The following is a 72,089-nucleotide window of genomic DNA, read 5'->3' as shown; positions in this document are numbered from 1 at the left end:
ATGGAAAAAAGACAGTCTCTTCAATAAATGGTCTTGGAAAAACTGGAAAGCAACATGCAGAAGAATGAAACTGGATCACTTTCTTATACCATACACAAAAATAAATTCAAGAAGACCTAAATGTGTGACAGAAGACCATCAAAATCCTAGAGGAGAACACAGGCAGCAATTTCTTTGACATCAGCCATGGCAACTTCTTACTAGACACATTTCCAGAGGCAGGGGAAACAAAAGCAAAAATCAACTATTGGGACTTCAACAAGATATAAGCTTCCGGGGGCGCCTGGGTGGCTCAGTCGTCAAGCGTCTGCCTTCGGCTCAGGTCATGATCCCAGGGTCCTGGGATCGAGCCCCGCATCGGGCTCCCTGCTCGGTGGGAAGCCTGCTTCTCCCTCTCCCCTTCCCCCCTGCTCGTGTTCCCTCTTTTGCTGTGTCTCTCTCTGTCAAATAAATAAAATCTTAAAAAAAAAAAGCTTCTGCACAGTGAAGGAAGCAACAAAACTAAAAGGTGACCTAGAGAATGGGAGAAAATATTTGCAAATGGCATATCTGATAAAGGGTTAGTATCCAAAATCTACAAAGAACTTTTCCAAACTCAACACGCAAAAAACAACCCAGTTAAGAAATTGGCAGAAGAAATGAATAGACACTTTTCCAAAGAAGACATACAAATGGCTAACAGACACATGAAAAGATGCTCAACATATACTACCACTTTTAATTCATCTTTACTGCTGGCACTCAGTAAAATATATGCCACATGGAAGATATTCAAATCTTTGTTGAATTATTAATGCATTAATTAATTAATGAGTGTGGAAGATAATGGCCTCACTATACTTGACATTAGTTAGGCTACAGGTAGAGTATTTTGCTTGATTTGGCTGTTTTATTTTAAGAGATATACAACCAAACCAGATTATAATCAGATTATAATCAGAAGAGGACAGATGGCATAGAGGCTATGTCATATATGGCCTTCAATTGTTCTCTGAAATAGGAATAATATCATTTATTCTGTAGCCATCTCATATTCCTAAACCTATAACAATATTAGGACAAAAATAGTCTTTATGTTATAAAGTTGACATAATATAGAAAATGCATGCACAGTGTCTACATGCTTAACACAGTAAATATTCAATAAATGTTGATATTTATTATTTGGGGGATTTTATTAGTAGGATATGACACATATTAAAATCGCATACCTTTTGCTTATAATGTTACTTTTACTTTTACCAATTTATAGGAGTCCTGCATAAAACACAAGTACCTATGCACATTATTAACTCTTGGCTAAGAACAGTATTTTTTGTTCAAATAGGTAAGGAGCAGAACAGTTCTAAAGTTATTCACTCCCCCTGCTTTAAGGTTGGATTGCTCCTAAACCATCCCAGATATTATGGTTTACCTCTGTCCCGATCAAACTTACTTTAACTGCAAGCTACAGAAACACACTCAGTATAGTTAACACAATAAGTGAAATGCAGGGGGAGGGCACCAGGGCTTTGCCTGAAATGTGAGGTCAGGAAGGATAGTCAGGTTTCACGGGAATTGCTAACTTTCTGCTCTCCATGGCATCATGGTCATTTATTTGTACATTTCTGATTCTATCAGTTGATTTTTTCAGATTCCATGATGGCTTTAGCTACTTTTCATGGCACATGATGAAAAATGGTGCCCACACCCATAGAGTTGGATTGCCTGCCAGCCCAGGACGTCAGATAACAGACTGGGCTCTCTGAATCCAAAGACATTGGAATGAAAACTGGCCTTGCTTGGGTCAGTTATTTCTCCGTGACCAATCTGCTATGGCCAATAACCAAGAGAAGAAAACACCCAGCAGGAACCCTTCCCAGTCGTGAGGAGTTTGATTTTTATAGAAGGGATGTGTGGGATGGCCAGACATTGCAAATCTGTCTACTCCACAGTGCAATTGCCCATGATCCTCAAGGCAGAAAACTGAAAGAGGTTTCATCCAATTTTTTTTTTAAACTTCATGCATAAGTCATTCTTTTTTTAGGTCTAAATGAAACACTTTCTATGATTGCTTAGTAACCTAAGTTCTTTTTCTGTTCATAGTGCACACAAAATTGCCTGGTCATGTTATCCTTTCAAATAAGATTACCAGTTTCACTGTAGCAAGAGCCTCTGGAAAATTATTTCCATTTCAATTTCCAAATGTTTAAAGATAACGAATTGTAAAAGTGTACTAATTTGAGTCTGAGTACCTCTCTGGAGATCCCTGGGCCAGGAAGGTCATCAGTTGATATCTAGGAAGAGAGTGGCACACTGAGAAAATTGCCTATCCACATGGAAGAGGCCATATGTTATAACTAGACAGAGTGTGGTTCGGCTGCCAAGAAAGGGAAAAGATAAACAGATTTGAATTTTAAGCAGGAGAGACATTGATCCTCTTTCAGGTGATAACTGGAGCTGGTGCTGTGAGAGAATAGAAGTGCTGATAGTGTGGGGCAGACGGATAAAATGATATATTTGTTCCAAAGTACATGAGAGTGTCATAGAGTCAGAGATCCAAGTGGATCTAATCACATAAAAGAGATTGGCCTCATACAAAGATAGAAATTGTTTTAGTATTCTAACAATATGAGCTTAAGTAAGACAGTTCCATTAGAGAAGAAAAGTCTGGATTCTCTCAGAAAAAAATGCAAGATTTACAGTATTGAAAAAAAGAGTGAGACAAGAATAAACTCTCCTCTTTCCCCAAACAATGGGAGAGCCAGCTTCAGGTGAAGGAGACACCTGCAGGTTGGGAAAGGATGGCCTGAATGCAGTGATACATGCATGGGCCAGAGAAAAAAGTTTCTTGTATTCATAGTCTTGCAGGAAACAGAGTATATTCCAAGAGAGGGCAGACTGGCAGAGTGTAAGCAGCAGCAAGGACTGATGTATGGAGGAAATGAGACCATGCCAGACACCTTGATAGTGGTATGGACAAGGCAAGGGTAGGATATACCAGGAGTGAAGTTGGGGATCTAGTTAGACCTTGCTCTCTCCAGGCTAATGCAGACTCATAGACTTCCATGTCTCAGCCATGGGTGGAGGCGATAAAACCAGTATTGAGGACAAGACTAGCTACAGACTTTGCAGTGATGGCAATAGATACTAAATTCAGTCTCTTCTGGATAAAACTTCATGAACTTAAAATGTTACTAGATATCTATGTACCTCGGTATGTCATCTGCCAAACCAGGACAATAATAACCCCTATCTCATAATGCTGTGACAAATAATATGTAAGTTACATATAGCAAGTAGAATACATATATATGTAAGACAAAAAAGTGACAAGATTTAGAATCAGTTTTAAGTATGAGAGAGAAAATTCAAATACTAAGATTCTTTGAAATTCTAAAACATTTCTCCATACATCCTTTCCCATTTATCAATTATTTAGATGGAACTAGCAGAAATGGGGATCTCAGAAGAAATGGGAATCTCTAAAAAAAATAGGCTTTTTCAGACATTTTTAATGGTATGAAAGTTGGCAGAAGCTTTTGAAGTGCAATTTTAAAATGCTTATCAATGGGGCGCCTGGGTGGCTCAGTTGGTTAAGTGTCCACCTAAGGCTCAGGTCATCACCCCAGTGTCCTGGGATCAAGCCCCACATCAAGCCCCACATTGGGCTCCTTGCTCAGCAGGGAGCTTGCTTCTCCCTCTCCCTCTGCCTCCCTCTCTCTCTGCCTGCTGCTCCCCCTGCTTGGCTCACTCTCTGTCAAATAAATAAATAAAATCTTTAAAAAAATAAAATGCTCATCAAAATTTGAAAGCATACACTTTTTGATTGAGGAATTTAATACCTAAAATATAATATAGCTCTATTTAATTTTTTAAAGGTTTATTTATTTATTTATATATTTATTTGAGAGAGAGAGAGAGATCAAGCAGGGAGAGGGGCAGAGGGAAAGGGAGGAGAGAAGCAGACTCCCTGCTGAGCACAGAGCCCTGAAACAGGGCTTGATCCCATGACCCCTGAGATCATGACCCAAGCTGGAATCAAGAGTCAATGCTCAATCGACCGAGCCACTCAGGTGCCCCTATTATAGCTCTATTTATGAGGCAAAGCTAAAATGTAAGGATTTTCATTGTATTGTTTTTCTGCAATAATTCATTAAAAATCACCCAAATAGCAATCAATTCAAAATTTATTAGATAAGTTGCAATTTATCCATAAAATTAAATTCTTTGTAAAAATTTAAATGAATAGTGTAAGCTTCTACTTCTAGCCAAGATAGAGTAATGGGGACTAGATTTACTCTCCCACCTAAAACAATAAAAAACAAATAAATATGTGAAATAATATATTTGTAAGACACTGTACACCAGGCAGTAAAGAGCAGTGATCCCTGAGAGACAGAACAAATGAAATGAACCCTACTATTCCTTCAGCTTACTGCCTTGAGACAGTTTCCAGGCTAAAGTTCATGGAGGAGGAACCCACCAGAGCCTGGTAGACCATTTGCATTAAGAAGATATTGCTAAGAATTTGGGAAGACCAAAGCAATGAAAGTTCACAGGACAAAGTACTGGAGTGGAAAGAGATGGACAGAGAGAGAACTCAGAGTTCTGCAAAAGTTCTCCCTCAAGAATTCAGCTGAGTAATGGACAGTGCATCCACATGAGGAAATGGTCAGTACATAGCAAAGAAGCTAGAAAATATGACCCATAATGAGTAGATAAATCAATCACTTGAAAACAACCCAGAAATGACACAGATGTTAGAATTAACATAAAAATTATGAAAACAGTAATTATAACTGTATCCCTATGTTCAAAGGCAAAACATGGACATTGAAAGTATTTTAAAATCCCAAATTAAACTTCTACAGATTAAAACTACAATGTCTGAGGTTAAAATTAAAAAAAGAAGAGGGGCGCCTGGGTGGCTCAGTCGTTGAGTGTCTGCCTTCGGCTCAGGGTCCTGGGATCAAGTGCTGCATTGGGCTCCCTGCTGGGAGGGAAGCCTGCTTCTCCCTCTCCCACTCCCCCTGCTTGTGTTCCCTCTCTCACTGCGTCTCTCTCTGTCAAATAAATAAATAAAATCTTTAAAAAAATTTTAAAAAGAAATTACTAAAAGATACTGACTTCAGATTAGACAGTGCAGGGAAAAAAATATGAACTTGAAAACATAGCAATACAAACTAGTCAAAATGAAAGAGAGAAAAGTGAATTTTTAAAAAATAAACAGATCAGTGAGCTATGGAAAAATTTCAAGAAGCTGGATGTACATGCAATTTGAGTCCTTGAGAGAAAGGAGAGGACAGAGAAATTTGAAGAAATAATGACCCAAATTTTTCAACATTTGATGAAAAGTATAAACCCATATATCTGAGAAGCTTAATAAACTCCAAGCATTGAAAACAAAATACCTGAAGAAAACTACACCACAGAATAACAATCAAATTGCTCAAAACCAACAACAAAGGGTAGTTTTGAATGAAGAGTTGATGAAGATAGAGACAGGAAGCTCCAGAGCATGGTTGTACCTAATGTGTAACTACACACAACACAATTCCCTCTAAAAGACATCTAGACTAGCTCAACAACTCCTACGCATTGGTGAATAAGAAAACACCACATCTAAATGGATGTGGAAAGGCTGGGACACTTTCTTGCAATAAAGCCCACTTCTGGCACAGCACCATACAATCAGGAGGGAATCCCGAACTTTCAGCTTCTCCCTGTGGAACAAAGAGCCTAGACCCCACATGTAGTATCCTATCTTTAAGACAACAACCTGTAGGATGGACCCCCAAAGCACCTAGCCCTAAAAGCCAATGGGCTTGGGTCTAAGACCCTCAAGACTATAGCAAACAAAGAAGCAATTCTTAATAGGGAGTAATACTTAATGCACTATCCTCCCCACCCTCAGGGCTCAGCCTGGAGGAAGCAGGCAAAATCATCCAACTCCTCGTCTTTCCATGAAAGAGGTTTATGAGCATACTTTAAAAACGGCTGCGGGAGAACCAGGGTTTAATTTAGCAGGCTCCTAGGGGCCTTCTCCTTCCAACCTGCTCCAAGTTGTCACTGTCCTCCTGGGAGAAACTTGTGCCTATGACTGCACCCCAGCCTTTATGGCTGTCCCCAAGGGACTGGTCCCTATATCATCTGGCTCTGAGAGCCAATGGGGTTTCCTTTCACAAGTCCCACAAAACTGTAGCAAACAAAGAAGCAGTTTTTAACCAGCTATCTCTTCAGAGCTCACCTTGGTGCAGAGGAAGCAGGGAAAAATAAACACTCCTCTCCCAGTCTTTCCCTTTATCTGCATGCTTTAAAAGCTGCTGCTTCAGGGCCAGGCTTCTAATTTAGCAGGCACCTAGAGGCTGGCTACAATCCTTTCCAGTGTCCAGTGCCAGTGGACACTTTCCCTGCCTTCTCCCTCTAGCCCATGCCAATAATAAATCCAAGTCCCCAGTATCTCCTTGAAAGGAGCTTGTACATATTCTGGAGTCCCAGATTTTGTGGCTGCCACCCAAAGGTTGGGCCCTGGGTCACCTGGCACTAATAGCCAATGGGGCTTACATTTACAGGACTGTAGCGAACAAAGAAACAATTTTTAATGGCCTAAGGAGCATTCCCCGCCAGATGCAGCTATATTCTGGAGCCTAGCATGAAGGGAGCAGGTAAAAATGCCCATATTCCAGGTTCTAACCGGGAGGGTATTAACTGCATACTTTCTCAACTGTTGCCTAAGGTCCCAGCTTTCTAATCAGCCTGCCTGTAGGTACTGATTTCGATCCTCCCCTTTAGGACCCTTACAGGCCTTAACTTTGGGAGCCACTAAGAATAAAGAAGTTTGAGAGAAAACAAGAAACTTGGGCTGGGCTGATCAATAAGGATCATCTCCTACTCAAGACTGCTTTGTCAAGACTGGGAAAGGTAGCTGTTTCATCTAGTGCACAGAAACCAACACTAAGTATCAAGGAAAATAAAGAAAGAGATAAATATTGTGCCAAACAAAAGAACAAGAAGAATCTCCAGAAACAGATCTTAACAAAAAGGAAATAGACTTGAATGTAAACCCCAAACCATAAAACTCCTAGAAGAAAACATGTACACTCCCTGTCATAAGTCTTGGAAATGATTTTTTTGGATTTGAACCCGAAAGCAAAGGCAAACAAAGGCAAAAATAAATAAGTGAGACTGCATCAAACTAAAAAGCTTCAGCTCAGTAAAGGAAACTATCAATAAAATGAAAAGGCAACCTATGGAATGGGGAAAATATTTGTAAACCACATATCCGATAAGGGGTTAATATCTAAAATATACAAGAAACTTGTAAAACTCCATAGTGGAAAAAAAAATTTTTTAATTTGCAAAGGATCTGAAAAGACATTTTTTAAAAAAAGACATACAACTGGCCAACAGGCACATGAAAAGCACTCAACATCACTAATCATCAGAGAAATGCAAGTGAAAACCACAATGAAATACCACCTAGACCCTCACAAGGCTGTCATCAAAACGGCAAGACATAACAAATGCTGGTGAGGATATAGAGAAAAGGGAACCCTTGTACACTGTTGGTGGGAATGTAAATTGGTACAGCCACTATACAAAACACTATGAACATTCCTCAGGAATTAGAACTACTCTATGATCCAGCAATCCCATTTCCGGTTAAATGTATATCCAAAGGAAATGAAATAATTACCACAAAGAGATATCTGTACTCCCATGTTCATAATAGCATTATTCACAATAGCCAAGGTATGGAAAAGCCAGGTATGGAAAAAATCTAAGTGTTGTTTGATGGATGAATGGATAAAAAAATGTGATTACATATATGTGCATACAGTTATATATGGGTGCAGAGAACCCATGTAGTTGAAAGTACATGTGTAACTTTTGACTCCCCAAAAACTTAACTACTACTCGCCTATTGCTGAATGAAAGCCTTAATGATATCATAAACAGTCAATTAATACATATTTTATATGTCATATGTATTATATACTGTATTTTTACAATAACGCTGGAGAAAAGAAACTGATAAGATAATCATAAGACAAAATACATTTATGGTACTGTATCAAAAAAAAATCCATGCATAAGTAGACCCACTCAGTTCAAACCCATGTTGTTTAAGGGCAATATATACTTTTCAGGCATAAAAAGAAGGAAATCCTGCCTTTATGACAATATGGATTGACTTTGGGCATTATACTAAGTGAAAAAAATGAAACTGAGAAAGACAAATACCATATGATCTCACTTATATGGTGAACCTAAGTGACCTTGTCTTCAATGAAGAGTTTTTAGATATAATGCCAAAAATACAATCCATAAAAAGAAGTTGATTGGTTGTACTTTATTAAAATTTGAAACTTCTGCTCTGTGAAAAACACTGTTAAGACAATAAGAACAAGCCACATATTGGGAAAAAATATTTGCAAACATGTATTTGATAAAGAACTTGTATCCAAAATATACAAAGAATCCTTAAAACTCAACAATAAGAAAATAATCAACCCACTTAAAAATTGGCCAAAAGATCTGAGAAAACACCTCATTAGAGAAGATGAACAGATGGCAAGTAAGCATGTGAAAAGATGGTCATCGTAATATCTTATTAAGGAGTTGTAAATTAAAGCAACAATGAGATCCTATTACAGTCCTATTAGAATAGCAAAATCAGAACAACAACAAAAAAACCTGACAACACCAAATGTTGGTGAAGAGGTGGAGCAACAGGAACAGCCATCCCCTGCTGTTAGAAATACAAATTTTATGGTTGCCTTGGTTGGTTGGCAATTCCTTATAAAGCAAAACATACTATACAATCCAGCAACTGCACTCCTAGGTATTTACCCAAATGAATCGAAAACTTATATCCACATAAAAACCTGCACACAAATGTGTATGGCAGCTTTATTTATATGTGCCAAAAATAAGAAGCCACCGAGATATTTTTAATAGATGAGTGGGTAAACAATCTGTGGTACATCCATACAGTGGAATATGATTCAGTGAGAAAAGGAAATGAGCCATCAAGCCATGAAAAGATGTGGAAGAAGCTTAAATGCATATTGCTAAGCCAGGCTGAAATGTCTACGTACTGTATGATTTCAGCTATGTGATATTTTGGAAGAGGTAGAACTCTGGAGACAGTGGAAAGATCAGTGGTTGCTATGGATTTGGAGGGAAGGAGGGGAGATGGATGAGTGAAGCACGGGATTTTTAGGGCATTGAAATTATTCTGTAGAAAAACTGTAATGGTGGGCACACGTAACTATACATTTGTCAAAAGTCCTTAGAGCTGTAAAACAGAGTGAACCTTTTTTTTTTTTAAACAGAGTGAACCTTAATGTAAACTATGGATGATAGTTAATAAAGTAATGTATCAATATTAATTAATTTTAATGAATGGACCATACTAATGTAAGATATTAATAATAGGGGAACTGTGTATAAGGGTGAGGGATGTGGGGTGAACATATGAAACTCTAAGAACTATCTGTTCAGCTAGTCTATAAATCTAAAATGGAATTAAAAAAATAAAATCTATTAATTATTTTTAAGAGGGGAGAGGTGGGCATATATATCTATTTGCATATCCCACAGACTGTTTCTAGGTACAAGAATGCGGAAATAGTGATTATCCCTTGAGATGGGAGAACCTGAAGTCTGGAGTGGGAAGGACATGAATGTACTTTTTACTGTAAGCCCCTTTATACGATTTGAATTTTTAAATAAAATATCTGAATCACTTTTTCAATATATATATGTAAATGTATATAAATAAATATATGTATTTATTTATATTTTAATATATTTATACTTTTAATATAGTTATACTATATATTTATATTATATATATTTATACTATATATATATATATATATGAATAAATAAATAAAGGGGAGCTTACCAGGATATTCTCCATTGACAAGGGATTGACCAGATAGTTTCCAGGTTTGGAGGTTTGAGATCCAGTGAAATTGCAAGAGGAGACCAGAGCATGCAAAGAAGCAATGAATGCCCAGTCAAGGAGGACCCCGGTCAGCATTTATGCTCCTCTTCACTTCTTAGGGACTAGTGGGTACAGCTTTAATTTGTGATTTCTATTAGAATCAGACTGTGAGAGCCTCAGTGGTGGGGCCATGTTTTCCACTACTTTCCTCCCTCCTAGGATGGCTCTGTACCCAGTGGCCACTTAGGACCACCTGTGGTCAGTATACTCTCAGCCTGCTGGTACTCATGAAAAACTTGTTGGCTAATGATTGCAACTCTGTTATCAATTCCAAACCTGCCGGGCTTTTAAGATACAGAACAAAAGAATGAATGAATCAGAAATGATGAAAGCCTGTAAAGCTTCCTGGCTCAAGAGAAGCCTAAGAAGCTGTGTTGATTGAACCCAAAGAAAAAGGATGACTCAATGCTTATTTTATTTTATTTTATTTTATTTTTTTTTTTTTTTTAAAGATTTTATTTATTTATTTATTAGAGAGCGAGCGAGAGAGAAACAGCATGAGAGAGGAGAGGGTCAGAGGGAGAAGCAGGCTCCCCGCTGAGCCGGGAGCCCGATGTGGGACTCGATCCCAGGACCCCGGGATCATGACCTGAGCCGAAGGCAGTCGCTTAACCAACTGAGCCACCCAGGCGCCCCAATGCTTATTTTAGACTAGCAGAGTTAATAGGCATTCTGTATTGGATTTATTTGGTAAGGTTGAGAGGGGCAGAAAAGATGAAAAATGGACCTCTTTGGTTGTATAAAATACTGTTCCATGAGACATAGTGTTTTCCTGACTGCCCATGCTCTCTCCATGTCAATAGCGTGGGTACTGTCCTTCATATGTATCTTCATCAAAGTTCCAATTGCTAGGGCTGGGCTTTGAGTAGTAGTTTCAGCCCCAATTGTTCTCTTTCACTTCATATTCTTCTCAAACTCTTCTTTCTCTGGTTTCCATGTCTTTTGGTTTCATGTATTCACTGTTATTAACATCCCAGCAAGAATATTTTCCCACTTAAAAAAATGATATGTTATCTCTTCCTATTATAAAAAGCAGTAGAAAACTTTATGCTTCCCAAATGGCCTTTTATTACTCATTTAATTAGATAGAATGAGCATAATCAATATCTATAAATTGCTATAAATCCAAGTTGTTATGCACAGGCTATTATTATTTCTATTTTAATAACAGCATGATATTTTTAAGGTATCTCATAGATTTAGACTTTCATTAGTAATACAAATAATGCAGATGATATTACTTGGTGTTAATAGAACTAAATGCTTCTCTTTGCATATATATGAATCTGATTTTTAGAAATGTTTCCTAAAGTCATGAGGTCTTCCTTCTTGTAGTCACAAATAACATCACAGACCACAAGTTTTCTTACGGTTTTCTTGAAAGTCTGAAAGCTTCCCTTCATGCCACTTCTTTTGTACTTTAAATATCATTCTACCTTCCTATTGCCGTTTGTTCAAAGGATTATGCCCCAGATTTCTCGCTGGCTAGCTCTCCCCCTCAATGAGAATTTTATTTCATTTATTTCCTTACTGGCCATTTGCCATTTTGACGAAACAGTGTGCTCCCACTGAGACACAAAACAACTTTGGAGAGATGCAAAACTGCAAATTATGTTCTTTTCAAAAGTACTCAAGCTAACGTGTCCTGACTCCCACTGCCTTGCCGAAATTTACAGATATCAGAGCTTACAGGTGCCCTGCTCCCTTTGTCCCTTTCTTCTTTCACATAAACCTCCCTATTCCCATTTCGATCTGCTGGTAACCTAGTTTAAATGACCCATTTACTTTTACATTGTAAATGAGCACATTGTTGTCTAGCTGTTAATAGTCCACTTGGAACAAACTTGACTTTATGAATGTTTTCAATATGTGTTGGAGCTTTTGCACAGGACCTAAATCTCCCTTCTGAGATTTGTACACTCTAACCTATAAAGATATGTCAAGCCCCTCTCACCCTGCTACCTTCTTCAGATATCCCTAGCAGGAAGCATGGGATCCACCAGATATAAAATTTCATTTGTTGAGGTTTAAGTCTAACTTCTTTCATCCTGTTTTACCTGTTACTTCACTCTGACCACGATGTTAGGGAAGATTTGCATTCCCCTTTCAAAATAGTTGAATACTCCTACATAATTTTCCACTGGCCCTGTTCTTATACGTTTTATGTAAATTCAATTTCTATGATAAATTAATAACTGATTTATTTGATTATCAAATCCTAGGTCAGGATAGGACTTTAATAGGTCAACTCAAAATGGGAATCCATCTGGCATTTAAAATCCCTAAGATGTTATGCCACCTACACAGATTGCTTAAGCTTTGCCAAGCATATTCATAGTGAAACAAGAGGTTAAAGTTAACTTGTAAACATATGACTTAATGATGACAGTTGTGACAAAAGAACTTAGTAGGTCATAGGTCATGGAGGTAGCACATTAAAGTCTAAAAAACATCTCAGGATATAAAATCTTTCTCTGCAACCTATTAAAGAGCTCATGCCAGTGGGATTTAAATGTAATCCTTATTTTAAAAATTCAGCTTCAATTAATGTTATTAATAGAGGATCTTGATACCAGAATACTTTATAAATAAAAATTAAAAGTTGTTACTATTCACCTTGATTTTAGCCCAGTGATACTTATGTTGGATTTCTGAACTTCAGAACTGTAAGATACTAAATTAATATTTAGGCTGTTAAGTGTGTGGTAATTTGACAAGTGGATGGGTGTGCTGCCAGGCTTTGGGGTGGGGGTGGGGGGTATCTCTGTAGACACGTTTCCTCCACTGACAGAGTATTATTCCAGAAACATCTGTTGTCTTCTCACTCCCCTACCCCTACCAGGAGCTCAGCCCATTAAATGCTCCCTGCCAGCCACCCTCTACCTCTAAATTTCAGCCTCTTCTTGGTTCCTGGGCTGTCTCCCTTCACTGTCCAAGCTCTCTCTTTCTGATAGCCTATAGCTATTTCTTCCTGCACCCATTTCCACTGCTGGGAAAGGTCATTTTCTGAGATATGGAGAGCATACAACTTTTTAAATCAATTTTTATAATGTTTATAAATTCTAAATTGGGGGGCTCTGGGAACAAAGACCCAGTCACTCTTTCCTTACTAAGGCACCAATTGTATGTCTGATTTTAACCAATTCTGCTCAACCGCAGCAAAATCAATCTTGTAGCAATTTACATGAACCATGAAAATCTTCAAAATGGACAGATAAGGGTTCACTTATTTCAAAAGAATAGAGGTGGTCCAGAGTTGCCATCAGCCCAAAATTATTTTGTATTCGCAAGAGCTGCACTAAAATGTTTATGTGGATGATAATACTACCCAAATGGAAAAGAAAAATAACTTAAATGACTTGAGGTTTTCAAGCAACTTCTAGGTACTTAGAGAAGCTAAAAGAAGAGCATTTTTGAGTGGACCTGAGTGATAATTCTCAATTTGTAAGTGGGGCTGGATGACTTGTAAAATGTCAGTTGAGTGGACACCTTTCTGTTCCTGTTAGTTCTTCCTCCATCTAAGGCTAAACCTAATGATGTCCATTTGAGTGAAGAGGGCTCACCCCAGTGGCAGAGATCTCAACTCTAAATTGCTAAGTCCAAAGAAGTACTGTTTTTGATGTGAAACAAAAAGATCAGAGATGGTTGGTACTTCACCCCCCACCCTTCCAGAGAAAACACTATGATGGGGGGTGTGGCTGTGGGGAGGGGAGAGGGCAGTGAAGAATACAAGGACAAACAAGTACAGAGTGAGAAATCGAATGGAGTTTGTGCCCCTTGACCTCTTAAAGCAGAATCTTAAGGGGGTGGAGGTGGGATGGGAAGGGAGGGAAGAAAATGCAAGAAGGCCCCTCATGAAATTTGGGGGGCATTTGAGAGAAGAGTCAGACTTGTTTCCTATCTGCCACTTGAGAGAAACAGTCCTGTAAGTGGGTTCTGTACAACTGGGTTTAGGAGAAAGCAAGAGAAGTGGCAGCATGACCCACATGGCATGAGACAGGCCTCAGACTTCCACTCCCTGTAGCAGGGTGAATAGTGGCCCCCCAAAACATATGTCCTCATCTTAAACCCTGAGACCTGTGAATGTGACCTTATTTAGGAAAAGGGTCTTCGCAGATGCAATTAAGTTAAAGATCTCAAGATGAGACCATTGTGGATTATATGAGTGGGTCATAGACCCAATGGTAGCTATCCTCATAAGACAGAAGAGAAGAAGATGCAGATAGATACAGGGAGAAGAGAAGGCTGTGTGAAGATGGAGGGTGAGAAAGGAGTTATACAGCCAGGATCTGGGAGAGGCAAGGAAGGATTCTCCCTAGATCTCAGTCTCCATATATATATATATATATATATATATATATATATATATATATAATTAATTATTAATTAATTAATAATTATTTCTAGTCTCCAAAAATTTGAGAATAAATGCCAGTTATTTTAAACCACCAAATGTATGTTAATTTGGTAAGGTAGCCCTAGAAAACCAAGATACACGCCCTCTGTAGTGATTGAGGACCTGAGAAAGCTGTCGTGATTTATGTTTTCTGTGCAACTGGAGTGAGGGGGGAAATTATGGCCAGCTCCACAGTGGGTGTGCTGCTAGTATGGGGAGAAGGGCCTGGGCCCCCAACCAGGGATAGGAGGGGAGAAGCTGCATCAACATGGAATTTTCTATATTCTGAACCTTTGCTAGAACCAAATGCAATACCCACTAAAGCCACCACTGGTATCACTTACTCTGTGATCACAGGCCAAAAGGATATTGTTTATTGATGACAGTGTGGGAAGCAGAGGCAGAGGAAGAGGTCTAAGTACATGCACCCTCCCTTTCCCACCAACTCCAGCATCAGGTGGCTATGTAAGATCCCCAGTGAGTTCACTAGTACCAGCAAGAGCAAGAGAAGAACTCAGCTGGGCTGAAATAATCATTATAGATTTGACCAAGAAGTCACTGAATCTGGACTGAACTTACTTATAATCACCTCAATAAAGTTGAAGCCAAGAGACAGCCTTGAGACCTGAAAAGAAATGACAGATAGTTCTAGAAACAAATCTCAACTTTGGACCCTTCAATTCTGTATCCTGTTATAACCAAAACCATGTTACTGTCTGCAACTACAAAACAAATTATTCTTATTTAATAGTATATAGTTACACTTAAATAGTATTTAAATACAGTTAAATTTTGTGAAATATTGGAAAGGGTTATTTAGCAATAGGAAAAGAATCAAGTAGGGCCAGAATTGTGCTTAAAAGGAAAAAGGGATAATACTAGGGAGTATAAGCAATTTTTTTTTTTTTGTAAGGTAATATTTATTAAAATTAGGAAAACTTAAAGTATATTTTCTTCCCAACAAATCTATTTTTTCTTACTCTAGTATCTTACTCTTTTTTTTTTTTAAAGATTTTATTTATTTATCTGAGACAGAGAGAATGAGAGAGACAGAGAGCACATGAGAGGGGGGAGGGTCAGAGGGAGAAGCAGGCTCCCTGCCAAGCAGGGAGCCCGATGTGGGACTCGATCCCGGGACTCCAGGATCATGACCTGAGCCGAAGGCAGTCGCTTAACCAACTGAGCCACCCAGGCACCCTCTAGTATCTTATTCTTAACTTACATAATTCTGTCTATTGATTTTGGAGATTATAGACTTGAAACATAGAGATATAAACCCAACAGAATTGTGCTTCACTTTGGTTAAATTTCTATATTACAATAGTTTTTTTTTTTTTAAATGATTATTTTTTTTTATTTTTTTATTTTATTTTTTTTTAAATTTTTATTCTTATGTTAATCCCCATACATTACATCATTAGTTTTAGATGAAGTGTTTCATGATTCATTGTTTGTGCATAACACCCATTGCTCCATGTAGAACGTGCCCTGTTTAATACCCACCACCAGGCTAACCCATCCTCCCACCCACCTCCCCTCTAGAACCCTCAGTTTGTTTTTCACAGTCCATCGTCTCTCATGGTTCGTCTACCCCTCCGATTTCCCCCGCTTCATTCTTCCCCTCCCACTACCTTCTTCTTCTTCTTTTTTTTTTTTCTTAACATATATTGCATTATTTGTTTCAGAGGTACAGATCTGAGATTCAACAGTCTTGCACAATTCACAGCGCTTACCAGAACACATACCCTCCCCAGTGTCTGTCACCCAGTCACCCCATCCTTCCCACCCCACCCCCCACTCCAGCAACCCTCAGTTTGTTTCCTGAGATTAAGAATTCCTCATATCAGTGAGATCATATGATACATGTCTTTCTCTGTTTGACTTATTTCACTCAACATAATACCCTCCAGTTCCATCCACATCGTTGCAAATGGCAAGATCTCATTCCTTTTGATGGCTGCATAATATTCCATTGTATATATATACCACATCTTCTTTATCCAGTCGTCTGTCGATGGACATCTTGGCTCTTTCCACAGTTTGGCTATTGTGGACATTGCTGCTATAAACATTGGGGTGCACGTACCCCTTCGGATCCCTACTTTTGTATCTTTGGGGTAAACACCCAGTAGTGCAATTGCTGGATCATATGGGAGCTCTATTTTCAACTTTTTGAGGAACCTCCATACTGTTTTCCAGAGTGGCTGCACCAGCTTGCATTCCCACCAACAGTGTAGGAGGGTTCCCCTTTCTCCGCATCCCCGCCAACATCTGTCGTTTCCTGACTTGTTAATTTTAGCCATTCTGACTGGTGTGAGGTGGTATCTCATTGAGGTTTTGACTTGGATTTCCCTGATGCCGAGTGATATTGAACACTTTTTCATGTCTCTGTTGGCCATTTGGATGTCTTCTTTGGAAAAATGTCTGTTCATGTCTTCTGCCCATTTCTTGATTGGATTGTTTGTTCTTTGGTGTTGAGTTTGATGAGTTCTTTATAGATTTTGGATACTAGCCCTTTATCTGATATGTCATTTGCAAATACCTTCTCCCATTCTGTCGGTTGTCTTTTGGTTTTGTTGACTGTTTCCTTTGCTTTGCAAAAGCTTTTTATCTTGATGAAGTCCCAATAGTTCATTTTTGCCCTTGCCTCCCTTGCCTTTGGCGATGTTTCTAGGAAGAAGTTGCTTCGGCTGAGGTCAAAGAGGTTGCTGCCTGTGTTCTCCTTTAGGATTTTGATGGACTCCTGTCTCACATTGAGGTCTTTCAACCATTTGGAGTCTATTTTTGTGTGTGGTGTAAGGAAATGGTCCAGTTTCATTCTTCTGCATGTGGCTATCCAATTTTCCCAACACCATTTGTTGAAGAGACTGTCTTTATTCCATTGGACATTCTTTCCTGCTTTGTCAAAGATGAGTTGACCATAGAGTTGAGGGTCCATTTCAGGGCTCTCTATTCTGTTCCATTGATCTATGTGTCTGTTTTTGTGCCAGTACCATGCTGTCTTGATGATGACAGCTTTGTAATAGAGCTGGAAGTCCGGAATTGTGATCCCGCCGGCTTTGCTTTTCTTTTTCAACATTCCTCTGGCTATTCAGGGTCTTTTCTGGTTCCATACAAATTTTAGGATTATTTGTTCCATTTCTTTGAAAAAAGTGGATGGTATTTTGATGGGGATTGCATTGAACGTGTAGATTGCTCTAGGTAGCATTGACATCTTCACAATATTTGTTCTTCCAATCCATGAGCATGGAATGTTTTTCCATTTCTTTGTGTCTTCCTCAATTTCTTTCATGAGTATTTTATAGTTTTCTGAGTACAGATCCTTTGTCTCTTTGGTTAGATTTATTCCTAGGTATCTTATGGTTTTGGGTGCAATTGTAATGGGATCGACTCCTTAATTTCTCTTTCTTCTGTCTTGTTGTTGGTGTATAGGAATGCCACTGACTTCTGTGCATTGATTTTATATCCTGCCACTTTACTGAATTCCTGTATGAGTTCTAGCAGTTTGGGGGTGGAGTCTTTTGGGTTTTCCACATAAAGTATCATATCATCTGCAAAGAGTGAGAGTTTGACTTCTTCCTTGCCAATTTGGATGCCTTTGATTTCTTTTTGTTGTCTGATTGCTGTGGCTAGGACTTCCAATACTATGTTGAATAGCAGTGGTGATAGTGGACATCCCTGCCGCGTTCCTGACCTTAGGGGGAAAGCTCTCAGTTCTTCCCCATTGAGAATGATATTCGCTGTAGGTTTTTCATAGATGGCTTTTATGATATTGAGGTATGTACCCTCTATCCCTATACTCTGAAGAGTTTTGATCAAGAAAGGATGCTGTACTTTGTCAAATGCTTTTTCTGCATCTATTGAGAGGATCATATGATTCTTGTTCTTTCTTTTGTTAATGTATTGTATCACATTGATTTGCGGATGTTGAACCAACCTTGCAGCCCAGGGATAAATCCCACTTGGTCATGGTGAATAATCCTTTTAATGTACTGTTGGATCCTATTGGCTAGTATTTTGGTGAGAATTTTTGCATCCATGTTCATCAGGGATATTGGTCTGTAATTCTCCTTTTTGATGGGGTCTTTGTCTGGTTTTGGGATCAAGGTAATGCTGGCCTCATAAAACGAGTTTGGAAGTTTTCCTTCCATTTCTATTTTTTGGAACAGTTTCAGAAGAATAGGTATTAATTCTTCTTGAAATGTTTGGTAGAATTCCCCTGGGAAGCCATCTGGCCCTGGGCTCTTGTTTTTTGGGAGATTTTTGATGACTGCTTCAATTTCCTTAGTGGTTATAGGTCTGTTCAGGTTTTCTATTTCATCCTGGTTCAGTTTTGGTAGTTGGTACATCTCTAGGAATGCATCCATTTCTTCCAGGTTATTTAATTTGCTGGCATAGAGTTGCTCATAATATGTTCTTATAATTGTTTGTATTTCTTTGGTGTTGGTTGTCATCTCTCCTCTTTCATTCATGATTTTGTTGATGTGGGTCATTTCTCTTCTCTTTTTGATAAGTCTGGCCAGGGGTTTATCAATCTTGTTAATTCTTTCAAAGAACCAGCTCCTAGTTTCGTTGATCTGTTCTACTGTTCTTTTAGTTTCTATTTCATTGATTTCTGCTCTGATCTTTATTATTTCTCTTCTCCTGCTGGGTTTAGGCTTTATTTGCTGTTCTTTCTCCAGCTCCTTTAGGTGTAAGGTTAGGTTGTGTACTTGAGACCTTTCTTGTTTCTTGAGAAAGGCTTGTATTGCTATATACTTTCCTCTTAGGACTGCCTTTGCTGCATCCCAAAGATTTTGAATAGTTGTGTTTTCATTTTCATTGGTTTCCATGTATTTTTTTAATTCTTCTTTAATTTCCTGGTTGACCCATTCGTTCTTCAGTAGGATGCTCTTTAGTCTCCATGTATTTGAGTTCTTTCTGACTTTTGTCTTGTGATTGAGCTCTAGTTTCAAAGCATTGTGGTCTGAAAATAGGCAGGGAATGATTCCAATCTTTTGGTACCGGTTGAGACCTGATTTATGACCTAGGATGTGATCTATTCTGGAGAATGTTCCATGGGCACTAGAGAAGAATGTGTATTCCATTGCTTTGGGGTGGAATGTTCTGAATATGTCTGTGAAGTCCATTTGGTCCAGTGTGTCATTTAAAGTCTTTATTTCCTTGTTGATCTTTTGCTTAGACGATCTGTCCATTTCAGTGAGGGGGGTGTTAAAGTCCCCCACTATTACTGTATTGTTGTCGATGTGTTTCTTTGCTTTTGTTATTAATTGGCTTATATAATTGGCTGCTCCCATGTTAGGGGCATAGATATTTATAATTGTTAGATCTTCTTGTTGGATAGATCCTTTAAGTATGATATAGTGTCCTTCCTCATCTCTTATTACAGTCTTTGGTTTAAAATCTAATTTGTCTGATATAAGGATTGCCACACCAGCTTTTTTTTGGTGTCCATTAGCAGGGTAAATGGTTTTCCACCCTCTCACTTTCAATCTGGGGCTGTCTTTGGGTCGAAAATGAGTCTCTTGCAGACAGCATATCGATGGGTCTTGTTTTTTAATCCAGTCTGATAGCCTGTGTCTTTTGATTGGGGCATTGAGCCCATTTACATTTAGGGTAACTATTGAAAGATAGGAATTTAGTGCCATTGTATTGCCTGTAAGGTGACTGTTACCGTATATTGTCTGTGTTCCTTTCTGGTCTATGTTGCTTTTAGGCTCTCTCTTTGCTTAGAGGACCCCTTTTAAGATTTCCTGTAGGGCTGGTTTTGTGTTTGCAAATTCCTTTAGTTTTTGTTTGTCCTGGAAGCTTTTTATCTCTCCTTCAATTTTCAATGACAGCCTAGCTGGATAGAGTATTCTTGGCTGCATATTTTTCTCATTTAGTGCTCTGAATATATCCTGCCAGTCCTTTCTGGCCTGCCAGGTCTCTGTGGATAGGTCTGTTGCCAATCTAATGTTTCTACCCTTGTAGGTTACATATCTCTTCTCCCAAGCTGCTTTCAGGATTTTTTCTTTGTCTCTGAGACTCGTAAGTTTTACTATTAGATGTCGGGGTGTTGACCTATTTTTATTGATTTTGAGAGGGGTTCTCTGTGCTTCCTGGATTTTCATGCCTGTTTCCTTCCCCAAATTAGGGAAGTTCTCTGCTATAATTTGCTGCAATATACCTTCTGCCCCTCTCTCTCTTTCTTCTTCTTCTGGGATCCCAATTATTCTAATGTTGTTTCGTCTTATGGTATCGCTTATCTCTCGAATTCTGCCCTCGTGATCCAGTAGTTGTTTATCTCTCTTTTTCTCAGCTTCTTTATTTTCCATCATTTCATCTTCTATATTACTGATTCTCTCTTCTGCCTCATTTATTCTAGCAGTTAGCGCCCCCATTTTTGATTGCACCTCATTAATAGCGTTTTTGATTTCTACTTGGTTGGATTTTAGTTCTTTTACTTCTCCAGAAAGGGTTTCTCTAATAACTTCCATATTTTTTTCAAGCCCAGCTAGTATCTTTAAAGTGATGATTCTGAACTCTAGATCTGACATCGTACTAATGTCCATATTGAGTAGGTCCCTGGCAGTCAGTACTGCCTCTTGTTCTTTTTTTTTTGAGGTGATTTTTTCCATCTTGTCATTTTGTGCAGAGGAGAATAGATTAATGAGAGAACAAAATGCTAGCAGAGTAACAACATCCCCAGAAAATATACTCTAAACAAATCAGAAAAGACTTGAAGCAGTGGGAAAAGAAAGGGAAAGAGAGAAAAAAGAAAAAGAAAAAAAAGAAAAAGATAAAGATAAAAACAAAAACAAACAAAACAAAACAACAACAACAGAAAAACCAGAATGTGATCCAATATGATCAGGCTGGTATATAGATCAGTGCCACACACTAGATTTGGGGTGTATTTTGGTCTTTTAGAAGAAAGTGCCTCCCAAAATTTTAAAGAAAGAAAAACTTATATATGTACAAAAATAAGGGTTGATCTGATGAAGGGATGGAATATGACTGTAAAGATGGAAATTATAAAAAATTTTATAAAAGGAATTGATAAGAAGTTGTTTGAAAAAAGAAAGAAGAGGATTTAAAAAAAGAAAGAAAAAAGGGAGAGGATGTGATCAGGCAGGGGAATAGAAAATACCATATACTAGAGATTTAGGGTATATTTTGATCTGTTAGAAGAAACTATCTCAAAATTTTAAAGAGAGAACAACTTATATATATAAGCCAAAAATATGGGTAACTACTATGAAGGGATAGAATATGACTCTAAAAATGAAAAATAAAAATGTTTTTTTTTTTTTTAAAAAGGGATTGATAAGATGTTGGTTGAAAAAGGGAAAAAGAAAAATTCAAAAAGAAAAAAAAAAGAAAAAAAGACAGTTAAAAAAAAATTAACTTTGAAAGACTACAGAATCATGGTAAAAAAGCCATGAATTCTATGTGCAGTAGTCCCCTAGAGCTGGAGTTCTGCCGTTCTCATTGATGGGTAAACTTGGTCTTGGCTGGCTGTTCTCGCTGATCTTCTGGGGAGGGGCCTGTTGCCGTGGTTTCCAAATGTCTTTGCCGGAGGCAGAATTGCCCCGCCCTTGCCCCCTCCCAGCTAAGTAATCTGCTCGGGTTTGCTCTCTGGGGCTTTTGTTCCCTGCGAGCTTTCCGTACAGCTTTGGAGGCGGAGAGTGAAAATGGCGGCCTCCCAATCTCCGCCACGGAGGAGCTGAGAACTCGGGGCCCCACTCCTCAGTGAGCCCCCTGAGAAAAGCCGTCAGTCACTCCCGTCTCCCCGGTCTCCAGCCGCACTCCGTGCTCACCCGGCCTGTGACCGCGCGTTTCTATCTCTGGCACCCGATCCTGGGTGGAGTCTCCAAACCCAGCACATCCCTGCGGTGCACTCCCGTGCAGCTCCTCCCGGGGGAGGAAGGTGAGTCTCCCCGGATCTGCCGCTTGTTGGGTCCCTGCTGGAGGAGCAGGGGCCCGACTGTGCTGCAGATCACGGTTTATGGCAACCCCGAGCTGAGAGCCCGCGCCTGGGCTCCGCCTCTGCAGCCGGCTTCCCTGCTCCGATACCTGGGAGCTCGGCCACACTCAGGCACCCCTGGTCTTTCTGTGACCCCGAGGGTCCTGAGACCACACTGTCCCGGAGGGTTCCACCCCCCGCTTAGCCACCGGAGTGACGTCCCTCAGCGGAGCAGACTTTTAAAAGTTCCGATTTTGTGCTCCGCGGCTCTATCACTTGCCAGAAGCGGCCACCGGAGGCCCCTCCCCCGCCGTCTATCCTCCCGAATACGCCTCGGATTCACTTCTCCGCACGTCCTACCTTCCAGAAAGTGGTCGCTTTTCTGATGAGAGAGTTGTTGCTCTTCTTTTCTTCGATCTCCTGTTGAGTTTGTAGGTGTTCAGAATGGTTTGATCCCTATCCAGCTGAATTCCTGAGAGGAGACAAAATCCAGGTCTCCTACTCCTCCGCCATCTTGCTCCGCCCTCTCTATAAGCAATTTTTTTAACTTTCCAAATACTTTCTATTCTTTGGCTGGCAGAAACTCAGTTTTTTTGTCTTTTTGGTTTTTTTTTTTTTCAGCTATTTACCTTCCTTGGCAGGGATGTGGGCCCGAGAGAGGCAGTCCTATCCTCAGCCCCAAAGGCAGTAGAGGGTGATTTGTCAAAGTCAATCATGACCATTTGATTCTTTTTTCAGTGAATCATCTATTAAAGACAGGTGGTGCAGTCTTGGGCAATGAGATATAAGAGGAAGTCCACTAGGAAGTTGCTGGAAGAAGGTCCTTGTATCTATAAATACATACATGAAAAAACTTCCCCTCTTCATTTATTGTATGTTGTAGTGACTGCCCATGATGTCGGCAACTGTGTCACTCATGTCTTGACCAGCAGGGACAAGAATGACAAGCAGATGATGACAGAGGAGAAAGACAGGGAACAAAACTGGGTCCTGAAAATTGCAATTGAATTTCTAAATTACTAACCCTGGACAATTCTATCTCCAGACATCTTGTTTTTTTCCTGTCCCTTGCAGCTAAGAACATGCTAACTAATTAGAAATGAAATAAAACTATTAAGTCCTGATATAAACTTCTTGATGAAATTTGAATTGAAGAAAAAGGAAAGAGATTATCTAAAACTAATTGAATTTTGTGTTAAATATGGCAAATCAGTGAATACTAGTAACTAAGAAGCAGGCCATAGTATGAAATAGATTTGAATAAATTCTTATCTAGTAATGTGATAAAGCAAGTGTGTCTGTCAAAATTAATGCAGGAATAAAATGCAATAAATTTGAATGAATTCCTACACATGTATCTACTGTATATGCAAATGTTTCCTTAAAAACTTAAAGGAATGTTAAAGACATTTTTGTACCTTCATTGATAATGAATATTTCCCTGAATATTAGCCTAACACAGCAAGCAACAGAAAAAAAATGGAATGAATTTTAATAGAAATAAGTTTAAACCAAAAAAAAAAGAAAAATGCCTATGGCTTTTGAGCCATAGTATCATAGGATACTAATACATTTCAGTCTAAAAGGTTAAGTATTAATCCAGTCTGTATGGCTGCTGGATTGCAATTTTACTAAGAGAAATGATTCAAGCTAAGAAACTTCATTTTACTTGAATTTCCATGCTCCATCACTTGGAAATTACATCATGTTTACTGTCATATTCTGCACTACTTTTCACCTTTGACATGTGTCAGGTGAAGGAACATTTTTTAACATTTGTGGGGAGGATTTTGTCATAAATGTCCACAAAACGTGAAACCCTTCAGGACTCAAGGAAATTAATGGATCTGTAAATGCTTCAGAAATTGTAAAGTGCAACACAGAATTGTATAAGTACACCCAATTAGTTACCTTACTTTGATAAAGAGTTAGACTTTGAATCATGTGATAACTCCTGAATATACGACTATGGAATGGTTGTGTAATAAAATGATGACAGCTTAATGTTTAGTATTTTCAGTGGCTGCATAGTATTTTCATTGTCTGTGTAATAGATAAAGAGCATTAATGGAATGTTCAGTGCAAGCTCTGGTTTGAGGAGTTGTGGCCAGTACCTTGGGGAAAGGATTGAGTATTCCAGATGACCTAGGTAGATTCATAAGTGATCCAGAAGACAGTGAAGAGGCTCAATAAGCAGATCTTTAAGAAATTGCCCTGTACGAGGAGAATCCAGTAATGGGGAAAGAATGCAAACCTCATTGAAGTTGCATCTCCTCCAAGAAGCTTTATCTAGCTATGCCTTCCAGTTTGACCATTCAGTATACCTCCTGCACTACTAAGCCAGAATTAAATCCAGTTAAACTTTACCAGCTTCCTGTATGACCCAACTACTTTTATACACAGTAATTCTCATATTTAGAAAATGATTAACATCATATTAAGAATATGATTAAGAATATCTTATTCTTGGGGTGCAATTGGTTGAATGACCAACACTTGATTTTGGCTCAAGTCATGATCTCAGGACCCCATGATGAGTCTCGCACTCAGCACAGAATTTGCTTGTCCCTCTCCCTCTGCTCCTCCCTGCCCTGCCTCTCTCTCTCCTAAATAAATAAATAAATAAATAAATAAATAAATAAATAAATAAATAATAAAATCTTAAAAAGAAAGACTATCTTATTCTCCCTATTTAGTATTCCTAGCTCACCATGAATCCACTGAGGGAAGGCACCATGTTTTATTATTTTTTTTCCTCTTCCAGATAAACATATAGAATGTACTGAATATTTTATCTTGGTTTGTATAATAATTAAAAGTGTAAGCTTAGAAATTTGTCAGATGAAATTTCAGTCTGGCTCTGCTACTTATTTCCGTGTAAACTTAGACAAACCATTTAACTTTTCTGGGTATCACTTTTCTTAATACAGATCACTGGAAATAATTTATGTAAAGCTCCTAGCAGAAGGAAGTGTTGAAAGAAGATAGATTTTTATTTTTCTGTGTTATGACCAGTAACAGTAAGAGGAATGGAGTGTGCAGGCAAACAGTTCAAGAAATAGACCACAGTTACTAAAGGCCTAGAGAGGGCAGTCTCTGTGGAACAAGTACAAGATGTGGACTCATAGAAAAGGACATGGAAGACACATGACACAATGACCATGACTACTTTGAAGATCATAACCTTATGGTCTAACTAATATTTGAGAGAAGGAAAGACAATTATAGGACAACATGAAAGACTGCGGCTAGATATAAAGGACTTTCAAAAGGATGTTATAATATAATAACAGATTATAAAAGTTATACATTTCCTTCAGATAACATGAAGACAGTTTGTGGAAAAGAGTAAGGCTAAAAAAAAGAAAAAAAAGAAAAAAGCATGTGGCAAAAAAAAAATGTCTAAGAGTAATTAAAGAAATGTAAATATAAGAAAATTGAGATTCATCAAATATGATGCTATAGTTAGAAATAATATTGCAGCTGAGAAAAGGAAGTAAGATATAGTTAAAGTAATTTACAGTGTCAACTGAGATGAAGAAAATGTAACTATGGCATATATAAGGAAGAGGGATAGCTTAAATGTAGAGCTCATTAAAACACAGCTCAGCTCTTATATGGTACTCAAAACACTGTTATTTTAACACCTTTCAATGATATGCCTTCTACTACCTCTCATCTACAGGTTTGATTTATAGCTTTTCCAGAGTAGTTTGAATACCGTTCATTCCATGTCTGTCCTTTGAAAACTGCCCTTCACTTCCTTTTGCAAGCCTTTCATTGGGCTATCTTCTACTCCTCACCTAACTCTAGCTTCCCCTTGTCAATTCATTCACTCTTTCAAACTCATCTAAAGGTCTATTTCCTTTAGGAAACTTTCCTCACTTGAGAAAAACAAGTTTTTCTATTACTGTTTTGTATATGACTTCTAAACAGACCTCATATCTCTTCACAATCCAACATGTGAAAATAAAGTCAATAATTTAAGGATGAACAATGAAAAAATAATCTTGGCTATAGGATGGAACTTAGTATAAGAGTCAGTCTTGGATTCCATTTGCCATTAAGCAGGTTGACAGCTTATTATTATTACTCAAATTTGATTATAAAATATTCCCTAATATGGGTTAATGATCTTTTAGTAGTCTGACTGTCACTGTATAGAACCACTGAGAAATTCTTTTCATAAAATCCTTTGTTCACCAGCAATCTTTTAAACTTTGGTACACTCAAGCCATTGCTGGAAATGACATTAAGTCTCCACCTTGTCAAAAAAATTCAGGGAATGCCTAGGCAGCAGTTACTACTTGAAAAAATCTGTCAGGGAAAAGCTTGTTCTATGCTTTAATAGGAAATGAGCAGTTTCCCTTTTTCTGATTGCAAAAAATTAGTCACACTCTCATCAGCATAATGATGCAACATTAATGTTTTTTATACTTACTTTCTCTGATTCATAAAAGAAATAAGGCTCTAGTGATGTTGGAACCTTTGGAGAAGGAGCTTAAAAAGCAGTTTCCAGTAGAAAGTTGTCAGAAAATGATTCCTTAAGGAGAAATACTCAGAGGAAAAGCTATGGGAACTCACAGTGACTTTTGATGGCCCAAATCCATAAAACAAGGATGTGAAAGCAAATTAAGAATACAGATGTGCCAGAAAGAAGCATCCTAGTTATGGGCTTACAAAATTTGGTTAGATTAACCCTTGGTCATAACATCTATGGATTAGTAAGAAGCAAGTGCTTTTGTCTTTAGATGTGTTTTCCTTCTACTTTTCCCCTTGTGGGACTTCTATTGTTCAATATTTTAGGTTGGTATTAATAAAAATTTCTGACTTAGTATAAACTCATTTTAAAGAATAAAATATTTTTCCTCCTCTCCCCAGACTTTGTATGAAGATCACATAATATGACTGGTGAATAGTCCAACTCCAGATAAAATTCTCATTGATAAATTAAACTACACTAAAATTAAGCAGCATAAAAAAAGAGAAGCCAAGAAATCAGAGAGAAGATATTTGTACTCTTGCCCCAGGTTCTGAAAATATTAAAAATATACTGTTCCTATAAATCAATATGGAAAAGACAGACAACTCAGAAAAATAAGCAAAAGAAAAGACATTTCACAAATAGCACATCTATATGACTCATAAATATGTGAAAAGCTGCCAAACCTCATTAGCCATGATGAAAATGCAATTAAAAGCACAGTGAGGGGCGCCTGGGTGGCTCAGTCGGTTGAGCGACTGCCTTCGGCTCAGGTAATGATCCCGGAGTCCCAGGATCGAGTCCCGCATCGGGCTCCCTGCTCGGGGAGGAGTCTGCTTCTCCCTCTGACCCTCCCCCATCTCATGTGCTCTCTCTCTCTCATTCTCTCTGTCAAATAATAAATAAAATCTTTAAAAAAAAAATTAAAAAAAAAAAGCACAGTGAAATAGGGCTATATATCCAACAGAATGGCTAGATTTAAAAAATTTGACTGACAATGTCAGGTGATGGTGAGGATGTGGAGCAACTAGAACTCTCATTTCCTTCTGAGAGTATAAATTTAGACGGTCACTTTGGAAAACTCTTTGACACTATCCTGTATAGCTTTAATTTTAAGTACTTCACTACAAATACCTGTGTGTATGTGTAGCAAATTACATCCTATATGCAGTTAACCAACATTTGAAGGATTGTAACTAGGAACTCACACTCAGGTATTTAAATAGCATTTGAAAGATCCTAACCAGAAGTCTCCTCTCCAAAGGGTAACAAGTACTTCAGAAAATGAAATCCTTTCTAGTGGGCTTCAAACTAACAAAAAGGCTATCAGAAATAATTTTTCATTAGTAAAACGAGTGGTGTTCGAGACGTGATTGACTTGATATGCTGCACAGGATTTGCATCGTTGCAAATATACCTTGCTCAGCTGGAAGGTTAATTCTTCCTGCCATCAGAATATTGTCATTTGCTTCAGCATGCATTTTTCACCCAAGGTGCTTGTGGAGTCTCCAACAGGACAGAGAAGAGGGACTTCAGGAGGCAGCATTACAGGTTAGATAACTGTTTCACTTGCCTGCAAGTGTTTGTATGTGTGGCAGAGTTCCATTGGAGACCCGCCTTCACTGTAGTATACCACCTCCCATATGGCAAGGTTGTGGGAGACAAGAACTATTGTCCCCTCCTACCTCTAGTCCTCTGAGGCTGTTGAAATCTACTAAAGATAATTTTTTTTATTATGCTATGTTAATCACCATACATTACATCATTAGTTTTTGATGTAAAGATAACTTGACAATAATAAAAGTCAAATTGGCTTAGGTCAGTTCATAGCAAGTGGAGAATAAAACTCCTGAAAGCTGAACTGTAAGCACTGTCAGTAGACAATGGCAAATGAATCTATTAAGGAATTTATATTTATAAAACATCAAGGTTTTCATTTAATCTATTAATTGAAATCATAGGTGCAGTCCATCATAAACATTAAAAGATATCCAAATAAAAGAGTACAGTCAGAAGGTAGGGTGCCTTCAACCATACTACCTATTATGTTTCAGGCATAGTAGTCAATGCTTCAGGAGAATATAATGTTAAGTCTCCACTGGACCCCAAATTGCGAACAGTTCAATGAGGGGGAGAGATGCCTCAGTTAAAATCAATATAGGGGCTATGATAAGGGATATACACAGTGCAATAGGCACCCAGAGAAGGAGGGACTTAATCTGGGTCATAGTGAAGGTGAAATTTTATTTAGGTCAAGAGCAGAGGAAGATTAATACTATTTACTAGAAGGGAAAGTATCATCTGCAAAGTCTTAAAAAACAAAAACCCTCCAGAATCATGGTCAAAACATGAATGCGGGAAGCCAGGTATGTCTAGAGCCCAGAATGTATGAGGGGCAGGGGCGGTAGCACAGAGTATATTAAAACTTCTCTAGGTTAAAATCCCAATTCCTCTGCTTTTCTACCTGTTTAATCCTGCAGCTTTGTCCTTCACATAAACGAGATAAAGTCATATTACCTCATAGTTGTTGTGAGGACCAAATAAGTTAAAAAATATATAAGTCATATAGAGCACAACATGGCATACAGTAAGCATTCAAACACTGTACTAGCTATTATTGTTTTTATAAAGTATTGTGTTAGTTTGCTAGGGGTTCCATAGCAAAGCAGAGTGGTTTAAACAACAGAAATTTATTTCCTCACAGTTCAGAGGCCAAAGTCTGAGATCAAGGTGTTGACAGGATTGGTTTCTTCTGAGGCCTCTCTCCTTGATTTGTAGATGGCCATTTTCTTTGTCTTTATGTGGTGTTCCTTCTGTAAATGTCTTTGTCTTAATCTCCTCTTATATCAGGTTAGAGCTACCTTAATGACCCCATTTTATGTTAATTACCTCTTTAAAGACTATCTCCAAACACATCACTTTCTGGAGGACTGCAGGTTAGGACATCAACATAAGAATTTTTGAGGAAACACAATTTAGACCATAACAAGCAGAGCAGAGATACTAGCAGAGTGTGTATCTTGGCAGTATGAAAGGTTTAATTTTTTGTTGTTGTTGTTCTGGTTTGATTTTATTTTGTTTTCTTTTTAATAATCCACCCTAAATTCAGGTCTTGATGACTCTCTTCCAACCAACCTCTCCTCCATTATTAGTGGCTTACATGTCAAGGCTGAATACAAAAAGAGTAGATGGGGAGTGGGAAGGTAGAGAATAGTTTAGGAAGTGGGTAAGCCAAGGTACCTTGGAGAGGGTATGAGAGAGATCCCAAATGGAAGCAGTCTCTTTTCCAGCTCAGTTTGCACTTCCAAAGTTTCTTCATCTTGACTCTAAATTGGGCTCTTGGATTGCTGGGGCATAAGGAATAGGTAGCAGGTAGCCACAATCATTTTATCTTTTTGTTGTTGTTGTTTTGTATTTATATTGCTATAGATAGGAACACTGTTTTTTCCTTTTTTTTTTTTTATTAGTTTCAGGTGTACAATTTAGAGATTCAACACTTCCATACAACACCTGGTGCTCATCACAAGTGCACTCCTTAATCCCCATCATTTATTTCACCTATTCCCAAATCCACCTCCCCTCTGGTAACCATCAGTTCATAAACAGTATGGAGGTTCAAGTTAAAAATAGAACTACCCTATGATCCAGCAATTGCACTACTAGGTATTTACCCAAAGAATACACAAATATTAATTCAGAGGGATCCATGTACCCCAGCATTATCTACAATAATCTACAATAGCCAAACTACGGAAACAGCCCAAGTGGTCCTCAACTGATATATGGATAAAGAAGATGTATATCGTGCCCACAGTGTGTATATATGTGTGTGTGTGTGTGTGTGTGTGTATACACATACACACATATGGAATATTACTCAGCCATAAAAAGAATGAAATCTTGCATTTACAATGATGTGGATGGATCTAGAAAGTATCATGCTAAGCAAATTAAGTCAGGCCGAGAAAGACAAATACCACATGATTTCCCTCCTATGTGGAATTTAAGAAACAAAATAAATGAGCAGAGGGAAAAAAGAGAGAGACATACACCAAGAAACAAACTCTTAACTTTAGAGGGCAAGAACTGTGTTTGAAAGAACTTGCCAACCATCTTGAGTTTAGATTTTATCTTGTGAATGATAGAATACTGACAGATGTCTCTAGGTAAAAAATTAATTTGGTTAAATTTATTGTTAAGAATTGTAATACTAGAAAAAAATGGAGGAGGTTCTAACCGGAGCAGAGAAAAACTCATGTCAGAGAGGCTGAACATGGCATGATTCACACCTTCAATAAAGTAAAGGCCATGGAGGAAGGAGGAACAGCTGGATTCAAGAGATGATCTCTTTAATAATTAATAATATTGTATTATATGTCTGAAAGTTGCTGTGAGAGTAGATCTTAAAAGTTCTCAGTACAGACTTATACACCTGAAGCTAACATTATGTCAACTATACTTCAATTAAAAGTAGTTCTCAAAGCAAGAAAAAAAATGTAATCATGTATAGTGTTAGATCTATTTCACAATATATATAAATATCCAATCATTATGTTATACACCTGAAACTAATATAATATTATATGTCAATTATATCTCAATTTTCAAAAAAAGAGAGAGATGATCTCTGACCTCAAATGGGGAGGATTTGAGTGAGTGACAAGTAGCAATTGCCAATCATAGATTGCAAATTAGGAAATGGTGTCATTAACTGGGACAGTGAATACAGGAAGAGAAGTAAATCTCAGGACAGCCCTATCCAAAGGCAATAGAATCATTTTTAGACATGTTGAGTTTCAGGAGATTTGAGACAACCAGGTGCTGACAGAGGTCAGCTTGGACATGTGTTTGGAACTCAAGATTGAGATATATATTTGGAAATCCATTACCTAGTGATTACTAATCTTGGAATTAATGATACCAACCAGGAAGAGGAGATACAGTGAGAAGAAAACACAGTTATGGGTATTGTTATCTAGAATGAAATAAAGGCAGTGAGCAAGACAAGAAACATTGGAAAGAAGGGAGGTGGTAGCAAGAAAAAGGACGGCAGGAGACAAAACAGTTTACAGTAGTCAGTAGAAGAATTCTCCATATACTTGGTTGCACTTCATTGTCCTTCATTCTCTACACCAAGGTATGTACAAATCCTGTTTTCCTTCAGGCTCTTGATGCAGTTACGGTAGTGGTGAACCCTGCGGGCTCTGGAGTCAGGCTATTGAAGTTCAATATTCAGCTCTATCACTTACTAGGTATGTGACCTTGGACTGATTACATAACCTCTTCTTGCTTCAGTCTCACTTACAAAATGAAAGTAACAGTAGTACCTGTGATATGAAGTCTTTCATAGGAAATAAGAGGCTATATGTACAAAGTTTAACACTCAGTAAGTGTTGGTTGTTATTAATATGGACCAAAGGTACTATATTATAAGATGGTTTCAACGTAAAATATGCCTTACAATGATACCCCAGAAATAGTCCACTGAATTAGTATATAAAGGAATAAATACATCTTTTTCCTTCCAATTTTGTCTTTTCTGGAAAGAAATCTGCCCCAGGAATTTTACTCAGCATTATCTATCACATTGCTTCCACTCAATTAAGCCAGGGTAAGAAAATAACAAAATTAAAAATTTGAGGCAAGATATTCAAATACAAAAATCCCTACTTGCATACAATCTAATAGTTAGGAGCAAAGGGACTCTTCCAGGTATCTGTTTAGACAACTTGAATGGCTTCATTTCTGAAGGAATACTTACGTTAAGCAAATTTGGTTCTACATTATCATGAGATGTTCTCATCATTCACCAATTAATTGTGCCCACAGTATATCAGGCATAGAATATTTATTTTTGCACGGACTTTCCTCTCATATACAATAAGCAGGTAAGAATCAAAATCCACAAAGAAACAGTGGATTCAAGGCAGCACCTCTGTGATACATCCACACTTCTACATTAACTACAACCTCCTTCACAGTTTATGAAAGGTTTGGTTTTCTACTTTATTTTTTAGCATTTCTCGACAAACATTTCAGAGAAAACAAAGAGCTTATGTATGTTCTCCCCTTCTTTGTATATGAGACAAGAGCACTGAGAGTTGGAAATAATTGACATGAGGTATAGAGGGTAAGAGTGGGGCCAAATTTGGCCTTGGCTGTCATTCTTCCCTCCTAAGCATTTCAGCCCATGGTGTTATTGTGGAATGCAAGAATCTGGTTTTCTGTTGGCAGTTTATTTCCTCATATTCTCTGCAATGGGAACTTACTGTTCTAGCCCTTTGACAATATCTGCTATTGTTTCCTCGTTCTCTTCTTCATCTCCCCCCACGTCAGCAACTAGTGTTTTATGTAATACTATTCAATTTCCTTTCTTTTTAACTTATCAAACTCTGATATCAATAGAGTCCAGGCTTCAAACTGTAGCTGACTTTCTTAGGACATTCAACCTTCCCCAGAGTCATGGATAATGGAATGAGACAAACAAGGCTGAATATGGATCAGTAAGCCTGCAACCTGCTGGCCTCCGACTGAATGTCTGAGTCAGTTTCCAAGTGTGGATAATGATGTTTCCTGATCAGGGATGGATTAAAGCAGTGTAGAAGAGAGAATAAGATATATGAGTTTGTGGTAAATACCAGAAGGGGAATGAGTCATAATGTTCTCTCAGAAACCATTGTGTTAACTTAGCAGGAGGTCAGGTAGAAAGAGTTTTTCTGGTAAATAGCTGCTCCTGTTTATTTATGTCCAGCTACATTTTTCCAATCATTCTGAACATCTTTTGGAGAGGATTAAAATTCATGGACTGAATCTAAGGGATCAAACTGCTAATAACATGTGCATTAAATCCAGAGGTCATCATTTGCTCTAGATTGAGAACATCACTTGAAGTTGGATGTAGAGCTATTACAAGTACTCCATGGTCCATAGTTTAATGACGATCTTTAATTCATGAGCTGGTCTAATTAAAAAGTCATTTTCTCAATTAAAATTCTTAAGCATTAATTTCACTTAGGTCATATTTTCATCTTAGCGAGTAGTCTTTCAAACATCTGATTTTTAAAAAATACCTGTATTACCTAGTCTAATTGTTTGCCATTTATATCCAGTGGATGAGAAAAGACAAATCCAACAAAATATGTTTGAAGATATCAACTGTCAACTATTGTTATTTTGTTACAACTAAATATGTTTAAAAATCCTCAGTGTTAGGGGCTGTGTTATCACAATCCTCACTCCCCATCCCACAAACAGCCACACCCTAACACTAGACCTAATAGGTACTTTAATATAACAGATAATTACCATTTGCTAGGATGTGCCAACAACAGAAATATGTACAAGATATAGAAATAGTAAAGAAAATGGAGTCAATGATTTGGGATGGCAATGTGAAGATAGGGAAGGCTCACAGGAAAGGAAGAAGTAGATAAAAGGGTTATCAAACCCTTTCCCTGCTGCACAAGAATCCAACCGTGGGTTACCCCCTAAGTCTGTTACTTGAAAGCCAGATAAGATGGTACATAATAGCTGTATCACTAGGCAACATTTACCTTACGGTAAAAATAACCCTGATTGGTAAATTGCATTTAGACTGGGAAAACAATAAATGAGCTATAAATACCAAATAGGGGAACCATAGCTTTGAGCTTTCCTGACTACAAGTGACCCTTGGAAGCAATGCCTATGGAATTTTTACAAGAAAAATTGACCCTGTGAAGCATGTGGCTTCTTCTATGACAGAGCAGCACCTGTACTTGCCCCACATGGGTCTCCTTTCCTTAGCCCTTGAGACATCCCCTGGGGGGATGATAGCTCATGGAGAGCTGTATGATTGCTGCATCAGCTGCTGTATGGACTCTTTCAGTGTTGCTCTTTTGCCAAGCTGTGGTTCCTGTGCAGTATCTTCTAAGTAAATTGGTGCCAACTGTGGCCTGAGCTAGCCTTGGGAGTCTGCATGTGTAGTTGAACCTTAGGAGACCTCCTTTGGTGGGCAAATCAGAGAAGGCAAGGAAAGGGTATTCTAGGATATAGGGCAAAGGGCCTGATAATCAGCTTTTTTGATTGTAATGTAAGTGCCTGACATTAAGCTTTTTATTGCTTAAGGCATCCACTTCAAACACACTGCCAACTCTATAACTAGATGAAGAGCCAGCCTGTCCCACCCACGAAATTTCCCTTTTAGAAGGTCGTAGTTGACCTAGACAACTGACCATTTGAATAACCCTATTTTCCCCTTACCATGCTTTTGTTCCCACTCTTGTGTTTTAAATTCACCAATAAAGGGTGAACCTGTGCAACCCTAGGTACTCTACCCATGACCCCAATAAAGGCAGAACCCAGGTCCATGTTTAGTCTCTCTCAGTCTCTCTCATCCTCTCCCTCTCTTCCCCAAAACCTCACTGTGTGGCCCTGGTTTGCCTTGTACCCTCCAGAACTTGTAATAAATTTTTTTTTTTCAAAATTTCCCAATGGTTGTTTCTGATGTAGTCTTACAATCATAATAAGAGAACCACAAGGGCTGGTCCAGGTACAACACTGGCTTCAGATGGTGAAATGTGTGTGGGCACTCATTCACAAATATTGCTGGTCCAGAGGAGTGCCCAGGTAAGACTTGAACTGTAGGACTAGATCAGGAGAAAAAAAGTACTGGTTTGAAAGCTACTTTTAAGAGTGATCAATTGAACAGAATATGAAGGAGAGCCAGAAGTCTAGGTGATTCCCGGATAAGGTGTAAGTGACATTTTGAGGAATGGTAATTAGCCTGTCATCCTGAGCTTTGGCAGAGAATTCTTTTACAATAAAATATTAAATAATATTCTCAGAGTTTCTATTTATCATGGCATTTTATTTTGGAGAACTGTGCAAATCCCACTGCCTTGCCATTTCCTAATTTTAAAAGGCTATTTTTAGTTCATTCCACTGTATAAGTAACGGTTTATTGAATTGGTCAACTCAATTACGCCAGTCAGAAAAATCTTTATTTTTCTCCTCATGAAACTCCTTTAAACATACCCTAGCTAATCTGCTTTCTAATTTCTCTTCCCTGCTTTGAACAATATCTCTGGAAGATCCCAATTTTAAACAATAGAACAATCTCATTTTCAGGCATTAATATATCAACTCAGATCTAAATCAGAACATCAACTCTCATCCAATATAAAGATGTCCCCCAAAGTGGAGGTGACAAGGAGGTGATTTATTGCTTCCTAATCCCCAAGCCATTGCCTCACCCTTTGGCAAATCCTCCAAAGGCACACCCACTTAGGCTCTTGCTTCTGTGGTTACGTGGCAGATAGTTCTCTCATACAGCAAACTCCCAAATAGCTCAAGCCCAGCTACTTAGCTACTTGACCACTCTGGCCATTGGAAAGCAAACCATATCCTTGCCCTTCCCCACTCTGACTCCTTCCTGCCCTCCTTCTTGACCCTCACTTTCCCTTACAGTTGTTTTACCCTGCCCCTTGCCTTTAGGCCTTTCCAGGTCAGAGGCCAACGTCACAGTCTTTGGGACACACCACCGCACTCCCAGGTGGACACAGGGATGGTTTTTTCAAGAACTCTAAGGGATCACCAATTCCCTTTCATTGATCCAATCAATTATTTTTAAACTTTCTTTTCTTATATAGGATGAAGGAAATATAACAGAAGCAGTTTACATCTAAATCTAAATGCTGATGATCTAGCATCTCTCTTTAAAACTTTTTGGCATTTAACACCTATTCTCCTTAACTTTGGGGCCCTCAGCTAAACACTGAGAGAAAAGGAAAGGTACCATTTATCATCAATTACATGTATTAATTGTATGCCAATGCCAAATAAGCCAAATAATTTTACATTTGCTACCAGAAGCACAAGGAATAATTATTGGTACAATAGGTCCTGAATGAACAGGCAAATAGAAATGAAGGTCCACCTCAGGGAGGAGAGTTCAGTGTGTTCTTGTTTTTGTTTTTTTGTGTTTACCTGGCTATAAGGGTATTATTCACATGCTTGTAAATGGCACTTCAATGGCCTGTTAAATAGTGTTAGAATTTCCTGCTGATGAATGTTTTTAGGGTTGAGTTTTGTTTTCTCTTAGGACTAACAAATAACTAGCAAAACAACAACAAAAACAATGCAGTTCATGTGGAGTAGAGCAATTACCCTTAGTAATGTGGATTTTATGTTTGCTTTTTGCTTTGGAAAATCATCAATTTTTGCTGACAGGCAATCGATAAGTAGAATAATAGTCTCTGTTGCAAAAATTTAATTCTGTATCTGGGCTGTATATTTACTATTATGGAATTTTCTTAAATGCTTATTCAGTTCAGACACCAGTTAAAAAGGCTAAAAAACATGTGGATGTTGGGAAAATTGGGGTGGGGGTCATGAAAAGTTAGTTTGTTTTTAGACAAGCAATTGGTTCCACATTTGTTAAAGCTCATTGGATTGAGTCCTGCAACAGCTTTTATGCAATAGATTTGTTCCTGTAAAGTTGTGTGTAAATCAATTTTTCATAAATTGATTCATACTTTGAATGCATCGAAAGCTTGCTATTTAAAGCAGCACTACTCTAAATTCTCTTGTAACATGAAGAATTCATTTTGTGAAATAGATAACTGAGAGAGAGAAAGAGAGATTTAAAGAAAGACATGCGTACATAACCAGTCTGTAAGCCGCCGTTTGAAAAAAAAAAAATAGACGTAAGACTTATTTTTAAAGGAGCCTAGCATTAGAGTCACAGAAGCTCTAATGGCTAAGGGCTTTGTGACAAAATTGTCTTCTTCAAACCATGTAAAGTTTTTACACTACAGTGCATGTCCAGAGGGCTCTTGTTCTCATTTCGGCTTTTATCTGAGCATCTCACACTGGCGGGTGGAAAGGGAATCAATGAGATCACTTTTTTGTTCCCTAGCAGCAGGCATGAAAATGCCCAGAAAGTTCAGCATTACTGAAGATGCAGGCAAAAACTAATCTCAGTCCTCAGAACAACTCTATGCTTGAGCGACTGTCATTATCCACATGTTATAGATGAGAAAACTAAGGCACTGGAGGCTAAGTGAATCCCCAAGGGTACTTCATTAATAGTTGGTAGACTCAATATTTGGACCTTAGCAGTTGATTCCAGAGCTCAGACTTGAACGACTACATCTCATTACATATGTATGTGTGTTGATAGATAAATGGAGGGAGGAAGGGAGGGATGGTTGGGTAGGTGGCTGGGTGGGTATATAATTGGAGATATGGATATAAAATGTTTAAGTACTATAAATAATGTAAAATTATATGAATAATTTGCGACTAACACTTTTAGTGTTAAATAAAATAGCTGTTGTCAACATGGATCTTGGACATAGTTCATTGGTTTTCATTCTTCTGGAGGTCAAACATCTGCCACATTTATTACGATATAAAAGTTTACAAGCTGTTAATGGAAGCCCTGAAGCCTAACTTACAGTCATGCTTTGAAGTATATGACTCTTTTTTAATTGGAAATTTTATATCAAATTTCAGTATTTAACTTCTTTTTATAAAACTGGGTATTTGGCAATAGTAGGCCACATTTTTATAAGGGAAACAATCAATTTGGGATTAGCTATATTCTTTAGTTTGCCAAAGTTACTATAATGCCTTAGAATGTTCCTCATGGTTTTTCTCACACATTTACTTTACCTCTTAGCCTCTCAGGGTAAAGGAACTTTTGAACAATGGACAAACAAACAAACAAGCAAACAACAATAATAACACCGTCAAAGAGTTCAAGGAAAACTTTCACACAGCAGATGCCTAATTGTGTGTGTGTGGGGGGGGGAAATGCTGCTAGTGAGAAGGGACTTTCGAAAACAAAATAAAAACAAACACACATAATGTTTTTAACATAATTAAGTATATATTTGATTAATATTAAATTTTTCCACTGCAAGGCAGCATTTGATGTCTTGGTCTTAACAGATTTGTTTTAAGGATTCCTGGCTCTGCAGATATATTCATGAAGGAATGCAGAGGTTGTGGAAGAAAGATCTGGTCCTCTAGGAGTCTTTGTGCTCAGGAAGGAAAGCTGGGGAGTTTAAATAGTTTCTGTGTATTATCCAAGTATGAGCAAAAAGGATGTAGGCCAGAAACCAATAGAAAAGTATGAAATAGAAGAAAAAACATATTTCTGATACATTCTTAAATTCCAAAATAAATGGAAATTATCACTTGAAAATAACTAGGGTCCTACTAAATACATACTTAAAAATCCTATCATAGGTTAAAAGCATTAGCTGGCTTAAGCCTTTCATTTTCTTTTACTTGCATTTTATTCTATCTGAAATTAGGTTCTGATTGTCTCAGTAGGAGACTAAGGCAATATTTGTAGTAATTATATTACTTTGAAGGAAGTCTATGAAAATAACTGTGTGCTGTTATATTTCTTTTCACAACTCTCCAAACACCATTAATGAGGAATCAAAAGTGTCCTGCAATCAGAACAGTAATATAAATACCCACTCACCCTCCTGTGCAGCCAGCACAAACAATGAATGCAAGTTTCCTGACTAAACAAATATGCTTTCTATTTCCTGTTCTATTGGTAGGAACATGCCAAATGTGGGAGGCAGCCATGAACTCGGTCCACCGAAACAGCCTCTTTCAATGTGCTGCTAGTCATGTTTCAAAGGACATTTTGTAATCATCCTTCACAACTGCCTTCCAGAAGGGAAATACTGAAATACTCAAGAACACAGCATTTGGAAGCAAACTGAAACAGCCTAACACTTGTGAAGAGGTTTTTGATCTTTGGATATCTACCACCAAGTGAACAGAGGAGAAAAATTTGTTGAGGATCAAATATTTTATAAACTCCTTCAGAAAAACCAGGATTTGTTTCTGTGAACATGGGCAGAACCATATGTTTACCATGTCCCTCAGACAGCTTACAAATCGCTTGATAAGTTTTTCTTCTACACCCAAGATGAATGCTTTCATCTTCCCTTTCTGTGAATGCCTTGGCTAAATTGTATGTTCAGTGTTTATTAAACTTCACTTTACATTTGCTCAAGTTATTCACCCACCTGAAATTCCTTCCCTTCTCTTCTCTGCTTAGCTACATATTACCAGGTCCAGAATTATCTATGGACTATATAAACCACCAGTATTAGTCTAATATTTTAATATTTAACGTATTTATTCATATGTTGCTTTGCATTGTATTTTAACTTTAAATACATATGTGTCTTCCTTACCCAACCTGATTTTGGTCTTTGGGGGCATAGATTATATATTTTGCCCCATGGTATTCTCCATAGCATCCAATAATATATTCCTAAACTTTGAGTCAGATAGAGAATGATCACTTTTCTAGTTAGTGCAGAACCTACACAGAATTAATTCCCTGTAACATATCATTATGAAGTTCCAACATTATCAAATGAGCTAAGCAACTGAAAATTCTAAAACCTTAATATTTTTTACTTTCATTCTTCTAAAGTTATTTTATTTATGGGGCAAAACACAACATATTGGTACATACATACATAAATCTAAATATATGTTTATAAACTGGAAATTTACTAGCTGAACAAAATACTGTTATGTTGATAAGAAAATAATTCCTTGCACTGAGGTAGTATCTTTTACATGAGCATCTTGAAATGTATTATTTCCCCCACACACTATATTATAGAAGTCTCTTCCCATATCCATACATTTTGGTAGAATTTCAAATATTGGAAGTTTAAATATATAAACACACTGAGGAAGAGCTGGTAATATGCTCTTTTTAACTCCTTACCCATAACTTTCTCTACCAGGCTGCCTTTTGTACCTGATATCATAGGTCCATAAATCTTGGAAAGAGCAAAAGAATTAACATTTGGGAACCTGGAGATTGGGCCACCATTATCCTCCTTTGACACATTTTATTCTATGGGGTCCCACACTCGAGTCATAACATCAAAGTCATCCAACCTTTTCAGTTTCTTCCTTCCTCCTCCTAAACCTACAAACTCTCTGAAATCTCCATGGCTTTCCCGAATTAGCACTTGTGACAGGTATAACAGTCCCTAGGTGAGGTTAGGAGAGCTATTTTGCATTTTATAGTTTATAAATTTCAGACTATTATGAGACAGTGTTGACCATGCCATTTATGCATGTGTTTCTGAGTATCTTATTTCTGCTATGGGCTAGATGTGTATCCTTGAACAGGTAACTTAAACTCTTGATGCTTCAGTTTCTTATACATGAAAAGAGGATAATTAATGGCTACCTCAGAATATTGTTAGAAAGATTAAATGGAAAATTCACATAAGGCACTTGAATACACAGTAAGGACTTGTTTCATGTTAATTGTGATGATGAAAATGTTGCTTATCATTGACTCTCCAGAATTAACTGCCCCATCATGCATGTGCATGTTCACTGTAACTCTAGAAACATGCAATGATCTGCATGCCTGAGAAATCAGAACCAAGATAGTGGAAAATCAGTTTGGAGTCTTTAATCTCTTGTTCTGTATTATCCATCAGTTCTGCTTTTCTTCTATTTCCTTTAGACATCTATATTTTCAAGAGAATCCTAAGACCCTTCCTAAATCACCACATAGAACTAAATCAAAAGACTAGTCAAAGCCATAGCTTGGCATTATGTGAAAAAAAGAAATCCTTAATCTGTTATTCTTTTTGCAAGAGTATGTTTTTCTTTTCCTAGTAATAAGAGATTAACATTAGGAAATAGGAAGGGGAAGGAATGTCATTTGTGAACTTGATGTATCAGTCACAATTCCAGCAGGAAAACTGAATCCAGCAAGAAAGCACAATCCACTCTAGGCACTTTTAAAGCAGAAAGAGACATAATATTGGGGATTTGATTCCCATCAAATCATTTGAAGAGCTGGTGAAGTAAACAATAACAAAAAAATTCCCCTACTGTTTGTTCTCTGGTTTGATGCCAGGTTTCAGGAAGCTGCAAGAATCACAAGAAACCACTGCTGATAATCACAGCTGCCTGAAGCATGAGTCAGGTGGTTCATAGGCAAACACTCTGAGGAGCTACAAAAATCTCATGCCTACCATTTGCTAAACTTCTATGTCTGTTTACTTTTGCTGAAGGTGCAATAATTTCATAGATGTGTCTCTCATTGGTGGAATCTAAAGCCAAGTTTACAAGAGATTTTTTTAAAGGTAGTTTGAAAGCTTCTAGGCCCTGAGGTATAAGAAAGAACATAAGAGGGTAAATGAATAAATGCTGTTTGATTAAAAGGAGAAGTCTATCCAGCACAAGCCACTCCTTTGGCTACTTATCATCCATCCATACAAAATAAATAGATATTGAAATTTATAAACAACAAGAGTATGCTTACATGTACCATGACTCAACTATCCTTCAATTTAACAAAGACTGACAACCTCTCTCCAAAGAATGAAGACCAGAGTCCCACTAGCCACCTTTACTCATCTGGAGTTAATGATCATTACTCTCTTAGTGTAGCCACAACCCTTTCATATCTTGGCATCTGAAGACAAAATTAAAAAGATAACCACCATCAATATACTTTATATAAAATAGTTGGAAAAGGGACAGTTTAAAGAAAAAAACTGACATACTGTAATAGTTTTGGTCTGTTATTGCTTACAAGACCACAGTTTATATTTTTGATGCCCCTCTTACACTACCCATCCATCCACACTTTCATTGTCATCAGTCAGCATCCAGATATCATGCCTGTTTACCTTAATTTTTGAAGGGTCTAAACCCTTACTGGTCCTGCCTGCGTTTGTCTGCTGCAGTCTTCCGTTAACTTTTATCACTGGACCTAGGAGTAGTAAGAAATACCCATATGAGCTCCTGGGTTCTAGATATACTGCCCTCTGCTCCCATTGGTATAGCCTATTTCCCCCTAATCATCAAAATCAATCACAAGCTAGGAACTCTATTTTTACCTGTTGATTTAGTGGTATAAAGAGAACAATATGGCTAGGTGGGCACTCTCAACATCTAGTTCACTGAGATTCATAAGACTCTTTTTGTGACCCATGTTAAAACATTCCTCCATGAAGAACCAAGATCTCCAATTAGCATAGATCTAAGTTATAGGAATAAAAGCAGAATTTTTGTCAGTTAATCATCAGTCTAAGGAATCACCCATACTTCTACCCTTTGTTTCCCAAACCAATGTAGAGATCTCTGTGGTTCACAGAGCTATTGGAGAAACACCATCACATTTTGGATGCTTGCTCAGAGATAACAGCATTTTTTTTTTTTTTTTTTTACTGATTTCTGACCCTTCTTTTTTTTTTTATTCTTATGTTAATCCCCATACATTACATCATTAGTTTTAGATGAAGTGTTCCATGATTCATTGTTTGTGCATAACACCCAGTGCTCCGTGCAGAATGTGCCCTCCTCAATACCCACCACCAGGCTAACCCATCCTCCCACCCCCCTCCCCTCTAGAACCCTGTTTGTTTTTCAGAGTCCATCGTCTCTCATGGTTCGTCTACTCCTCCGATTTCCCCCGCTTCATTCTTCCCCTCCCGCTACCTTCTTCTTCTTCTTTTTTTTTTTCTTAACATGAGATAACAGCATTTTTTGAAGGACAATATTCCAACCTCAAATTATTGTCACCAAGCCAGTGCTGTCTTGGGTCTTTACCAGGTCATTTCACTGTTCTATTATGTCAGCTGCTTTGAGTGAATTAGTATATAGTAATACCAATGAATTATGTGTTTACCAGAACACTGATTCATTTCTTTTGCTGTAAAAAGGAGTTCTTAAGACAGAAGCAACTTTTTATAATATACTATGAAGGTAAGTAAGAGTTTCTTTAGGCAAGAGGATATATAGAGAGTAGATGAGAGATGGAGAATAATATGCATAACCTCTAATTTTATCTAATTGAAACTTGAAATCTGTATACCCATTTTATTATACTTTTAAAATATATGTAGGTAAAAAATCCCATTGTGTGTGTATATGTATACCACATCTTCTTTATCAATTCATTTACTGATGGACACTTGGGTAAAGAAGATGTGCTGTGTGTATGCACAGACACACACACACACACACACACACACACTCTGAAATATTACTCAGCCATAAAAAGAATGAGATCTTGCCATTTGCAATGACATGGATGGACCTAGAGGGTATAATGCTAAGTGAAATAAGTCAGGCAGAGAAAGAAAAATACCGTATGATTTCACTCATATGTGGAATTTAAAAAACAAAACAAAGAAAAAAGAGAAAAACCAAAAAAAAAAAAAAGACTCTTAAATACAGAAAACAAATTGATGTTTGCCAGAGGTGGGAGTGGGGGAAGGATGAAATAGTTAAAGGGGATCAAGAGTACAATTATCTTAGGCACCTGGGTGGCTCAGTCAGTTAAGATTCTGCCTTTGGCTCGGGTCATGATCCTGGAGTCCCAGGATCGAGCCCGCATCCAGCCCTGCATTGGGCTCCCTGCTTAGTGGGGAGTCTGCTTCTCCCTCTGCCCCTCACCCTGCTCGTGTTCTCTCTTGCTCTCTCTCTCTCTCTCAAATAAAGAAAATCTTTAAAAAAGTACACTTATCTTGAGTAGTGAGTAACATATAGAATTGTTGAATCGTTATATTGTACACCTGAAATGAATAGAACACTGTATGTTAATTATACTTTAATTTTAAAAAAGAAAAAAAATATATGTGTATAAATGATAGAAAAATATAAATTTTAATCATTTTTTCCTAAATAGATTTTGATATGGACAAGCTTAAATCAGTTTCTTGTAAAGAGCTTCCATATATTCTTACATGGAGATCACTAAAAATGCCATAGGCGTGTGGTCATTCTCCGAACTGAGTAACTGCAGATCGTACAAAGCTACTGTTACAAAGCAAAAAAAAAAAAAAAAAAATTGAAAGAGGTATTTGACCTGCAGAGGTAGGGAGAGAGAGAGAGAATAAGACAGATAGAGACTGAGATGGGAGCTTAATAGACAATATCTGTTATCTGTTATCTGTTATCTTCTCTATTGCAGGGATCCTTATCCCTGAGAAATTTTATGAACATCTTAAAATGAAAGCACAATGATCTACATATACATGGGACTTTATCTGGAGAGAAGATCCATACATTTGTCACATTGTCAGTGGAGTCCATAACAAAGAAAAGAGTTTAAAAAACCCCAACAACTCCTCATTGGATCAATAGTTAGCAATGAAATGGCTGGGTAATTTTATCTCCTTGTTTTCAATAGGGTATAACCCGCCTGAAATTATCAGGCTCAACTAGGCCTGCTTTTATTTATTTTTTTCTTTTTCTCCTTTTCCTGCTCTTTTCCCAAAAAATTTTCTACGCACTCAAATATAACTATTGTAGCAATACAAACTATTGCTAATTTAAGGTGAAAGAGCTAGTTCTTCCAAGTTCAGTCTGAAGTTTCAATGTTATTTAAAATTATGCTTATTAATCATTCTTTTATTAAACAAGTTTTAAATTGTCTAGTTGGTGCCAAGTATTGTATTAGTCTCTACAAATGTCAAAGAACCATTTCTTTACTCAATGAGTTTTCAGTCTAGTAAAAGGACAACCATTTTAAACTAATAGTAGCAAATAGTGTAGTAAATAGGGGAATGGAAGTGTGTAATACTGCATTTTTTTGCTGTCTCTACTTTCTCATTTACCTCCATTTCTCAACTGACTTTGATATTTCTTCTGTCCAGCTGCTACAGATAAAATGCTATAAAAAATTCAACAATCTCTTGGTTACTTTATTCAAGGAAAACTTTCCCATCTTTATTTTACTTGCTCTTTTTGCAACATTTGACATTTCCATCAGTTAGTGTTTAGTCAGGAAAACAGAATGACTTTGAGAATATGGAATGCAGTATTTGTTACAGGAATTCGATCTTACAAAACTGTGGAAGGAGCTGCGGAAGTAAGGTGTGGAAGTAATCAGAGAAAACTCTCTAACCAACACTGGCACAAGTAGACAGTTTGGAGCTTGCCTGAGAATCTGGGACTGCAGGCGCACCTAGCTGCTGGAGTGGCAACTGAGAAAGGAAGAGTTGCCTAATGGATCCATAGAAGGCTGTTGTCCTATGTCTGGCAGTGGCTCTGGGATCAGTATCAGGGTTGCTGTTGGAATCACTACAAAGCTGGAAGTCAGAAAGAAGTGTTGGGTACAGAGCAGGAGAACAAGGACAAGCTAAAACATGCTAGAACCTCCGTACCTGTCTCTCAACATATTTAACCACTATAACTTTAAAGACAGCAATGGTCATTTGCAGAGATGTGGGTGGAACTAGAGTGTATTATTATGCTAAGTGAAGTAAGTCAGTCAGAGAAAGACAAATACCATATGACTTCACTCATATGTGGAATTTAAGAAAGAAAACAGATGAACACATGGGAAGGCAGAAAAGAAAAAAAAAAGGGAGAGAGGGAAACAAGCCGTAAGTGACTACTGAGGGTTGATGGAGAGAGGTGGGTGGGGGATGGGCTAGATGGGTGATGGGTATTAAGGAGGGCACTTGTGACAACACCACGTGTTGTATGCAAGTGATGAATCACTGAATTCTACTCCAGAAACCAGTATTGCACTGTATGTTAACAAAATTTAAATTGAAAAGAAAATGAAAAAAGAGAGAGAGTGCAAGGGTTTCATTCATGCTGCTATCTTCCAAATCCTGTGCTCATTTCTTTTTGGGATACAACTACCCATACAGAAAAGGAAATTCTGGGAAATGTAGTTCCAACTTAGGTTGAAACTATGCAAAACCACCAAACTATTGTCCTCCTCCCTCCTAAATCAATCTCCCACCTGGATTTCTAGGGTATCTCTTCCTCCTCTTTCCCTTACTGCCTTTCTGCTTGCTTCTTCTTAAAGAAAAATAGGGATATGGGTATGAACATAAATATGTGTATGTATGTAGATATATATGGATATGAAGATTAATTATATTTAGGTTTGGATTTACTTAGATATGTTTAGATAGGTTATAAAATGATCCAAACCAATTAGATCATTTAAGAAATATTAGGTTCTTTCAGGTAATGTTAGTAGATTCTGTGAGTAGTTCTGTGGGAACTCTACATCCCTTTTCTCACAACCTTACTAATAGATGCTCTTACAATGAAAAGAAAAGGTCTCAGAACAAAATTCTACCAAATTTACAATCATGTATTAGCAAAATGATCATGCAACCTGTTACATAGCGTGGGGAAAAATCCAAACTCCGCCTAAATACACTGATTACCACATTGCATGAGAGGGTCACTCCAAGGTGAATATAGTAGTGTTCTGACTGCTTGTGAAGTCAATGTTGGAGTAGAATCCAGTTTCTGATTTCTCCAGGAAGAAGAGAAACATAGGACTAATGGGACTATAGATTTTTACTATTCTACAAATGGCATTAAAGCGCTGGGCTTATTGGAAATTTATTCAAGGTAGTGAGGGTTCTACAATATTTTAACCATGCATCTATCCTAGACAACCCTCACTTCTCCAATGATAATGAATAAACACTCTGGGGTATATTTCAATAAATATATTTTAAGTGTTAAATAACCATTTTGAAAATGTTGATTCCTGATGAAATGGACTTCAAATGCTAATAACGATACCCAAGATGTGTATTAGAGTTCATTTACACATACACCTTTATATAGAACTATTGTAAAATAGATCAATATACTACTTGTTTCATTATAAATAATAAATAATCGAAGTATAGCTTTCTATAGCTCTATAACACAATAATTATGCTATTTATGTTTGGAAGCATGGAAAAAAACAGTATATTCTCAAAAATCTTTACTATTTTTCAAGCAACATCCTACATGCTGACATAGGTAATGCTTATACAAGCTTGAGACAATGTCAGTTCACAATCCTCTCAGGAGCTTCCCTGGGGTAACCTGAAAGTGGCCCCATACACAGAGGGCAGGGAGAGGAAGAAAGAGGCAGGCCACTCCCAGTTGGTAGGTGGCAGTTTTAATAAACAAAGGGAACTTACATAAAAGGCTTGTCTTGGGCAGTCACAAGGCAAATGGATCCTCGCACCCACCTGCCAGATCTTTAAACTTTAAAATGTAGAGGGATTCCTTAACTGGGTACAGTCAAGTACACTATGGCTTTGTCCTTGGAGCAGCCCCTGGGAGCAGGAAAGGTAAACAGGACACACATTCCAAGGACAGGGGAGGAGGTGAGGAGTCTCTGAGTACCCAGGTCCAGCTCACCGGTCAACCAGTTGTCACATCTTTTCTGTGACCTGCCACAACAGATAAGTTTAGCACCCCATCCCAATTCTGCATCAATTAATGGGCCATCTAGTTTTCCTAAATTAGAGTTCTGTCCATGAGACATTTGCTTAAAAATCTCTGAGGTCTCCATTGTCCACATCCTCTTAACTTTACCACACCTTTTTAAATTGCCAATTCTCTATGCATCAAAATAGATCTTCTCTTTTACCAACCCAGCTTTAACTAAATTGGAAAATGCATCCTGCCTCTGAAATTACTAAGTTGAAAGTAGAAACATGTGTGGCCTAGACAGTGATCTTGTGTTGCTCAGTCTCCTTCAGCCTGACTGAGTTACTGCATTGCTTGTTCTTTATCTTCCTACTTTCTTTCCCTGACTTAGCCACAGTCTTCTATACTGCCATGCTGTGCTTCATCTCTCATACCTGACTACTATCCCAAAGGAAACCTTGACCAAATAGTGTGTACCAATAGGCTCATATCAGAGATGGTTTTTTCTTTCTTTCTTTCTTTCTTTTTTTTTTTTTAACGTGCTACAGGCAGGTACAATGGCCCTACAGAAACAACAAGCATCAGAAGAAAAGCATGTCAACAGTGAATGAAGGACGCTATACTATGTAAATACTATACACAGAGAATGTGTGTATAACTAAAAGTTTTACAGTATAAGTAAAAGCTATTGATAATACCATGAGACTGTCTGAAAGAACATGTATTTTCACCTGTGTTTATGTTTTGCATCCCTGATAAGGTAAGAAATACTGAAAGAGCATGAATTTCTTGAATCTCCCCACCAACATTAGTTTTTTAGTATTATACTTAAACCAATACTACCAAAATGACTTGCATGTTAGAAACTCAGTATTTTGGTTATTTTAGATACACATCTAAATCTCATCTAAGTAACATATGTGATTTAGATATGTTTAAATATTCAAATATTTAAAATGTTATTTAGATGAGATTGAGATACTTTAGATATTTTGTGGATTCACTGAAAGAGTCAGAAGAAAAAACAGAGAATGGGTAATAAATTATAAGGTAATTGATCAATAATGGGATTAAAGAAGATTATTCCCTATGACCAAATGGCTAAATAAAATAAATAAGTTAAAACCAATTAGATGTATAGTATGGGAATGTTTACAGTAACCTACACTGTTGTACAGGTTGGAGCCTAGCAGTACTCCAGGAACCACACCTAAAACAAACCCAGCGTGTGAATGTATCTAGTTGGAACAGAATATATTAATATGATTTTGTTGAAGCTTATTTTTGTAAAGAATACATTCTGATTCAATGAAATTTAGTTCACATTGACTTTCTATTCTCATCCATTTTTATTAGATGTCTTGATAATTACAAAAGTTTATTGAACACATGAGTCATCCTTTCTTCTAAGCCTCCATTTCTTCAGGCAAATTATAATTTTCAATATTCAAGTTCTCATTTTCCATCTGATGATTTGTATATTACAAATAATAAATTATTGAAACTTATTATTTGTGTTTGGTGGCTATGTAACATGGGCACTTTGGTCTCTGTGGCATAGATTAAACTGGACAGGGAGTCCCTCCTTTTACATTAATGTCTGTAATTCTAAATGTATGATGATTTAACCAGAAGGTTCACAATGTAAAAAAGATTGCAAAACAAGTTACTCTAATTATTTGCCTTATTCAGATCACAGGGACATTTTATCAATCTGGCTTATTACATAATCATAACCACTGTGAATTTTGACATGATGAATCTTGAAGAAAACAATTTTTCATTTTATAGTGTAAATGATTTTATAGTTTATAAAAACCAAGAATCTTTGAGGATAATACAGATCCTCTTAGCTGACACTAAGTATGAAACAGGTTTTTTTAATTTATAGCTATACAATCAAGAAGGTTGGAAGACCTATTAACTATCTCAAATTCTTTTTTCTTCAGCCTCTATGGTATAGCACTGGATCAGCTTTACCAACCATCAGTTAATTAATTAGTGTAAATGTCCAATATAGGGATTTGCTGACATGTTAGACCATTCTATACATGAATAGCACAGAGTGCAGAGCAGAGCATGCCCTGGCTATGAAGGCTTGTTCTGCCATCTGCTATCTGTGAAATCTTGGGAAATAAGAAGAAAACCTTGGAAAAGTCACTCAACGTCTCTGAGCTTCTGTCTCCTCATTTGCCCAACCTAACACACCAGATTGCTCTGGGACCAAATGAGATCATGTCTGTGAGAGTTTCTTGAAACTCTGAACTGTTAAACAAATATAAGCTAGGTGTATTAGTTTTCTATTGCTGCTATCACAAATTACTGGAAACTTAGTGGCTTAAACAATACAAACTTTATTATTTTACAATTCTGTAGGTCAGAAGTCTGACACAAGTCTCACCAGTCTAAAATCAACACAAAGACTATGTTCCTTTCTGGAGACTATGGGGAAGAATCTACCTCCTTGCCTTTTCTAGCTTCTAGAGGCTGCTAGCATTCCTTGGCTCCCAAAGATGGCTTCCTCCATCTTCAAAGTCAATTACATTGAACTTTCCCCTGATCCTTCTGCAGTCATCACATCTCTCTGCCTGACTGTAGCTGGGAAAAATTCTCTGCTTTTAAGTACTCAAATGATTAGTTTGGACCCCACCCCAGTAATCCAGGATAATCTCCCCATCTCAAATTCCTTAACCATAATCATTTCTGCAAAGTCTCTTTTTCCACATAAAATAATGTATTCACAGGTCCTGGGGATTAGGACATGGATATCATCCCTCGTGGGCATGTGGGGGAGCATTATTCAGTTTACCACACTAGGTATTATTCTTACTAAATCAATACCCATCTAAGCTTTCCCCAGTAATCCCAACTCCACTGAGATTTTTCCTTATAAATATTTATGCAAATGGGTTGATCCATATTATTATATTTTTGTTCACAGGTTACTTTATTATTGCACTAAACCTACATCATACATTTGCTTCTTCTCTCCCATTGGTAATCAAGTTCTTCTAGCACACAAAGTTTACTCTGTAGATAACTAAGGACTGCCAGTTATTAAGTGTAGATTAATGAATGAGAGCAGAGGTTTTGAGAGACCAAAGGTCTATGAACTCATGTATGTGTTTCAGACATCACAGGCAAGAGGACCAGTACAATAAGTAGAGCCTGGATAGGAAGGGGGTCTTTGGTACCAGACCGCCTAGGTTCAAGTCTCAGATATTACTCTCGGTAGCTATGCATTCACAGTCTATTTGCTTAATCTCCTTATGCCTCCATTTCCTTAACTATAAAATATGGATAGTAACTGTCAATAACTTATGAGCTTTTATGAGGATATAAGAAATACAAGTAGAACTCCTACAGTCTTGGTAAGAGTGTCTGGCATATAGTAGGTACTCAGTAAAAGTTACCTATAAGCTGAATAGCTTCTCTGGGCCCTTAATACCAGTCCTATGTATTTCTAAGACTTCATCTCACATTTATTTTTTTATAGTGTTCCAATAATAGCCCTTTATTTTATTTATTTTTTTTTTAAAAGATTTTATTTATTTGACAGAGAGAGACACAGCGAGAGAGGGAACACAAGCAGGGGGAGTGGGAGAGGGATAAGCAGGCTTCCCGCAGAGCAGGGAGCCCGATGTGGGACTCAATCCCAGGACCCTGGGATCATGACCCGAGCTGAAGGCAGTCGCTTAACCAACTGAGCCACCCAGGCGCCCCAATAATAGCCCTTTAAAGAAAAAGCCATGAGGATTTTGTCTTTTGATTAGAAGAATATTTGACATTTTTTTCCAGCTCATAATTAGCCAGAGATTTGCAATTTCTCTTTGTGAATTATCTGGCCCCTTTTATATTCCTTCTTACTACTATCATCTAACTTTTGAGGCAGTGCTTTGCAACTATCAGCTGTAATCAAGAATGAGTTGAAGGGGGAGGAGAGAGGAGGAAAAACCCAAATCAGCTTATTTCTGTTTCTGTGGAACCACATAGTTAGAAGTTTAAATCTACTGGCCATCAGAAAGTTTTGCAGTTATCTATAGATTTAATATTTCTGTGTTTTTGTTGTTCTCAAATTATAAAAGAGAATTGAAATTTGAGATTTTATCTTTCCTCCCACTCAAAGGGATAAGTCAAAGACATCCACAACATAGACATATTTCTGAAACTTCTAATTGCACGAGTCTGAGAGAAACCACTCCACTAGGTCTATCCATACAACAGAATAAAACTTTAGGCTCTGAAAACTTTAAGTAGAAGTCATCCTCTTGAAAGGGAAGCTGTTATAATGCTTTCTCAGATCCATTAAGTGTAAGGGCTCTACAGACAAGCACACTGTAAGTTCCTGAGAAGTCCATGATTATTTCAGTGTTTCTGGTCCTTTCTGAAGAGCCTATATGCTATCTTCCTTTCCATGGGAGCACTGCAAAGGAGTAGCTCACTCTGGTAATGTCTGCTTTTCTGCTCTATTGATGCCTTCCAGTGCAGAAACATTTCAGGCCTTGTCAGATTCTCCATTATAAGTTCTAGTTTTCAGCACTTTATAAATCATCTATAAATACTCATTTGTGGTAGGAACAGACTTGACAGGATTTTCACAGTGATCACTTGAGGAATTATGGAAGAAATTATATCTTACAGTTGACATGTTAGAGGAGAGAAGAAAAGAAGGAGAGTATGTGGATGGAGCAAAATGAAGTATTTGGAAATTCACAAGTTTTAAGCCTTATTTTCACAATACAAATTTACTGCTCATGATCTTATGGGACTCAAAGCAAATCCAAAAATATTTTTGGTGAGACATCTATAAAAATAGGTAATTGAGAAGGTATAGTTTTCTATGTATGTTACTGAATCCAAGCTCCTTTATTTGGGGGAGGCACCCATTGTTTATTTCAGTGTTAGAAAACCATCTGTAAGTTAAAGCAGGGGAATTATTTTGTTGCAGATTGGCCGTCACCCAGTTTCCTCAACATATTTTGGCAAGACTTGTGATGGAGTACACACAAAGAAATCAAAACATATATTGGAAGGAGGAAAAATAAATGAGTAAAACACTGACTTGCAAGAATATAAAAATAACAAAGATCTCAGAGAATGTCATTATGCTCCTTTGTCCAACCAAATATCCACTTTAGTTTTATGATAACATCTTGGGCATTGTTGTTGGGTTTTTCTGGTTTTTGAATAAAGAACTAGACTAGAACAACTCTTTAAACAAATCCTGTTTGAAGAAGAAAAAAAACAGAAAAGGAGAAGAAGAAAGAGAAAAAGAAGAGAGATGACAACATCACGCTTAAAACGATCAGCCCGGTGTATGCTGGCTAACAGAACATAATGAAAAAGAAAGAAAGAAAGGAAAAGAAAAGAAAACAAAACAAAACAAAAATGATCAGCCCGATGTGACTACTGATTTGGGTGTGATGGAAGGCTTTTCGAAAAGGCAGGAAAAAGGTTTGCCTTAATTAAATGAAGAGGAGGGGGAAGGCAAGAAAAGCCGGCTATGCTCAGAGAAACTCAGATAAAGCGGATACTTCAAAGGTAGGATTTCTTTAAATGAGGAGATATAAAAGATGTGGATATCTGAATGGATTGAAACTTAAACTGGATAAAATAATATTAAAACAAGATTTTTGAAAATGGAGTTACAGTAGTACCAAGGCCTTAGCACCTTGCAATTCTAAATCTCAGGGGACTGCAGACCACCTGTTTAAGCTCAAAAAAATAAAAATAAAAAATCCATAAGCTAAGTCATTGTGATCATTTTCATGTTACCAGTAAACAAAACAAAATATGGAGAATATATATGCCAGGACAAAGGTTATATGATATTTGGGAAAAGATTCTGAAAATCACTGATTACAATCTGTTGGCTATTTCATTCATCCTTCTTCATATGAACTCTACAAACACATCCTCTTTACTTGTTACTTATGTGCAGGTAGAAAACATAATCTAGTTTTCACTTTCTAAGTATCTGGCACACAAACATTAATATGTATTGGAGAAGAAATTAAAAGCTCATGGCATACCAATAAGCAGCTTTAAGAATATAAGTAAATAAAAAAAAGAATGCAAATAAATAAAATTAGATAAATATGGCAATATACAAAAATATCCCAAATCACAATGAACATCATTAAAGTAACATTTCCATCTGAAACTCACTCCTTCCTAAAATGCAAATACCAGAATTACCTTATCTCTAGATATATTTGATTATCTCATTATTTACTCATTTACTCAATAAATATTAATATCTCAAAGTAAATACTGAATATCTCTTTATATCAAGTATTATACTGGGCATATGAAATATGAAGATAAATATAACTCAATTTCTGCCTTCAAGGGGCTTACAGTCAAGTGAGGAATAGAGAGAATAATAAACTCATAATTGCAATGTGGTATGATAAGAGCAATCCACACCAACTGAGGGTTGCTGGAGTGGTGGGGTGTGGGAGGGATGGAGTGGCTGGGTGATAGACATTGGGGAGGGTATGGGCTATGGTGAGTGCTGTGAATTGTATAAGACTGTTGAATCACAGACCTGTACCTCTGAAACAAATAATACATTATATGTTAAAAAAAAAAAAAGAAGAAGATAGTAGGAAGGGAGAAATGAAGGGGCGGAAATCGGTGGGGGAGACAAACCATGAAAGACTATGGACACTGAGAAACAAACTGAGGGTTCTAGAGGGGAGGGGGGTGGGGGGTGGGTTAGCCTGGTGATGGGTATTAAAGAGGGCACGTATTGAATGTATCACTGGGTGTTATACGCAAACAGTGGATCATGGAACACTACATCAAAAACTAATGATGTAATGTATGGTGATTAACATAATAAAATAAAATTTTATAAAAAAGCGATCCACACCCATTAGTACTGTTTCTTTTTTTTTTTTTAAGATTTTATTAATTTATTGGTCAGAGAGAGAGACAGAAAGCACAACCAGGGGAGCAGGAGACAGAGGAAGAAGCAGGGCCCCTGCTGAGCAAGAAGCCCGACGCAGGACACGATCCCAGGACTCTGGGATTAGGACCTGAGCTGAAGGCAGACACTTAACCGACTGAGCCACCCAGGCATCCCCCATTAGTACTGTTTCTGATCATCGTTACAGACAAAGACAATAAAGTCACCCACTCTCCTTTTTGTACTTCTAAGACAGTGGTTCTCAGATTCTAAAATTCATAAAAATCACAAGCCTGGAAGCTTGTTAAAACATAAGAAAGTTAAAATGCTAAACCCACATAAACACTATTAGATTCCAGTTCAGTAGATGTGGCCATGTCCAGGTGATTCTGAGTCAGATGAGCCACTTCGAAAGACACTGATATAAAGTGCCCTTGAGCCATGAGCAGATGTGCTCCCTAAAGGAGTCTGAGTGGTGTGGGAAGGGAGCCCAAGTGCAGAAATCGAAGGGCCAGTATTTAAGAAATGGGTAACACCGGCAACAAAATTGTCCTTATGTGTTGCCTTTGTCTTCTAGATTTCAAGAGCCAATATGTCCAATTTTTATTGCAACTCTTCCCAAGTTTTGCCTCTCTGGAACCTGCTCTTAGTCATGGATGTCATATCCTGTGCTTGGATCCGAGGAAGTTCCAGCCAGTGGTCGGAAGAGGCTGTGGTACCAGGGGGGAGTCTAACACCATTTTCAAGGAGATATTTGGAGTCCCAAATTGGAATTCTGACCATACTTTCCCATAGAAATATCATATGCTTAGTGGCTAAATTCTGTAAGGCTGTGCATTATGTTCTACTTCAACTATAACATAGATTTAATGTATTTGATTAGCCTAGATGAAACCAAACCAATTGCCTATAATTTTAATTCTACAATAAAAAGTTTTCTCAGGGGTGAAGGTGTATCCTGTTGGAGATTAAGCATTTTTTTCCTCACTCTTGAATGGGGATTATGCTGATATGACATGGAAGGTTTATCTCCTTTTTTATGCAGGGGACACATCTCTTATGTGTGGAGTGTATGGGTTCCCTGAAGACAATATATAAATAGGTCTTCAGCATTTAGAAGTTATTGGTTCCCACTGAAGACAATCAACTTTTATTGTCCAGAAAAGAGGATTGAATCAACCTTTTGTGTCTAAGGTCTAAGAGTGGAGGGATCCTAAGGGAAGACTGCTTTTCCTAGGAGTCTATCATCAACCAGTGGATTCTGACCCACATTAATTAGTACTAATTTATTGGATTCCTACCCATAAGTTGTTGTCTTTTAGGAAGGACAATTCCGTAAACACCATTAGATCCCACAAATAATGTACCTCACTGAATATGTAACAGAGAGAGGAGGTAGAGAGATGCTAGGAACTTCATGCCTATACTCTTGGGCTCAGCTGTGGCACATGGAGCTGGTGAGAGAGCTATAGGCAATCACTATTACAAGAATATAAGCAAATAAAACGAATTTAGACTCCTACTTAACTTGCAGTGTCATTTGTTTTTCTAAAAATCAATTATAGTTTGTTTTTTGTTTAAAGGATATTCTTGATCACTTTTTGAGTTCCCTGTTCCAAGGACTTTTATGATTTTTAAAAAGAGACTCACAAGAAAAAATTAGGGAACATGAACATGACAAGGACTTTTCTTGTTAATGAAAACAACTTGAAATCTGAGGTCTTGGCCCTTGGTGCATTTGGGTAGCCCTGGCATTCACAGAGAATGCAATGCCCCCTGTGTATTAACCTTTTTCTCTACCCTGGTTTGACTAAGATATCATCTGTAAATTGAAAGGCTGATAATATCATGGCAGAGTAACTGTTATTCTAGTTGATTTTTTTTAAAAAACATCTTGTCATCCATTTGATGAGAAATTTCCTATCAGTAAGTGCATATTAAGAGGCACAATTAATAAAAGCTTTCATTACTTTGGAATAGTGATTAGGGATGTCAAATTCCAATGGATTTCTTGTTTCTTGTGTATATGAAGGAGAAAGTTTAACAGGACTTCAAATAAAGTTATTACAAAGAAGAGTTCTGCTAAATGGCATAGAACCCAAATATGAGCAGTCACATAAATCTATCAATGACCATTTATGTCAACAGGCTACTTCATAAACCTACTGGGGGTGTGCTGTTCAGATGAATAGTTTGCATTTCAAACATCAGGTAATTAAAAATTGTCCATTCCTTTGGATTCTCAAGAAACCCCCAAATTCCATGATCAGAAACATTTCCCCATAGTCATCTACTGTACAAAAAGGCAAAGAGAAAATATGTGAATGAAATTTAAAATCACAAATCGAAACACCATAGTTTCTTTTTGGTAGTGATGTGGGAAAGAGAGATTGCTCAACGAGTTCATGGTTTTGATATTCCTCTGGAACACCTCACCTGTTATTTTTGAATATCAACCTCTTCTAAGGCTTGTTTATGCCAGGAGAAAATTTCCCACTTTATTATTTTTAGGGTAAATGCAGTAGAACAGTATATATGTTAAATGGGAAAGGAAAAGTGTTGATCAAAAGTAAGCATTTTTCAGTGACTCAGGCTGGAGCATAGCGATGCTATCAGTAACTGAATCTAGACGATCAGACTCATCCTTAACTTTTCCTCTCCCTTACCTTTCATTTCCAATCACTTCCCACTCATTCTATTCTCTAAATCTCTCCTTAATCTCACTCTTCATCACCATTTCTATCATCTTCATTATCACTTACCCACCTCCAAATATCCCACCTTCTTCCTTCACCCTTCTCTGGGCTCTGTTGCTACCTTTTGGGGCAACATTTTTATTGAGATATAAGTCACAAACTATACAATTCAGTCATTAAAATGTAAATAATCTTTAGTATATTCAGAGTTGTGCAATCAGCACTATTGTCAATTTTAGAATATTTTCATCCAAAAAAATATTGTGTCCTTTAGCAGCCATCCCCCTTCCATTTCCCCTCATTCTCCTTAGCCCTAAGCAACCAGTAATCTACTTTCTGTTTCTATGTATTTGTCTATTCTGAACATTTCATATAAATTGAATCATATCATATATGGTCCTTTGTGACTGGCTTCTTTCACTTAGTCTAATGTTTTCAAAGTTTATTCATGTTATAGAATGTATCCATACTTATTCCTTCTTTTTATTGTTGAATAATATTCCCTTGTATAGATATACCATATATTATTTATCCATTCATCAGTTGATGAACATTTGGATTGTTCCCAATTTTCAGCTATTATGAATAATGCTGCTCTGAACATCCATTTACAAACTTTTGTGTGGACATGTATTTTTATTTCTCTTGGGTGCATACCTAGGAGTGTAATTTCTGGGCCTTATGGTAACTCTGTTCAATTGCTGGAAGAGCTGCCAGATTATTCACCAAAATGGCTGCACCATTTTAAATTCCCACCAGGAGTCTATGAGAAATTCTTAGTGTTCTTAGGATGAATTCTTAGTTCATCCTAGTGAACACTTATTTATCTTTTTGTTTATTGCCATCTTCAGATGTAAAATAATATCTCATTGTGGTTTTGATTTGCATTTCCCTAATGCAATGATGTTGAATATCTTTTTATATGCTTATTAAATATTTATATATCTTCTTTGGGGAAATATGTCTTCACATTCTTTACTTACTTTTTAATTGGGTTGTCTTTTTTATTAAGTTATAGCTAACTATTAAATATTCTAAATACAAGTCTCTTACAAGATATGATTTGTAAAAAATTTTCTATTTTTCACTTTGATGGTGTCATTTGAAGGACAAAAGTTTTTAATTTTGATGAAGTTCAAATTACCCATATTTTTCTTTTGTGGCTTAAGCTTTAGTATCATATCTAAGAATCCATTACCTAATATAAGGTCACAAAGGTATGTGCCTATGTTTTCATCTAAGAGTTGCATAGTTTTAGCTTTTACAGTTAGGTCTTTAATCTATTTTCAGTTAATTTTTATCTATAATATGGAGTAGGCATGCAATTTCATTCTTTTGCATGTGGCTAATCTAGTTTCCCAGGGAAAAAAAAAAAGATTATTCTTTCTCCCACTCAGCTGTCTTGCATCCTTGTTTAAATTCAATTCACCATTCTATAATTACTTTTTAAAACATAGTTATGATTGAGCCTTATTTTTATTTCAGAACCACCAATTTTCTGTCCCAGTCTAGCATAGCCCCTTTCAACTATAGACAGTCATTTTTATAACCTGTAGGCTCAGCCCTGTGTACACCAAAACAGGAAGTATCCTCTCATTTCTTTGAATACATTGTATGGAACTGTTGGTTCCCAATTAAGATCCAACCTTACAGCTAGTTAGTTTCTCAAATTCCCGGTCGTCTAGTCCCTGCTTGCTGCCCTTCTCCAATGACCAGTGCTAATGAGGAACTGATATATCTGCTGACTCTTAGTTAGGGTTGATATATCCTCATTGTCAAGGGCGAAGTCTAAATTCCTTACATTAGCATATGATGCCCTTTACCACCTGGTCCCAAGCTGTCCTCCAATTTTCTCACCTCATGTTGGAATACCACGACTCATGCTTAGCATAATATTTCAGTTTACAGGCTTTGGATAGAGACTATCTAGGTTCAAATTCAAGTCTGCTACTTAGTAGTAATGTGACCTTGGGCAAGTTACTTAACCTCTGAACCTTAGTCTCTTTATATATAAATGTAGATATTGAGGGACTCTTTCATCCCAGCTTTCTCTTGTTCTCAGTTGGTTCCTCTAGTATTCCTTCACTTACTATATTGTATATTGAATTTATCTGTTTTCATATCTGCCTCCCTTATTAGATTGAGAGATCACTATAAGAGCAAGTCTTATTCTCCTTAATGTCCACTAAGGTACCTGATATGGTACTTGCACAATAGCAGATGCCTTATGAGATTCCCAGAGAGATTTGGAGATTCAGGGAGGTCAGTTTGACAGTATCCTAGAGGTTTAGGTGTGCCTCTAGTTTTAGAATGTGAATGCCTTTAATTTTAGAATGTGAATCCCAGGGATAACTTACCAGAAGAAGAAACCTATAGGGTTTCTGGTCAGTAAAAATTTAGAGAGTATAGAGCTGTGGTATCACCAGTCCAAATTATACAAAATAAGAAGAGTATTGCTGTCTGAATACATGAGCAGGTCCAAGATGTTGGTAGGAGAGTGATATCTAAAGTATTTCTAAAGCTAAATATGGCAGACACATCCTAGGGTGACCTCTAAGGAATCACTCTCTTGTATAGTCCCCTCCCCTTGAATATAAGCAAAACCTATAACTTGCTTATAACCAATAGAACATAACAAAAGTAATGGGGTAGTCACTACCTTGAGTAAATTATATGCCAAACATGAAGGAATTTTGCAGATATAGTTGAAGTCCCTAATCAGTGGCTTTAACATAATCAGAAGGAAGATTATGGAGGGGAGGGCTGACCTCGTTAGGTGAGCCTACTAAGAGGGTCTAGAGATCAGAGGCTCTCTCCTGCTAGTCTTAAAGAAACAAAGAGCCATGTTCTGAACAGCCTATGGAGAGGGGCAGCCTATAGTTGCTAAGAGCCTCAGTCCTAAAATCACAAAACTGAATTCTGCCAACAACTTAATTGACCTTAGGAGAAAACCCTGATTTCCAGATGAGAATGAAGCCTGACTGATGATTTGATCACATCCTCATAGGTCCCTGAACAGAGAACTCAGTTAAGTCATACACAGAATTGTGACCCATGGAAACTTAGAGATAATAATTGTATATTGTTTTAAGCCACTAAATTTGTGGCAATTTTTTTAAAGATTTTATTTATTTATTTCACAGAGAGAGAAATAGTGAGAGCAGGAACACAAGCAGGGGGAGTGGGAGAGGGAGAAGCAGGCTTCCTCCGAGCAGGGAGCCTGATGCAGGGCTCGATCCCAAGACCCTGGGATCATGACCTGAGCCAAAGGCAGACGCTTAACGACTGAGCCACCCAGGTGCCCCTTGAGGCAATTTTTTTTTTTATGCAGCATAGAAAACTAATATGCCAGAGTTCAGGTAATTAATATTTCTTGAGTTTTTTTAATGATTTATATTTTTGGAGGGCAGAAAGAGAGTGATTGGAGGGGAGGGATGGAGGGAGAGGGAGGGAGAGAATCTCAAGCAGACTCCTCACAGCATGGAGACTGCTGTGGGGGTGCAACACAGGGCCTGACACAGGGCTCCACTATGGGCTCCACTTCAGGCTCCACTATGGGCTCAATTCTACAACCCTGAGATCATGACCTGAGCTGAAATCAAGAGCCGGACACTTAACTGACTGAGCCACCCAGGTGTCCCAGAGAAATACCTCTTGTTAATGTGATTGCTATGAGTTGGTATATGTGGTAGAGTCATTGAAAGAACCAAACCCTCCTAGACAGTAGGAACTTCATAAATTACTATTGATCATGAATAAATAAATGATCACGGTTTCTGGGAACTATTATTCAAACAGAATGGATAAGTAAATTCAGTGAAATCTGAAAAGGCTGTAATATAGTTTATTATACTGTAAGTATTTAGGGATTATTGCATATAAAAATGGTCACATTTTTAGAGGGGAGGGGGTGGGAGGATGGGTTAGCCTGCTGATGGGTTTTAAAGGGGGCACATACTGAATGGAGCACTGGGTGTTATACGCAAACAGTGAATCATGGAACACTACATCAAAAACTAATGATGTAATGTATGGTGATTAACATAATAAAAAAAAAAGAAACTAGGAAAAGAGCCAGTGTGAATGTACTTAATGCCAGAGAACTGTATGCTTAAAAATGGTTAACGGCAAATTTTATGTTGAGTATATTTTCCCACAATTAAAATAAAAATCTTTAAAAAAAAGGTCACATTTTACAGTTAGTCAATATATATTAATTGCCTTTTTTGTGCATAGTACAATTTATCTACTATAAAAATACATGAATTTTATCCTTAAACATCTTACAAACAACAGAAAGTCATATAAAAATGTGAAAAGTTGAAAAAGAGTGGCCAGTGAATTTTTACACATAAAAATTGGGGCAAACAGTAGGGTTTGACATTTCATAGGTAGAAGAGACCATAATGGTTTAGAATCAACAGGAAGGCTTCCAAGAGGATGCACAATCTCAGCTTGGAGGCTGAGGTGAAACAGGAGGAAAGAAAAAGCCCTAAGAGGCAGTTTTAGGAAGGCAAAATCCACTTTATACACCAAGGAAGAGGAAAAGTGATGGGGAAATGAGAGTGGAAATGAAAGAGAAAGCAAGTAATGGAAGAAATGGTAAAAGTAGAAGAACCCAATTGCTTCCATCATCCACCTAGATTATTTTATTATTCTAGTAGGAGTAAACTCTTTTCAAGCCTATTAGTTACTGGTAGAAAATCACTTTGTATGGAAATACCACCAAGATCTCTCTAAAGCTTGTCTGCGAATCTTTCCTGCAGAATCTATTTAATTGTGTATCATCATGTTGCAATGACAAGATTTTGTTCTGGTTTTATTGTTGATTGTGTACCAAGCTTTATCCAGGCAGTATAATCTTACCAATCTTACATTCTGGACTGGAAGTCAGAGGACTTCAAATCTAATTCTGATGCTGCCATCAAAACAGTATGACTTTGAGCCATAGTTTCCCTACCATAAGTTCTAAATATAGTCAGATTTACTTTCCATTAACTCTGTCAAGATTGCCATTCATTCTATGAGGCCAGTATCATCCTGATACCAATACCAGATAAAGACACCACAACAAAAGAGAACTATGGCCAATTTCTCTGATGACTATGATGCAAAAACCCTCAACAAAATACTAGCAAACCAAGTCCAACAAAACATTAAAAATATCACTCACCATGATCAAGTGGGATTTATTCCCAGGATGCAAAGGTGGCTCAATATTTGCAAATCAATCAATGTGATACATCACATCAATAACAGAAAAGATAAAATCTATATAAATATCTCAACAGATACAGAAAAAGCACTTAACAAAGTATAACATCCATTTACGATAAAAATTCTCAATAAAGTAGATTTAGAGGGAACATACCTCAACATAATAAAGGCTATATATGAAAAATCCACAACTAACATCATACTCAATGGGGAAAAACTGAAAGCTTTTCCCCCAAAACAGGAACAAGACAAGAATGTCTACTCTCTCACCACTTTTATTCAACATAGTACTGGAAGTCCTAGCCACAGCAACCAGACAAGAAAAAGAAACAGAAGACATCCAAATTGGTAAGGAAGAAATAAGACTTTCACTATTTACAAATGACATGATAGTATGTACAGAAAACCCTAAAGACTCCATCAAAAAACTTCTAAAACTGATCAATGAATTCAGTAAGGTCACAGGATACCAAATAAATTATATAGAAATCCATTGTGTTTCTTAGGGACACCTGGGTGTCTCAGTCGGTTAAGTATCTACCTTTGGCTCAGGTCATGATCCCAGGGTCTTGGGATGGAGCCTGCACTGGGCTCCCTGTTCATTGGGGAGCTGCTTCTCCCTCTCCCTTTGCCCCTTCCCCCCACCCCACTTCTGTGTTCTTTCTCGCTCTGCTCTCTCTCTCTCTCAAATAAATAACATCATTATATAAAAAAAGAAACCCATTGCATTTCTATACACTAATAATGAAGTAGCAAAAGGAGAAATTAAGAACACAATCCCATTTACAATTGCATCACAAATAATAAAGTATCTAGGAATAAACTTAACCAAGGAGGTGGAAGACCTGAATTCTGAAAACTATAAAACACTGATGAAAGAAATTGAAGCTGACATAAACAAATGGAAAGACATTCCATGCTCATGGTGGGAGAACAAATATTGTTAAAATGTCCATATTACCCAAAGCAATCTACAGATTTAATGAAATCTCTATCAAAATACCAACAGTATTTTTCACAGAAATAGAGCAAATAATTCTAAAATTTGTATGGAACCATGAAAGATCCCAAAGCCAAAGCAATCTTGAAAAAGAAGAGCAAAACTGGAGGTATCATAATCCCAGCTTTTGAGATATACTACAAAGCTATAGTAATCAAAATAGTATGGTAATGGCACAAAAATAGACACATAGATCAATGGAACAGAACAGAAAACCCAGAAATGAACCCACAATTATATGGTCAATTAATTTTCAACAAGGCAGGAAAGAACATACAATGGGAAAAAGTCTTCTCAACAAATGATGTTGGGAAAACTGGATAGCTACATGCAAAAGAATGAAACTGGACCAATTTCTTATACCACACACACAAATAAATTCAAAATGGTTTAAAGACCTAAATATGACACCTGAAACCATAAAAATCCTAGAAGATAGCATGGGCAGTAATTTCTCTGACATTGGCCATAGCAACATTTTTCTAGGTATGTCTCCCGAGGCAAGGGAAATAAAAGCAAAAAACAAACAAACAAACAAAAAACCACCAAAAAACAAAACAAAAAAACCCAACAAACTATTAGAATTACATCAAAATGAAAAGCTTCTACACAGAGAAGGAAACAATCAACAAAACTAAAAGACAACCTACTGGATAGGAGAAGATATATGCAAATGACATATCTGATAAAGGGTTAGTATCCAAAATATATAAAAAGCTGATATAACTCAACACCCCCAAAACAAATAATTCAATTAAAAATGTGAAGACATGAATAGACATTTCTCCAAAGAAGATATACAGATGACCAAAAGACACATAAAAAGATGCTCAACATCATTCATCATCAGGGAAATGCAAATCAAAACTACAATGAGATAGCATCTCACATTTGTCAGAATGGCTAAAATCAAAACCACAAGAAACAAGTGTTGATGAGGACATGGAGAAAAAGGAACACATTTGCACTGTTGGTGGGAATGCGAACTAGTATAGCCACTGTGGAAAATAATATGGAGTTTCCTCAAAAAAATGAACATAGAACTACTCTATGATCCAGTAATTATACCACTGGGTATTTACCCAGAAAATAAAAGAACACTAATTCAGCAGGAGATATGCTCCCTTATGTTTATTGCAGAATTATTTATAATACCTAAATTATGGAAACAGCCCAAGTGTCCATCAATAGAAGAATGGATATATACAATGGAATATTATTCAGCCATAAAAAGAATGAAACCTTACCACTTGCAAGATATGGATGTATCTAGAGAGTATAATGCTAAGTGAAATAAGTCAGAGAAAGGTAAAGACCATATGATTTCATTCATATGTGGAATTTAAGAAACAAAACACATGAGCACAGGAGAAAAGGAGAGGGGGAGAGACAAACCAAGAAACACTCTTAACCATAGAGAACAAACTGATGGTTACCAGAGGGGAAATGGGTGGAAGGATGGGTGAAATAGGAGATGGGGATTAAGGAGGGCACTTGTGATGAGCACTGGGTCATGTATGGAAGTGTTGAATTACTATATTGTACAACTGAAATTAATATAACTGTATGTTTACTAGAATTAAAATAAAATTAAAAAGACCACTACTGCCAAAATATGATCAATATTTTATTTTTTGTTTTGTTTTTCAGTCATTCAACATATTTTTTTTTAATTTTTTTATTCTTATGTTAATCCCCATACATTACATCATTAGTTTTAGATGTAGTGTTCCATGATTCATTGTTTGTGCATAACACCCAGTGCTCCATGCAGAATGTGCCCTCCTCAATACCAATCACCAGGCTATGATCAATATTTTAAATGTCAGCCCACATATTCTCATCTAGTAAAAAGAGCAAGACTCTTATATTTCTTTTTTGTGTACTCCTGTAAAATCAAGGGTTATTTATTTATTTTTAAGGATTCCCATTTGTCACAAGATTCTTTGGCTCCTTCACAAAATTTTCATAAAAGGTTAAGATAAATTAACAAAAATCCAATTTCTAAACCAGAAAATTGCAACAGCAAAGCTGAGACAGTAGTGGCAATATGGAGGTGTGATTTGAAGACACAACCTGAAATACTTAGGTTGACGAATAAAAGAGTTCTCCTGTCTGTAATAGCACAAACAGTAGAGTAAGTGTGCTTCATGTTTCTTTAAAAATAAACAAAGTTCAGCTAAGGTGAAGTGAAATAACTTTGAACAGGAGTTAATATTTAAGTATTTGTTTACCTATACTCCAACTATATACAAAGTACATTGTGGGAACATTTCAATAACAGCACCAGTACAATTAACTCCAAAATACAAGATAAAAGACCAAAGGTAGCAAATAAAAGGGGTCAGAAATGGAGCCACTACATTAAAATATTCTAACTCAGGAAATCTATACTTCAGCTCTCAGCTTCAGAGCAGCTAGGATCAAAATGGGAACTACCAAGTTAACTCTCATCCTCTAACAATAGAATGACGTATCAGCTTAGTAGGAAAAACTATTTCCTTTCCTTTCAGAGCTCTGAAAGTAATTCCCATTCTGTAGTTTTCCTCCTTTGTTCTCTATCAAGTTATGACTTCTTAGTATATTTGAGAAAGCTTTTTTAGGCCTCTACCAATAGAAACCCAAATAACTCTTAAGCTTAAGATTTGAAAGATGTCCATCAACAGATGAATGGATAAGGAAGATGTACATATACACACACATACACACACAATGGAATATTATGAGAAAGTCATGAGAAATAAGGAAATCCTGCCATTTGTGACATGGGTGGACTTTGAGGGCATTATGCTAAGTAAGATAAGTCAGAAAGAGAAAGACAAATGCTGTATGATCTCACTTATACATAGAATTTTATTTTTTTAAAAGATTTTATTTATTTGTCAGAGACAGAGAGAGAGCGGCAGGCAGAGGGAGAAGTAGGCTCCCCGCTGAACAGGCAGCAGGGTTTGGGGCTTGATCCCAGGACCCTGGGATCATGACCTGAGCCGAAGGCAGATGCTTAACCGACTGAGCCACCCAGGTACCTCTATACATAGAATTTTAAAAGCTGAACTCATAGAATGGAGAGTAGAATGGTGGTTACTAGGGCCTGGAGGGGTGGGGGAATTGGAGAGATATTGGTCAAAGGGTACAAACTTGCAGTGAGATGATAAAATTCTGGAGATCAAATGCACAGCATAATTACTATAGTCAACAATACTGTATTATAGACTTCAAAGTTGCTAAGAGACTACATCTTAAATGTTCTCATCAGAAAAAAGAAATGACAATTATGTGGGGTGATAGAGGTGTTAACTAACATGACAGTGAAGGCCATGTTGCCATATATAAATTTATCAAATCAATATGTTGTACACCTTAAACTTGCATAATGTTATATATCAACTGTATCTCAATTTTAAAAATTCAAGATGGCTTTCATCAACCTAAAAGGCATTTTGAAACCCAGAAGTTTTTGCTAACATTCAAAGCACTTATTGGTGGAAAATGTAGGTTACTAAATACAGCAGGAGGTCCTCCAATAGAATGATTTTCTCACAAAACTCCAGTGAGAAAAATAGGCAAAAAGTCTGTTTCCACGGTTTACAGATTGGAAAGATGATACCCAGAGTCAACCAGTGTATCAACACGCACACAGGAAAACACTTGTTCATCACCCAAACCTGTCTTTTTCATATGAACCAGTTTATAACATGGTCAGCAATGTGAAGAGTTTTTATTAAGAAGATGAAAGCTGTCCCCTGCCTCCCAGTGGACAGAATGAAAGTTAGTGGACTTAATAATCTATAGCAAAAAGGGTCAGTTTAGATTGGACAGTAAGGAGAATTTTTCAGTGGAGAGGGTATCAGAAGATTGAATTTCCTGCCCTGGAAATCTTTTGAAATAAGAGCTCTTCTTATCTGTGTGTAGTAATGGAGATGGCGTCATGACAGCAGCAGAGAAGGAGCTGGATTATAATGAACTCTCACCATCCTCCCTATCTTTAGACCCTACAATTCAAATGCTATACTTTTACGGTAAAAGTAATAGGGAACAACATTGATTTTCCATCTTTTCAAGAGCCATCTGAATGTGCATCTTGACAAACTTCTGACAACATTTAGAGTTCCATTTGGTCTACAATGAACAAGGAAAAAGCTACTCATGTACCCTCCTTGGAATAATTTTCCTGGCTGGTTGATTTACTCATGAATGCTTTCATTTGTGCTATTTACTTTTGGGAAGTTTCTTCTTAACAAGGACTAGAAACCATTACCATACAAGTTTAGAATAAAAGCAAATTTAAGTGATGGTCTTTTTTTCTTTTACATTAGCTAAGGCTCCCAAGAGCAGTGATGGGGTCCTGACCTATAATCACTAATTCAAAAGTTCTCATTCAAAACACTCACTCATGCCTGAGGAGGCAATAAAGACTACTAGAAGTATTAAATTTCTGTACTTTTTGGCTGGAATCAGGTTAATGCTGTGATTGGCAATTATATATGCCAATTTGGTGAATAATATTTATAAAGTAAGAAAATAAATTATCACTAAATCTTTGTGTGCATGAACCTAGGACATCAGGCTCCAGAACTTGTGGCCATACTCACTGTGCTTCACTGTCTCTCACATCTAAAAATGATTAGATATAATATGCGGTGTTAAGTGCTTTGGTGGAGATATGCATGGTGTTCCATGAGAACTGACTGAGGGATGTGGGGAAGGCTATGGCCCCCACTGGAAGTAGGCAAGGAGCTCTGGGGGAGAAGGTATTGATGGGTATTTGTTCATTGTAGGCAAAGGGACACAAGGGAAAATTAAGGACATTTTTGTTGGGAAACCACAAATACAATATAAGTCTCTGCATTGACAATACCAGGGATGAGATGTGAGAGGAGGCCAAATGGCCATCCTGTAGAGTTTGGAATTTTGAATGGACTTGAGATTTTGAATTCAGTTCCTTACTCACACTAGACACTTTTCAAGTATGCAATAACCACATATGGCTATTAGCTATTGTATTAGGTACAATACAATACAATACAAAAAAGTCTTGGACAGACTATAGAACACTTCTGTCATTGGAGAAAGTTCTACTGGCAGTGCTGTTCCAGACATCACATCAATCTCTCTCTTATTCACAGCTCAATATCTAATACTCAGCACAGGGTCTGGCACATTATGGATGATCACAACGCCAGACAATTATATGAGCTATCTATTGTCCGCTTTCACACAGAATGCAAGAGCATTTCTCAGTAATGGGCCTTTAAAATTTTTATTTATTTATTTATTTGAGAGAGACAGAGAGACAGAGCACAAGTGGGGGGAGGGATGGAGGGAGAGAGAGAATCAGGTCCCCTGCTGAGTAGGGAGTCCAATGCAGGGCTCAATTCCAGGACCCTGGGATCATGACCTGAGCCCAAGGCAGATGCTTAACTGACTGAGCCACCCAGGCACCCCCATAATGGGGCTTGTGATGGAAGTCTCCAGAATTTCCCCAAAGAGGCATGATATAATGTAGGTGTGTTTCTTTAAACTTGTGCCATGAATTCTGAAGTGGCACCTACACAAATGGATGCTGAGAAATACTCAAATCTCGCATAGTAGTTTTCCAAATCACCCCTACTCTTAATTCTTCATACAGACGCTGCAGTTAAAACTGTGTGACACTGGGCAAAGACTTTCATCTTGTTATTTTTCTGCTCTATGCTTGTTATTTTTCTGGCCCTTCTGAAAACCATTCACCTCAACTGAAACTTACGGCCTAATCAGAGCCAACCTAAACTCTTCACTCTGTTGTCACTGTACTCCCACAAGGGCATGCTATTCCAATTAGGCATGTCAATATGAATGCCACATCTCTGAGATGGTTCTTTAAACTCTACAGTCTTCTCCCAAAACGCCTTCTCAGAAAGCTTGGGCAGAACTCTCAGAAATTATCACTAGCTTGGAGAGACATGAAAAAGGAGATTCATTCAACAAACATAATGAGCACATCTAGAGCTATTCCTTTAATCTGGTTTTTGACTTGTGCTTTGTATATGCACTGTTTATTTGGAGCTCAGTTCACGCAGGTCTTTTAAAATACACCTGTGATTCTAAGACCCAACATCTGACAACTAGAATGGCCCAAGATCTATAGCCCAGGTGACAGCCCAGCTCCAGAAAAGGAATGTACTCACACCCATGTCACACAGTTCTCTAGTATGCCACCCTACTTGGTACAGTGCTAGACATGTAGATAGGTGCTCAGAGACTTCCAGGGTGCTATTGGAGCACAGAGAGGAAGCACTCAATCTACCCAGGATAATGGAAGACCTCCCTCCCTGAGGAAGTGGTGTTTAAGTTCAAAACTAAAGCACCTGTGAGAAGTCACGGAGCAAGGGGAGGACGGTGGAGAAGAGAATGTTTCTGAGATAAGAAGTAGGAGCCAAGAGGAGAGAGGGAAGTTCATTGGAGGATTGTAGAGGGTGGAGAGGAGTGAGGAGGTAAGCTAAATCAGATTGTGAAGGGTCTTGTATGCAATTTAAGGAGTTTAGACTATTCTCAGGCAACGGGAAGCCAGTATATTCCAAACAAGGTAGTGACATGATATTTATGTTTTAAAAAGATCAGCCTGCTTGCAAGACACCATTAGGAGGTTGTGTGGTAATCCAAATGTTCCCCAAGAGCTTCATCACCTAGGAGCTGGTCGCCACTCCGCCTCTGGTTCTGAGCATATACACATCATTGCAGAGTTGGCTGTTAACCATCTAGCAGTCCTCACTTCCCCAGATTTCTATGACTGTCATCTTAACTAGGTGAGTGTCCCCATCCCCAGAGATATTTTGACAGGTTGTTTAAACACTTGTGCCAATTACTCCTTTACAGTCTCGATAGAATCCCAAATGGACTTTATAATCCATCCCCACACTGCCTCCCACTCCCCTCAATGAAATTTCGAATTATGTCTCATTCACATCGCAAGACCAAATTAAACTCTTTTACTCTGCTTTTATGCTGACTCATATGTAAAAATTGTTATTTGAACATAGTTCTAATATTACAGGAGCCATCTGTGTACCTAGGAAAGTCCTAAGACATTGCTGGGAGATGTTTTTCCTGTTGTGTACTCTGGCCAATGAGTGTTTTCATTTCAGGTAGTCCAGCCATTAAGCCTTCACTAAGAAATCTGCATCATCAGTACAAGAGTCTTGATGAAGATAAGGCTTAAAGTATTTTAATTTTTAAATTTATTTTTAACTCTACAAAATATTTAATTATAATACCATGTGTCATCTTGACCTGCATTATTCTGCAGCCACCATGGATGGCTCTATAATGTCTTTTGTGTGTCAGCGGCTTTAGAGCATTGTCTCATTCAACTCCAGAGTCAAGTTTATGGATGTGCAACCAGTGTGGTCACACAGGTACCTGTACTAAGAAGAGCCCTGGGCTTAAATATTCTGCAATTGTCTTTGTGAAAAGCTTAATAATTTTAGTTGTGAATTTGTTTTGTAGGTGAAGTCTGTGGGTCAATGGAGCAAATGTGGGGGCTTTGAAGCCTCAGCTCATGTGTGGTTCCATCTCCAGCTACCTCTTTTTCCTCTCTGGGATGGGTTCTCAGCCATGCAGTCACCTCCTGCGGGCAGTGGGTCCCTGCCCAGCATCCCTCCCTGCCCATCTCCAGCCATTTCTGCAACCCTCCACCCTCCTAGTTCGTGCTGGCTGATTAGACTCTTCTCAGGCAACTAGAGGCCAACATGTTTCAAACACATGCAAAGAGGGACAAGATCGGACACGCATCCTGTGGTGTCTCCAGGTAGGACATAGCAGCAGCCTTACCTGCCCCAGGCTGTCAGTGCCATGGTGCATTTCTATGGGTGATTCCTGAGCCTCTCCCACTGGTGACCCAGCTTCTGAGCATGTCTTGGCCCACAGGTTGCAATCCTTGGGGTATCCACTCCACTTTGAGTTAGAGCAGGAGGCCACAGGAAAGGAGTTTCCTGGGAGGGGTGAATCCCCATGCAAGAGAGTAGAACTCATATAGCAAGTAAAATCCACAGTGACCAGAAGAAAGAGAAACCAAGAAAGAAAGGGAAAATTTTTTATATATCTAGTACCTCTAACAGCACTTTTTCTTGCTGTTTAACTACAACTCTTAAGGCTGGCATATGGGCACCCATTTTACCATCAGGGAGTCTAAAGCTCAAGAAGTGAATGGATGAGACCACAGTCATGGAACTTACAAATAGCAGTGCTGAGATGCAAGTATAGAGT

The sequence above is a fragment of the Neomonachus schauinslandi genome, chromosome 4, assembly GCF_002201575.2.
Source record: "Neomonachus schauinslandi chromosome 4, ASM220157v2, whole genome shotgun sequence".
Taxonomy (NCBI): Eukaryota; Metazoa; Chordata; class Mammalia; order Carnivora; family Phocidae; genus Neomonachus; species Neomonachus schauinslandi.
Note: the sequence above shows the minus strand (reverse complement) of the source record.